The sequence below is a fragment of the Henckelia pumila genome, chromosome 3, assembly GCF_033568475.1.
Source record: "Henckelia pumila isolate YLH828 chromosome 3, ASM3356847v2, whole genome shotgun sequence".
Lineage (NCBI taxonomy): Eukaryota > Viridiplantae > Streptophyta > Magnoliopsida > Lamiales > Gesneriaceae > Henckelia > Henckelia pumila.
The window spans coordinates 198,368,730-198,439,818 of record NC_133122.1 but is presented as its reverse complement, the minus strand read 5'-3'; the positions used below and the strand labels follow the sequence as shown (position 1 = coordinate 198,439,818).

The window sequence follows — 71,089 nt, the reverse complement described above, 5'->3', positions numbered from 1 at the left end:
TTTGATTTATATATTTAAATTTCTTCGCACAGTTTATTTGTGTTTTCTTGATCTTAATTCTTTTAATTTACTGGCCATAGATTGAATGATATTTTATTTAGAATCTATCACTCGAGAGAGGAGATTTTGAATACGACATAGGAAAATACATCTATGGTGTTTATACTGTTCGAGAGGCATATAACTCCATAGAAGTCATTAGAATAATTCTTGTGCTATTTACCGGTGATCAATGCTCATTATTCTGGGATAGCTAGGCAGAATATCATAGCAAATAATTTTGAGTTAAAGCCAGCTCTGATTAATATGGTGCAGCAGAATCAGTTCAGGGGTGCAGCTACAAAAGATCCAAATTTGCACCTGCGTACTTTTCTGGAGATAGCTGACACGGTGAAGATCATGGTGTTACTGAGGACACCATCAAACTACGATTGTTCCCATTCTCTCTTAGGGACAATGCTCGTAGTTGGTTGCAGTCTTTACCTCTTGGGAGTATCACCACATGGGAAGACATGGCATCTAAATTTCTGGTCAAGTACTTTCCGCCTGCTAAGTCTGCTCAGTTGAAAATAGAGATCACTACATTCAAACAGCATGATTTTGAGCAATTGTATGAAGCCTGGGAGCGGTACAAGGAATTGCTTAGGAAGTGTCCGAACCATAATTTTCCGGATTGGGAACAGATCGAATTATTCTATAATGGTTTGAATGGGCCAACTCGTATTTCTGTGGATGCTGCAGCTGGAGGTTCAATTTTTTCTAAATTTCCTGAGCAAGCTTATGAGATGCTCGAGCAAATGACTGTTAACAGTTACCAGTGGCCGAGTGAGAGATCTGCAATAAGAAAGCCTGCTGGAATTCATGAGGTTGATGCATTCTCTGCTTTGACTGCTCAGATGGCTACTATTTCTACACAGTTGGCTGCACTGACCAAAGTAAATCAAAGTTCTACTGAGACAGCATCACTGGCGACTGCCATAAATTCTGCTGATGGATTTGAGAGTGTGGAGCAAGCTCAATATGTGAACAACAGGAATTACAACAACTATCGAGGTAATCCTGTACCCAATCAGTATCATCCTAGTTTGCGTAATCATGAGAACTTTTCCTATGCAAACAATAAGAATGTGTTGAATCCTCCACCGGGGTTCAATACTCAGAATGGTGAAGGTAAGGCATCGTTGGAAGATTTGGTGAGTAATTTCATTGCAGAATCATCCACAAGATTTAAGAGGAATGAGAATAGGCTTGATAGTATGGAGACGCACTTGACCAATGTGAGCGCTTCTATGAAAAATCTTGAAACACAAATTGGTCAACTGGCGAATGCATTGAATAATCAGCAGAGAGGTGTGTTTCCTAGCAATACTGAGATTAATCCAAGGGAGCAGTGCAAGGCTGTCATGCTTAGAAGTGGTAAAGAACTCGGGACTGATAACCCAAGGGCAGTGGTTGATGAGGAAGCTGAAGAGATTGTGGTAGAGTCTGAAAAATCTGATAGCCAAAATTCCAACAAGTCTGCAGTTGTGCCTGAGAAACCGCCTGTGCCAAAAGCTGTTTTGCCATATCCTCAGCGGTTCAAGAAGAAAGCGTTGGATGAGAAGTTTTCTAAGTTTCTTGACATCTTCAAAAAAATTCATATTAATATTCCATTCGCTGATGCATTGGAGCAGATGCCGCACTATGCTAAATTCATGAAGGATGTGATGGCGAGGAAGAGAAAGCTTGAAGAGTTTGAAACAGTGAAGTTAACAGAGGAGTGCAGCGTCATCCTACAAAAGAAACTGCCACAAAAATTGAAAGATCCAGGGAGTTTTACTATTCCTTGTATTATTGGTGGTGCGACTGTTAATAGGGCATTATGTGATTTAGGTGCAAGTATTAATTTAATGCCTTTGTCTATTTTCAGGTCGTTGGAGCTTGGCAAGGTGAAACCAACCACGATTACTCTGTAGTTGGCTGATCGTTCTCTTACTTATCCTAGAGGAGTTGTGGAAGATGTACTGGTAAAAGTAGATAAGTTTATTTTTCCTGCTGACTTTGTAGTGCTTGACATGGAAGAAGATCAAGATGTCCCTCTAATTTTGGGGAGACCATTCTTGGCAACTGACAGAGCGTTAATTGATGTGCAGGAGGGTGAATTTACTCTACGAGTTGGTGGTAATGTTGTCACCTTCAATATCTATAAAACCATGAAATACCAAGATGAGGTACATTCTTGTAATCTCATTGAGTCATCTGATTCTCATGAATATAATTTTTGTGCAGGAATGGAGTTGGAGGACGCATTGGCTAGGTGCTTGATTAATTCCATAAATCAAGTGGATGGTGATGATTGGGAACTTAGAGAGCAAATTCTTGCTCTTGAAAGTTTGCCAAAGGAAAAAGAAGGCAAAGACAAAATTGAAGCAGTGCCTGAGGAAGCCAGCAAAGAGGTACCAGTTTCTTCTACTCCTGAATTGAAAGAACTGCCTGGTCATTTATGTTATGCATTTTTGGGAGAAAATTCGACTAACCCGGTAATTATTTCATCCTCTCTTACTCATGATGAAAAGGATAAATTATTAAGAGTTTTGAGAAAATTTAAATCTGCTTTGGGTTGGTCAATTTCTGATATCAAGGGAATTAGTCCCAATATTTGCATGCATAAGATTTTAATGGAGGAGTCATATAGTCTCTATGTTGATCATCAAAGGAGATTAAATCCTGCGATGAAAGAAGTGGTAAAAGCTGAGGTGTTGAAATTATTGAATGCTGGTATTATTTATGCCATATCTGACAGTTCTTGGGTATCGCCAGTACAGGTAGTGCCGAAAAAGGAAGGTATGACTGTAGTTAAAAATGAGAAAAACGAGTTGATCTCGACTCGTACTATTACTGGTTGGAGAGTTTGTATTGATTATAGAAGGTTGAATAAGGCTACTAGGAAAGATCATTTTCCTCTTTCTTTTATTGATCAAATTCTTGATAGGTTGGCAGGTTACAAGCATTATTGTTTTTTAGATGGCTATTCTGGCTACAATCAAATTGCTATAACGCCAGAGGATCAAGAGAAAACAACTTTCACATGTCCCTATGGTACTTATGCTTTTAGGAGAATGCCATTTGGTTTGTGTAATGCACCGGCTACTTTTCAGCGATGCATGATGACCATTTTTTCTGACATGGTGGAAGAAGTTATGGAAATTTTTATGGATGATTTTTCTGTGTTTGGGTCTTCGTTTGATCAATATTTGCACAATCTGACCCTTGTTTTGCAGCGTTGTCAAGAGAACAATCTAGTGCTTAACTGGGAAAAATGCCACTTCATGGTGCAAGAAGGCATCGTACTTGGGCATAAAGTGTCATCTAATGGGCTTGAGGTGGATCGAGCAAAAGTGGTTGCGATTGAAAAGCTTCCACCGCCAAATAATGTGAAAGCCATTAGAAGTTTCTTGGGACACGCCGGGTTTTATCGTCGCTTTATTAGAGATTTTTCTAAAATTACTAAGCCTTTGTGTAATTTATTAGAAAAAGATACATCTTTTATTTTTGATGATGCGTGTTTGCAGGCATTCACAAAGATCAAGGAGGCATTAATTTCTGCGCCTATTATGATTGTGCCTGACTGGAAGGAGCCGTTTGAAGTAATGTGTGATGCCAGAGATTATGCTGTAGGAGCAGTTTTGGGGCAAAGAAAGGACAAGATGTTTCGGGCAATTTACTATGCCAGCCGCACTCTTGACGGAGCACAACAAAATTACACTACTACTGAAAAAGAGATGCTGGCTGTGGTGTTCTCCTTCGACAAATTCAGGTCATATCTCATTGGCTCTAGAGTAATTGTTTACACTGACCATGCAGCTATTCGATATCTCTTTGCCAAGAAGGATGCCAAGCCGAGATTGATTCGGTGGATACTCTTACTACAAGAGTTTGATTTCAAAATTAGAGACAAGAAAGGGAGTGAAAATTTAGTAGCGGATCATCTGTCTCGCTTGGAGTTGGAAGGAAAAGTTGAACATGAACGCATCAAGAAGCAATTTCCTGATGAGCATCTTTTTGAGGTAAATTCCAAACTTCCTTGGTTTGCTGACTTTGCTAATTTTCTTTCTTGTGGTGTTTTGCCTCCAGATCTTAATCATCACCAAAGGAAGAAATTTTTCCATTATGTCAAATTTTATTTGTGGGATGATCCGTTTGTCTATAAGAAGTGTTCGGACCAAGTGATAAGGAGATGTGTAAATGAAGCTGAATCCAAAGAAATTCTGGAACAATGTCATTCTGCACCGTATGGTGGTCACTTTGGAGCCACACGGACAGCCGCCAAGGTACTTCAGTCTGGTTTTTATTGGCCAACTTTATTTAAAGACAGTTATACCTTGGTAAAATCATGTGATAGATGTCAAAGGATGGGAAATATATCTATGCGTCATGAATTACCCCTTACAAATATTTTAGAAGTTGAATTATTCGATGTGTGGGGTATTGATTTTATGGGACCGTTTCCCCTTCCTTTGGTCAATCTTATATTTTATTGGTTGTTGATTATGTCTCGAAATGGGTGGAAGCAATCGCCACCTCCATTAATGATGCTCGCGTAGTGGTGCAGTTTGTGCAGAAAAATATTTTCACGAGGTTTGGAACGCCAAGGGCTATAATCAGTGATGAAGGTATGCATTTTTGCAATAAAATCTTTAATTCATTACTGACAAAATATGGTGTTAGACATAAAGTGGCATGTGCATACCATCCTCAAACAAATGGGCAAGCTAAAATATCCAACCGGGAAATTAAGCAAATTCTGGAAAAGACTGTCAACACGAACCGGAAGGATTGGGCAATCAAGTTAGATGATGCACTATGGGCATACCGGACCGCGTTCAAAACTCCTATTGGCATGTCTCCATACAGGTTGGTCTTTGGTAAAGCATGCCATCTGCCAGTGGAGTTAGAGCATCGAGCGTATTGGGCGGTGAAAAAGTTGAATTTTGATATGAAAGCTGCTGGAGAAGAGCGATTGTTGCAGTTGCATGAGATTAAGGAGTTTCGTAATCATTCTTACGAAAATGCCAAGCTCTACAAAGAACAAACCAAAAAGTGGCATGACAAAATATTACTGAAGAGAGAGTTCGAGCCTGGACAACATGTATTATTATTTAACTCTCGTCTCCGCTTATTTCCAGGTAAGTTGAAATCAAGATGGTCTGGTCCGTTCACCGTGGTGAAAGTGCATTCCTATGGAGCCATTGAACTGAGCTGTCAAGATGGTCAGACATTCCAAGTCAATGGGCAGAGGTTGAAACATTATTTTGGCAATGAAGTGCGGAACATGGAGAAAGTTGCTTTGATAGACCCTGCATAAACACTCCAGAAAAGTCGGGCTGACGACGTTAAACCAAGCGCTCTTTGGGAGGCAACCCAAATTTTTAAATTTTGTTTTATTTTATTTTATTTTTAGTTAATTTTATTGAATTTCAATTATTTTACTAATTTTGGTCCTAATTCGGAGTTTTATTGCAGGTTCTTTTCTTCACAAAAATCACATTTTGGAGTATGAAATTCGAGAATATAGCGCTCCAGCGCTCTCCATATAGCGCTCCAGCGCTGTTCTTACGTTGGATGTTTTTTAGAAAAGTCGAGGATTTAGCGCTCCAGCGCTATCTTCCAGGCGCTCCAGCGCTAGTATGTGAGTTCCAAAGTCGAAGATATAGCGCTCCAACGCTGTTCTGTATCATCAAGGTCGAAGGTTTAGCGCCCCAGCGCTTCAGTTATAGCGCTCCAGCGCTCTCTCAGAAAATAATCGGGCGCCCCAGCGCCACTAATATAGCGCCCCAGCGCTATCGCAAAAATTCTGAAAAATAAAAGGGGATCTCAGATTTCATTCATCAAATCTTCATACTTCCCAGCCTTGTTCGCCGCCTCCACGCGACCCGCCCCTGCAAATCGAAAAAATTCCCACCTGAAAATCTCGGTTACACCATCAATCACACATATTCATCCTTTCATAGCACTTGTTTGAATTTTAGTCATCTGGGTTCCACTATTTTCGCAGCTAGGGTTCTTTAAGTTTGGGGGGTTTCAATTAATCCTCTATCGCATCGTTGGTTCGATTTCACGGAAGGATCGCGAGTTTATCTTCTATAATTTCCGGAATCGTTGCTATCCAACCGAGGTATTGTGAAATTTTTTTTACACTGGGGATTAGAGATTGATTGATCGATTATTGAATTGGATTGAAGTCATATCTTCTTGTTAATTCATTGGTGCTTATCAGACGTTTTTGTGGATGGTGTTGGAGATTTGTGAATCATACGGTTAATTGTGCCTATCTTGGGTTTGTACAACTTCGAAGTATTATTGTTGGTTGTGCGGAGTAGTGAATTGTGTTGATTGGGTGAGGCTTGAACGCCATTGTTGGAAGTGGTTCATTGTTGTTCATTATTGTTTGGTTGAATTGTGATTAGAATATTGTCATGGCACCGCGAAAGAAACAAAAGCAGGGTGCATCTTCGTCCGGTACCTTCGATGCTCATCGTTTTTGGGATGAGGAGACCGCCAAGAATTATCCTCTCATGATGAGCAAGAGCATGGTTAGAGAACGAGGTTTTGATCCTAATTCCCCTCTACCATTGTGGGATGTGCGACAGGCAGCTCATGAGCGCAGATGGACGGGTTTTGTCCAACCTCCAGGTGATGTCGTGGTTTCATTAGTCCGGGAATTTTATGCCAATCTCAAATGCAAGCATGAGCAGTATCATGTTCTAGTGCAGGGAAAGAGGGTGGCTTTTGATGCACATTCTATTAACACCCTCTTCCATATGTCGTCTCTTGATATGGATGACTATTCGGAGTTTCAGGCCGGCGAGGTAGACTATGATGAGATTCTAGCGACCCTGTGTGAGGAAGGGGCGCAGTGGAAGATGAAAGATGACAAGGTGGTGCATTTTCCGTCTGGGAAAATGAAGCAAGACGCGAGGTCTTGGTTTTTCTTGGTGGCTGCTCGTGTTTTGCCCACAGGTCACACTTCTGAGGTGACGAAGAAACGGGCTATCCTGACTTACTGTATCGTCACTGGGAAGACGATAAACTTGGGAAATATCATTCAGGAATCCATTTTTGCTGCAGTTAGGGGGGCTACTACTGGAGGATTGCCGCACCCATCATTGATCACTGCGCTTTGTCCACATGCTGGAGTTACATGGGGTATAGATGAAGAGCTTTTTAAGGTCCAAGGACCTATTACTGGGACTACACGAGAGCATATACCACCCCCTCCACGACCAGCAGCACCTCGGGATCGCCTTGCGAGTAGCAGCCAGCCACCACCACTACCTCTTACCGGAGCGTATGAGCATTTTGATGAGCGATTGACGCGAGTGGAGCAGCAGTTAGACCTTCATTGTCGTCGGACTGATATTTTCATGGATTATATGGTGGATTTCACGACGACTCTAGCCCAGCGCTTTCCTGGCTCCAGTGAGGATCCGCAGTTTCCCCCACCTCCTACTTGGCTCCCTCGGGATGACGACATGGACGATGACCACTGATGGTCATTGTCGTAGGTATGTGTTTGTTCCTTGTTTTTATTGATATTGCACATTGAGGACAATGCACATATCTAAGTTTGGGGGATGTTGTTTGTTGTTTTAGCAGTTTTGTTAAGCTGTTTGTTAAATGGATGGTTGTTGAAGCTGAAGTGAAGTTGAGTTGCGAGTTTGATGGGGTATTGCATGCTAAATTAGTCACTAGTTCCTGCATTTGTGTTTTTTTTTTAGTTTTCTTGTTCGTTTTATGTTTTTGCTGATGTTTGTTTTTTTTGTTGTCAGTTTTATCGTTTGTTTGTTCGTTTTGGTGTTTGTCTTTGTCGTTTGTGTGGTTGTTTATTTGAGAAAACAAAACAAAAATGTGAAAAATTAGAAAAACAAAAGAAAAATGGCCTATGATGATGAAGTGAAAAAAAAATTTAAAAATAAAAGGAGTTTATAATCTAGTGTTGGCAACATTGTATCTTGAGTTCTCACCTTTTATGCACTATAGCCTTGACTGTCGAGACTCCTGATAAGTAGAGAAAATTGTGTGGATTTTGTGAGAAGATTAGCTGATTTGATTCTTAACTTTGGTGATACATACTCGAAACTGAGGTAAATTTTTACAAACAGAGAAATGATTTAGGCAAATTTGTTTTTGAGCCTGCAAGCCTTTGATTTGTTAGTCTTTCATTTGTAGCTTTGCGAAAAAAAGAAAAATCCAAAACTGAAAGAAGGCCGAAAAAAAAAATCCAATTGGATGAAAAAGAAAAGATGAAAAAAGATGGATAAAGTAAGGTGAGGGGAGGCATTGAAACTGGATTGAAATTCGAGTCCAAAGAAAATGCAGAAAAGGTGTAGAATGTATGGAGTAGAGGAGTCAGACAAATGTCTGACAATGCCCTGCAACTGATAAACCTAGCCTAATCAATACCGCAAAAAATTATAAATATCCAATTCCCTTTACTTGAATCCTATATGCTTACATTGACTATGGATACTTCTCTGCTATAAAAAGTGCTTGCCTAAAAGAACTACCTGATAAGTCCTGTTGATCTTTGGGAGTAACGGTTGAACTTGGTGGAGAGTGTGTTGAAACTAGAGAGCGGGGTTAATGACTCTTTGAGGCTTACTGATTGCATGATTTGACCGAAAGTTAGGTGAGTAGACAAGATTGGCTAATCACACACACATGAGAACTCTTGAGAAAATTAGCTACATGGATTAATTGCTGAACATCTGAGGCCAGTTGGGTTAATAAGTTTTACTGCTTTCTTGTGTGTTTTTAATTCCTTGTGTGTCTTAGTGTTTTGTTTGTTTAGCTCGGGACTAGCAAAAGTTCAAGTTTGGGGGGATTTGATAAGTGAAATTTTTGCACATATATTTTATATGAATTAGCTTGGCTTTTGTTGTGTTTTGAGCGATATTATGTATGTCTCTTGTTGTTTGTGTTGTTTGCAGGAATTTGAGTGTTATTCATTTTAGTTGGTCAAAAGAAGTGAAAAAGAGGTGAAAAAGAGTTGAAGAAAAAAAGAAATAAAAGTGCCCAGACTAGCGCCCCAGCGCTACAAGCCAAGCGCTCCAGCGCTACACGGAGTCTTTCAAAAGGTGAAAAGTCGAGGAAATAGCGCTCCAGCGCTGTTGGAAGAAAATGACGAGCGCTCCAGCGCTGCGCAGTGTCCATAATTTTGGAAAGTCTTGATCGAGTTTAAAAAGGAATTTATGGCTTATTCTGAGAGGATACGATGATTTAGAGAGTTTTCCAGAGAATAAGACGGCGATTGAGAGTTTTGGATTGCACAAGAGCTCGAGATTCCGGTACGAAGATTGAAGACGGCGGCATCCGACGACGGAGATGCTTCATTCTAATTCGTTCTAGTTTCTCTTTGAACTTTATTTTTCTTAGTTTATGGATTGTTGGAAAAACATGAGTTATTTGATTTTGAATTGCGTTATGAACTAATTTCTTAGTCTAGAGGTAGATGGATCTTGACTAGAAACCATGATTGACATATTTTGATTTATATATTTAAATTTCTTCGCACAGTTTATTTGTGTTTTCCTGATCTTAATGCTTTCAATTTACTGGCCATAGATTGAATGATATTTTATTTAGAATCTATCACTCGAGAGAGGAGATTTTGAATATGACATAGAAAAATACATCTATGGTGTTTATACTGTTCGAGAGGCATATAACTCCATAGAAGTCATTAGAAGAATTCTTGTGCTATTTACCGGATTTAATAATTGAACTTTGATAGAGATATTGAGTTTGTTATTGAACACGAATTTCTGCTTGACACTCGAGAGAGGTAGTAGAAAATAATAGGGATTCTTGGCTAATAAACTAGAAGAATTAATAATTGAACAATCATTAGAAATAAATTGTGGTGGACAGTCAAGTGAAGTCGAACCTCTAGCATTCATCGCTTATTGAATTTTTCATCTCGTGAACTCGTTGTTAATTAGTTTTATTTATTGCAATTTTTAGTTATTTAAACTCAAACCATTCTCGTAGCTCTACATAGGATTAAGATTTTATTAGTTGCAAATATTTAATATAATATCATTTTATTCATTCTCTGTGGGATCGACTTGGACTCATTTTCTATATTAAAACTTGACGTCGTGCACTTGCGGGCACAAAATTATGCAACACGTTCCATATCGAAAAATAAAATTTTTAAATTTTCGCTGCTCCGGGTATCACATCCGTGTGATCAGAGAATGCGTGTTCCAACAATTGGCACAAGACATGGCTGACTGACCCGAACTTTGTCCCGATCCAAACTGCCTCGAGCCACTAGAGCTTGAAGAACTACTTTCATGCTTCTTAAACTGCTCCCCATTCGGGTGATAGTAATCCTTCTTATTACCTCCACTGCTACCACCCTCAGAACTTGGTGGTTGATTCTGAAATTGAAAAGACTGGTTCTGAAAAGATCTCTGCTGCTGCTGAGGAGCTATCTGATTTCCTCGCTGCATCAAAAATCCAGTTTCGGCTCCTTTTGCCTGGTCTATAGCATCTGTAAAGTTATTGGGTCTCCCGGTATTGACCAAAGTGAAAATCTCAGGATTCAAGCCGTTGATAAAATGATCGGCCTTAACTTCTTCATTGTCTGCGATGTGAGGTGCGAACCTCAAGAGGCTGTCAAACTTGCTCACATAATCCTCAATGCACAAATTCTCTTGCTTCAAATTCGCAAATTCGGCACCCTTTTCCTTCCGGTATGAAACAGGGAAGAATCGCTTATAGAATTCAGTCTTGAACAAACTCCAAGTGATAGCGGTGCCTCGATTCTCATTTGCCTTCTTGGTTGTGTTCCACCAATTCTTAGAACCCCCTGTAGCTGGTGAATGACTAACCTGATTCTGCGGTCATCGGTATAGTCGAGGGAATCAAAGAGCTGATCAATGTCATCTAGCCAACTTTCACAGTCAACTGAGTTCTCGGTACCCGTCAAGGTAGGCGGTCAGAACGATCAAAATCTCTTCAATAGATTCTACATAGGGGTCGCGATTGCATCAAACTGATCTACTCCAGTACTACCCTGATCATTCGAAGGAGTTACCACTGGCTGCGGATTCTCGGTAGAAGGAGGTACCAAAGGTGCTTGATTTCTTCTCAAAGATCGTCGAGGTGCCATCTGATATCAAAAGGTCAGGACACGATATCTCAAACTCAATCTCAATCTCATAACCTCGGTGTCCAAAACTCAGCTCTGAGTACTCAGGAATCTCAATGATATACGAGAACAGATAATAGTACAAGGAAGATATATATATGTCACGTAATTCATGCTTTATAAATTAAATCACAACTCATGTAATTCAATTAATTCAAGAATCAATAAAGCATGCTCGCACGTATTTAAAATAATCATTTAAATAAATCAATCATATGCGAGAATTCAATTCATGCGGACTCGATCTATCCCGCTCACTTCTAAATTCAGTCCAAGAATCTTATCGCTTTGATACCACTTAATGTGAGACCTCGGTTCTAATCATCTAATCTCGGAATAAACAATAATAAAGCATACAAGACTAAGGATTAAAAGCAAAAGAAATTTTTTTTTTTGAAACAGTGCTGCGCTCGATCGCATGAACTCGTGCGATCGAGCGCACCAAATAAGATCAGTCCTCTGCCTCAGCCTATAAAAGGGTCGCGCTCGATCGGACGAACTCATGCGACGAGCGCCCTCTGCCCAGAAAAAAAAAATCAGAAACAGGGCAAAACTTCTACAATTCAAACACCATTCAAATCATCAATCTAAAACATGCATCAACACATCCAACATGCATATTACATCATAAGATAGTTCTAAAGTTGTACATCCAATCCAAACTAAAAGAACATGCATTCGATCTAAGATTACAATCCAAAATACAAATCGAGTTCGAATACAATCTAAGTTCGATTCCAAATTCGACTTCTACAATAACAAGGCCTCACTCTATCAACTCATCCACCTAGCCATGTGATCTCTGACTTGGTCCTGCCCCACCTGTTGCCAAGCACACATACAAAGACAAGACAACAGCCGGATAATCCGGTGAGAATAATATTTCCAGTAAAATAGACTATCATGCAATATCAGATAAGCATTTCAAACGAAATACACCAACTTCTAGAAATTCAAATACAATCATGCAATTCCAAGACAATTCCAAATGCAATGCATGTCTTTAAAACTCTGGGATTATCAAGTCCAGATAATCAAAAGTAAAGGTTCTCTGCTCTTTCCTCTATTGGGATCCCGAGGATGAACTAACACACAAAATCACACCGACCCTCCACTCGGGGTGGATAGTGTATAATTCAATCCTCTAGACTCTGAAGCAACTATATAGAGTTAAGTCGGTCATTGCAGTAAATCGTCTGCCAATGCCCCCTACTATAGTTCTCAGAACGTCTAACTCAAAATGAAATAAATCCATTGGCTCAATATGAATGCAATGCAAATCATGACTCATTCAAGTAATTCAAATAATATGCAAGTATGTGATTTCTCCGAACACTCGAATCAAGTCGGATTCGAGTCACTTGTTCCATTCCAGTCTAAGTCATCTTATATCTTTCTCAAACGTCGATGCTCCAAACCTGGAAACAACAACGATTCCTCAATTAAGATTCAATCAAACTTCTTCAATCGATAATAAGAATTCGATACTATACCGGCTACAATCTTCAAAGCGATTCAACTCCTTAATATCACAACTCAACGGCCTTCGAACGAATCTGTACGGAGGCAAGAGAAGATCAACAACGACGATCAAACTCAATAGCCAAATATCATCAGCTCAAAGTGGTTCAAAATTCCTATTTCAAACCGGCGGCATAACGGCTATATTCTAAATAAACCGAAATCGCAGACAACATAATATCAATCCAAACAACTTATAACAATAATCATTCAAACATTCCAACTCAATTCCAACACATCTCCAAAATCACATTTTCAAAAATCACTTCAAAAAAACATAACAATTCCGAACGACGCTCTAATTCAAAACTGACAGAGAATAAACGATCAGAACTCTGCCAAGAACAACATACTCGAAACTCAATCGATTCTAATTACATCTGAAAATAGAAGTCTAGCTGATCGAAGAAAAACTTACTATAGAACGAAGCTCTCGCAGCTGTGATCGCTAATCTCCCTTCAGAAATAAATTCCAACGGATGGATCGAGCTCGGGGTCAAATTTGAAAGCTCGAAGAAGAACTTGGGCATCTCTAATGGCGGAAGGAGGCGTGAGGGAGGAAAAGAAGTGAAGAGAAGAGACAACACTTGCTTAAATATCTAACAAAGTCCAAAATTGTGTTTTAGTCCCTGAAAAATCCAAAATTTGCAAAAAGGACCTTGATTAAAATCAAATCGACTCTTGAACTCTGCAATCTCCGATTAACTCAAATAAACTCATTCAAGATAAAAACGGGGCGTTACAACGAGTCTCTTGTGCAACAGTTTAATGAGAGATGTATCCACCAACTTAAAAAGTAATATTTTTTTTCATCTAAATCAACTTATTTCACAATATTTCTTTATATTAATAATATTATAATTAAAAAAAATGATGTTTTTATATTGAAAAATAATACTTTGAAAATAAAAAATAAAACTTTTATTGGTCGAATAATTTTCACTTTTATCTGCATATATTACATAAAAAATTTTCATAACTTAACTAACAAAAGTTGATATTTTTGAAATTAAAAATAACTTTTTGGACATGATAAGTTGAGTGAAAAATCTGTTGACCTATGATATGGCATAAGTTGTTATGAATAAAACATTTGTTGAAGTTCATATCACACATAAAAATATTTATGAATAATATATATATTTATTAGTTTAATATTTATACAAATCAAATTAATTGGACATTTAGGTAAAGTTTAAGATTGCTTTGAAAATGTGCATTTGGCTTTTATTCACAAAATTTTGAATCAATTTTTGGAAACAATCTCAAGTACTACCATTTTTCGCTCCATAATAAATTAAATTTAGAGTAATGCTAGATGTACACCTCGATATACACCTTGGTTTACACCCTTCCTTATTAATTATAAAATTTTCCTTGATCAACTAGATATTTATTTCTTATCATGGGTATTTTTGCAATTAATGAGGAAAATAAAAAAAATTTTAAGTAAAGGTATAAACCAAGATATACACTACGAGGTGTACATCTAGCATTTTTCTTAAAGTTAATACAACTTCCTTCTATAATCATGGATGCTTCTATGATCCACCGGGTGATCTGGGCCATTCATTGGCCCGGGCCCCACGTCCAGGGGCCGGGCCCCACACACAAATTGTGTGGGGCCCGGGCCAATGAACGGTGGATGCTGCACCGGGTGAAAGCATAGAATGAGCCCTATAATCATTTATCCATGCTTGCTTTGTTGCGAAATTGGTTGAACCAACAATCTATGGCGACTGGCGTACCACAGTACCAGTCTCTGCTCTTTGTATCGCAAGTGACCATTCCAATAACAACGAATATATTAATGTCCGGGCTCGAAATAAAGCTCGGGTTTTTCGTGATTTTGATTTATATATTTTGTCAACTAATCAAAATTGTATCAAGAAAATAAACATTTAATCGACAGACAAGGTTCTCCTTTTCCCTCTAACCCAGTTTGATCCCTCCACCTGAATCACCAATCAATACCAAGGGTACGAAGTGATCGACTCCACGACGTTAGAACTTGTCCTTCGTGTTTGTACAGTATTCTGGGTTATGTGAGTTCCTCCGCATGTATTCTCCAAAAATATGAGTCCTAAGAAATTAAGCCACCTAATATTACATGAAACATAGAGAAACCCGATTACCGGACAATTTGTAGTTGCCCTTAGTTTCATAGCCCCTCCTTTCTCATTTTCGACATGCCAGCGTATGGAACATGAACGAGCGGCTAGAAGTACAATTTTCAAACAGAACATCGAGAGATTTATAACAGAAAGACATTTACATTTGCATGACAATAAAAATGAAAACTTGGCCGAGACCACTTGACAAAATAAAGAATCTTGATTTGGTACAGTCAGAGTGACTTGGACCATTTTATTACCTCGTACAAAGTAATATAGAATCATGTCGAAACAAAATGGTCAGCAGGTGCAACGTAGAAAGCAGACCGAACTCACAGATGTGTGGCAAACAAAATCGAATTACAGAACTTTGTTCCTGACTAATTTAAAATCCTCCGGTGGCCATATCTGTAGAAACAAACATAGATAATTAAAAATCAAACTAGGGAATATAGACCTACCAGTCAAAAAAGAAATTAAGGCCTATGTCCCTTCACATTCACAAGGATTGATCAATAAAAGTAGGCAGAAGATCACACTTGATTTGCATTCAAAGATGATTGGCAGAGTTTCAGGAGATGATTACAGGACTCCATATTTGTAGCATTCAATCACGACATTATCACGGCACTAACGGAGATTGAGCAAAGATGATGAGTATCAGTCACAATACTATCAGTCTATCAAACATTGAATGTCAGAATGGTTGAAAAGCCATTACCTATCTTGTACTCCGTAACCATGAAATGATAGATGAATGCCTACTAGTGATGGAATTCAACATAAATTCATTCATCTTGACATATTCAGTGCTAAGTCGTTGTCCGTGATTGGCAATGTAGATCGAGAGTTATAGTTCATCAATGCGATTATGATTGTATGACCTAGCAGCATGCGAAGAGTCACAAGTTCCATATCTATATATAAGTGGTGACTGTTTGATAGGAGTAGACCTGAAAAGATTACCTCTGAATATTTCAGTGTTGCGAATTCCATCTGACTCTTAAGATATGCCTACACTATTTTAGGCTAGAATGTGCACTCAAAATTCAGTTTTATGACATACACACCATCAAACACATAACGGCGAAATTTAACAGATAATGCAATGAGTTGAATGTGATGGCACTAACTAGTATGTTTGATGTGTATGAAAATACGTATGGGGCTTAAAGAGTTAGATTTGCTTATACAAAGAGCAAAAAGATAAAAAAAACTCACAATGCAGAAAACTCTGGCCTGTAGAAGGGCATAAGGAACCGGGCCGAACTTTCTTGAATCGTTGCTCTTGTAAATATTATCCCCCTCTATCCAAATATGCCCTTTTGGTACCTAAAAACATTGAACCTCGGTTCCTTCAATCTTTTGCCTCAAACTTGAAGTATACAACACAGTACAATAACATCAAACTTTGTTCTTTTACAGACTCTGTGAAACAACTATGTTTACACTATTTATAACAAATTTGAGGCCCTTTAGTGAATTCGAACTTCCAATTTTCAATTGCCCTATTAGCTTTTATTTTGTCCTCCTAATTGACAGTTAATTTACACAAGCAACTTGTGTGCATGTCTTCTATTGATAATGAAGAATCAAACTTTCTTGCATTGACCAACAAGAAAAGAATTCACCTAAAATAACAGAGTTGAATAATGCACGACACTAATGAAGAAACAAGTAGCGGAAAATTACAACAACAGTTCGTTGCTCGTCACTCTTGTTGGGATCAACCAAGAATGAAACGATGTCGCCTTCAACACCCTTAACCCTCTTGGTGACAACCTTTCTGGGGTTGTCGGGGGTCCGGATCAGCACCAAGTCTCCCGACCCGACTTTTCCGAGCCGGGTCGTCAATCTTTCAGCCAACACTAGATTCCCTTGCAGATTAATCGTCGGCAGCATACTCGGGCCCAGACTCTGCACAAAAAAAAAAAAACCAAAATCAAGAAAACAGTATTTGGCTAATAGAGGAGCACGCAGAGGTAGTAAAGGAGAAAGCCCACGTAAGCGAAGGTGCAGAGGTAAGCGTTGGTGACATGGAGGCAGCAGAAGAACTTGGCCACTCGCAGAGATTGCTGCAGCCCTTCCTTCACAAACGGAGCCAACTCTTTTATTCGTTCCAATCCCATGTTAGGTGTTGGGTGTTAGGGATGGTGCCAGTGAGGGCCTGTACCTTGATTAAGATCAAACAACCGGGGGATTAATTAATGTAAGGAGCAAAAACGAGTAAAAATTTTCGTTTCTCGGCCTACAAAAAATTTCGAAAGTAAAACTATCCGTACAGATACACGGGGCAAATTTCAGCATCCTATCAATGTTCAAATAATGATTTAAACAACTCTAAAATTCGAAAATCCAAAATTATATAAATCAGAACTTTAAAAAATCCCTCAAATAAATCTGCAAATTTCGTTCGATACTTCGAATCCACAAAAATGTTGTTCCTACACCCAAACACACAACAATGATTAATTATTTGAATCAAAATCGAACGGAAAATCGCATAAATTCATCCAAAAATCTGCTCACACTTAAACAGCCGCTGAATCTCGAGATAAGCTGTTGGTTCGAACTCCAAACGTCCCAAAAACTCAAGTACAGGCGACTTTGAAGGTCCGGTGCAGCATCTAGTCATCTACAAACGTTTTTAATTTTCGGATAAAGCTTTGAAACTGGGGAAATTGTAATTATTTTTTTTTTTTTTGAAAGAGGGAAATTGTAATTTTGGTCACACAATTTCATCATTTTTTTAATTTAGTTATGAAAGTTTTCAAGTTACATTATTAATCTGGTAAGTTAGCATTTATTATCATGACTATATTTTTTGGGCCATTTAAATATATAGGTCTGGTCTTGTTTTCAATTCAATAAAAGAGACTCTTGACTTTTTAATTCAGTCAAAGGGTCTCAATTAAGGGTAGTTTGGTCTTTTTTTTTTTGAAAAAAAAAATTATTTTCAACACTCATTTTCCCTCCTCTCTCCCTTTGCTCTCTCCTCTCCAGAATTCGAACCAGACTCTCCTCTCTTCTCCTGGACTCTAACTACTAGACCACCAAAATTTTTGATAATAATACTACACAATATAATATATATACAATGGTTTGGGTTGACCCAGGCTTGGTCGACCCAAGCGGTCGACCAAGCCCAAGCCTTGGTCGACCGCTTTCCCAAGGCGATCGACCGCTTGGGCAGGGAAGGCGGTCGACCGAGCCCAAGCCTTGGTCAACCGCTTTCCCAAGGCGGCCGATCGCTTGGTGAATAAAAAAAAAAAAGAAGAAGAGGGAAAATGAGGAAGGAGAGTGAGAAAAGAAGACAAAAAAAAAAAAAACAACGCAGAGACGTGAAAGATGAGAAGGAGGAGAGAGAAAACACTTAAAGAGACGTGAAAGAAGAGGAGGAGGAGAGAGAAAAAACTTAAAGTAGGGGCAATATAATCTTTTCGATCAGAAGTCTATCTATTGAATTAAAAACAAGACCAGGTCTATATTCCTCATTTTTCTGAATTTTTTATTATAGTGTTAACGTGATACTGGAAATATGAAGATAATTATTAGTGACATGTCTAAGACTCTAATGTCACGTCTAATGTGAATTTTCTATATATATATAAAAGTTTCACATACCATTGTGAATTTACATTTTCACCATTTTATATAATAATTTGCACATATTTATTTTGGTTTTTGAGGTTATACACGTAATTGCATAATTCCCTTTAGCTCTCATAATAAAGTTCCAAGCATATTCTTCATTCGTTGGAATTCCAATACATTTAAATCCGTTTCATTAATTATTATTTCTTATTGACTTGGTTATATAATTTTCCTATATTAATTGGTCATACATCTTCCATTAAACTTTCAACAATCCACGGCAGGCGACCCACTGTAGTATCAGCTTTTTGTCACAAGGTCTGCTTCACTGATTATGGTACATGAATTTCAATTTTTTTTAGTTATTTCAGTTTTGTATTTTATTTTTTCTACATTGAATTTGAATTGAGAGTTTGATAGATAAACACACACTATCGCTTACCCATATATCTTATATTTTTAGTTTTTTTTTTTTTTTGTTTTTACTTGTTTAAGAAAAGATTTAAATTAACATTTTTCTTTGAGTAGATTGAATTCTTAAATTTACAAATTAACACATTATCCTCATGATAACTATTATTACTATTATTATTATTCGTAGATTGTCACTGTAATTTTGGTTTGTGTATTTTTTTTATTATAATTTATTATATTAATTATTATTATTATTCGAAGATTGTTACTGTATTTTTGGTTTGTGTTTTTTTTAATAAACTATTATTATTTACATATACATATTGAACTTTCCTTTATTTTAGTATTGTATTTTATGATTTTATAAATTAATTAATTCTTAGTCACTTATCTTTCTTCTATTTGTTCCCCATTTTCTTTGCGATGATTAATTTCGAATTTTATTTTTAAAGTTTGCTTTGACTAGACTGAATTCAAATTTTTACAAATTAGATTCGTAGACATATTTTTATTATAATAATAACTGCTATCATTTACCTAAACAAAAATTTAACATTATTATTTATATCTTACTTTATCTATTGTTTATCTCTTTTTTTTTTTTTTTGTAATTATTATTTGTAATATAAATACCGTCTGCTCGTTTGTTACTTATACGTTAATGACATATTGATTTAAGTCCTTAAGCCTGGAGGTGCAAAGTTCTATTCCTGGGAGGGCAAAAACTCACTGCCAGGAGTGGGGAGGTCATGAGTGCGATGCCCGTCGAACCATGCGGTACGAGCCCATGCTACGGGCTGGGGAGGGATGCGATGGAAGGACATGGGTCATTTTTTGAGGTTTTTTATGTCATTCTATAGATTTATTCAATGCATATTTAATTTGTCACTATTTATTTATTCTAGGTAAAATTAATTGTTAATATTTAATTCATGCCCTAAAATTAAAGTTTAGTTGTTAATTTACATTTTTATCATCATTTTAATTCATTTCATAGTTAATTTTTTGTCATTTCCAAGACTTTTTGAGGTTTTTGAGGTCATTCTATAAATTTATTCAATGCGTATTTAATTTGCACGTCACTATTTATTTATTCTAATTCATGTCCTAAAATTAAAGTTTTATTTTTATTCTCAATTTATTTCGTTTAATGGTTAATTTTTTGTCATTCCAAATACTTTTTGAATTTTTTTATGTCATTTTGTATTTTTATTCAATGAGTATTTAATTATGACTATTTATTTATTATAGGTAAAATTAATTGCTAATATTTAATTCATATCCTAAAATTATTTTTTATTTATATCCTCAATTTTATTTCATTTAATGGTTATTTTTTTTTGAAATTTTCAAGGTGTCTTGAGATTTTTTTTTGTCATTTTGTAGTTTTTTTAGTGTGTATTTAATTTGTATCTATTTATTTATTCTAAGTAAACATAATTGTTAATATTTAACCTAGGTCCTAAAATTAAAGTTTTATTAATTGAAAGCTATATTAAATTTTTTTTCTCTACATCAAAGAAATTTATTAATTTTGTGAAATTATTTTTAACATTTATCTTCAACGCTATGCTTTTAGTCTTCATTCTTCTAACATAATATTTTGATTATTAAACTTTTAAACAAATAACAAATTAAATCAAATCATTAATTTTAATCATCTGATTCAAAACAAGTAGAATCATATCATAATCATAAATCGATATTGTATTCTACTTATATAAGAAACGTATCTCATACTTTATTCAATCAATTCGTTTATTTTTTGGAATTTGGTAATTTAACTAAAATTTATAGTATTCCTGTTTTTAGGAAGAATAACTATAAAATTAATAATGATGCCTAACTAAGTAATATCTTAGAAAACTTTAGGGACCAAAAATATTTCAGTGATAAACTAAAAGTGTAATCAATAACATTTATGTTTTTTATCGAATCGAAGGTAAACAAATATTCATGTTGATGTTTGAACTATAGTATAATACATATTATTAATAATATATATATATATATAACTTAAAATTTATCTATATCTATATATATATCTATATCTATATCTATATAAAAGTAGCTCTTTATTTATGAATTTAATAATTAGTTTTGTCATTTTTAAGGTTTTTGAAGTTTTTTATTCATTGTATGGTTTTGTTCAACGAGTATTTAATTTGTATATATCTATGTATTTATTGTAGATAAAATTAATTGCTAATATTTAATTCATGTTCGAAACGAAAGTTTTATCAATTGAAAGCTATATTTTTTATTTGTCTATAAATCTAAAAAATTTATTAATTTTTTTAAGAGGAGGGACTACAAAAATAATGGTGATAACTAACTATGTAATCCTTTAAAAAAAATTTGGGATTAAAAATATTTTAGTGTTGAACTAAAATGTAATCAACACTGATATTTTTTTGTCCAAATTAAAAAATATATAATTATAACCAACTTTCATGTTGATGTTTGAACTACATTATAATATAATATTAATCTATATAAAAGCAGTTATTTAGTTATGAATTTACAGTTTTGTATTTATTTTATTTCATTTAATGACTAACTTTTTGTCATTTTCAAGGTTATTTTATGTCATTTTGTAGCTTTTTCAACGAGTATTTAATTTTATGTCTATTTATTTATTTATGTGAATTAATTATTAATATTTAATTCATGTTCTAAAGTTAAAGTTTTATTAATTGAAAGTTATTTTAATCTAAAAAATATATATTAATTTTACAACTTACTTTCAACCTTTATCATCATCCCTATATATGTTTTAGTCTTCTAAATTTTTTAACATAATATTTCGATCATTATAGTTTCGCGAAAAAAATAAATTGAATCATTAATTTAGTCATCTGGTTCAAGACAAGTAAATTAGATCATAAATAATTGAGACTATATTTCACATATAAATGAAAGATATTCTCATATTTTATCCAATCAATTCGTTTTAATTCGTTTATTTTTTTTTTTGAATTTAGTAATCTAACTAAAATTTTTGGTATTCTAGATTGTAGGAATAATATTATAAAACTAATGGTGATGACTATGTAATCTAACTATGATAGTTTACTGAAAAAAATATTACAAGATTTGAAGAAATAAAAAAAGTTTACCTTGATTTTTGCCTATTATATGTATATGATTTTTCAAAAAAAAGAAGAGACATTTACATATTAATATTTTTGATTTTAAAATAAGATTATGACAAAATTATGAAACAATTATGTTTATCATTAATTAAATAAATAACTGTATGACTAAATTAATTATTTGGCATAAATTTGTTAATACTTTAACATAAGAGTTTATGTTAGAAAAATTTATTTTGTATTGTATTTTTGTTAGTACATTAATTATTTTATATGCTAAATATTATTCAATGTATATTAAATTTGATTTTTAAAGCTAACGAAACAAAGTTATTCAATACGCTAGAAAATATACACAAAATTGTAAATGTATTATGCATGAGCAAAAAATTTGAAAATCAAAGCAAATCATATAAAAATCATGTTTTATCAGACGTAAAAATATATATATGATTTAGATGCACTTTATTCATAGAAGATCAAATTTTATCTACAACTAAAACTTTTAAATTAAAAAATTAATATTATTTTTCACTAACCTTTTAAATTTTAGGTTTTGGTCACTAAGTTTTTAATTTTTTTTTTTGTATACTAAATTTTATTTTAATCTATTTATACCTAATTGTTGTGGTGACACTTAAAAATGCTTTATTTTGCATCGAAAAATACTGACATGGACATTATAATAATGATGCAACTTAAAATTTTTTTGAATTAGTAGATGTCACGTCAACAATTGGATTAAAAACAGTCAAAATTAAAATTTAGTGTATTAAAACTTAAATTTGACAAATCAATTGACTAAAAATCAAAATGTCATGTATTAATGGAACTAAAAAAATTATTTTCTTTCAAATAAATTATTGTTTTAACTTTCAAATAAATTACTGTTTTAACTTACAAATCAATAGAAGTAAAATTATTATTTAACAGATATTACTTTTGTTGAAGTGCAATAACTATTCATACTGAGAAAAACAATCGAAACATGATGTTTGAGATACAACATAGTTTAAAATATTGGATTAGTATTGTTACCAATGACTATAATTATTGAAAATGCAATAAGCATTCGGCCATACAATATGTATCAAAGTGAAGGTCATGACTTCGATTCACATTGATTGCAAGCATAATTATTGGGAAGGAGATTATTGAGTACAATAATTATCTCTTTGCTATGTAAAACAATCAAAATGTAGTGTTTGAACTGTTACACATATTAAAATATTTGAATTGCACAATTATATATCAACTATATATAGCTTTTAATAAAATGCAAACGCTCAGTCTTACGGTTTATAAAAAAATCAATGTATTTTTTACATTTCTCGACAAATATATAACATATGTTATTGTTTTAAAGTCATTAATTAAAAAAATAAATTAAATTCAAGGTATAAAATATAAAAACATCGATTAGATACCACAAATCGATCGTAAAGAGAAAAAATTAAAGACATAATGTTCTCACTTCAATAATAATTAGAGATCAAATCATTATAACCAAAGTTTGAAATTGATAGTAAAATATATAACACTTAATTAAAAAAGCTAAGCAATCAACTAATAAAATTATTATAACGTGTCACGTGCAACGCACGTGCAATTTTCTAGTATGACTAAAACTGTGACATAAAAATTTACTTTATTAAAAGTGAAAATACTTAATTACAGGACGAAAATTAGTATACTTCTCCGTTAAATGGTTAAGAAAAAAATTTAGATAATTAACTACCTACAGTGACCATACATACATACGTCTAATTGTGCATTTTTTAAAGTCGTTTCTTGAAACAAAATCTCTAAACCATATCAGCATTCAGCCCTGTTTGATTTCGAATCAATAAAAGTCCAATGTTAATCATATACCCGCGTGATTCACATGACACATATTTCAACGAACCAGTAGTGAATCGAATCATTTTTTTTCTGTCCAAGTCAAATTACCAACTTTTTTTGGCAAAAACAAGGAGAGACGGTTTCACGGATAAGACGTATGTTTATTTTGGTTATTAATGAAAAATGATGCCCCCATAAATAATTGGGTCTGGTCCGACCCAAACCCGACAACCCATAATCAGGGAATATGGTTCAAAAATCACCTACTATTGTTAGGAGACGGGATTTAAGACAATACAAAGCTCATTCGATCATGCCCCATGTACCAATTCAAGTTAGATGGACATATTCAAGACAAATGGAAGAGCCCTTGACTCAAGCTCTAGCTGCTGAGCTCACTAGGCCGAGCCCTATCTAGGCATGGTAAAAGCCCGACCCGAGCTCAATAATCCATATTTTTTGAAATATACTTTGAGGCCCATCTAGTCTTATTTTATGAGAAGCCCAGTCTGAGATGGCCATGCTAGGGAATGGGCTCATGATCATAAATTCATGGGCTTGAGCCCTAACTGGTAAGGTTGGAGCCCGACCTGGGCCCAAGAAGGGCCCAATATCTAGAACCTTCTAGTACTCTCGGACACATGAAGATCTGCAACAGATAAGGACAATATCTTATAAATCCAAGATTTGATATGATTTCAGACTAATCAATTAGAGTCCTACTCTAACACATGTTCTACCTTGATAAGGTAACCTACCCCTCCAAGCCCCTATAAATATAGGTATGGTTCATGGTGTATTCATTCATCTCTTCTATTCACTTTTTGTTCACACACTCACGCACGCATATTCTTTTGTTCTTACTTTTAGTTAAGCTCTTTCACTTTCGAGTACTGACTTAGGCATCGGAGGGGTCACGCCAAAAACACCTTCGGCGCCCCCTAACTTGGATTCTGTCTGTGCAAAAATCCATCGTGCCCAACCCGACCCAATTTATTGAAGATTTGGAGATCCACTCTATCAGACCGAACCCGGAGAAAAAAAATCGAAATCATCAAGTGGCGCCGTCTGTGGGAATTTGAAGAAAAAGAGTTGGGATGGCTGACACGAATGGAATAAATGCACAGATGGAACAACTAGTTACTGTCGCTGTTGAAAGAGCTATGGCTGCAAGGGCGGGAGCCAATCCCCCTTCCCCACCGCCAGATCATAACGCACAATTGGAAGAGATCAAGAAATTGAAAGAGGAGATGGAACTATTGAAAAAGAAACAGTCCGGATAGCTATCCACGCCGGTCCGGAATATTCATTTCTCTGATGAAATACTGGAGTCCGAACTCCCTAAAAACTTTAAGTTTCCACATGTGGGGGAATATGATGGAAAAAGGGATCCGGAAAAACACCTGTCCCGTTTTGAGAATGGTGCACTGCTGCATAAATATTCTGACCCGATCAAGTGCCGAGTCTTCCTCAATACTCTAATTGGGCCAGCACAACAATGGTTCAACCTATTGCGGCCAGGGGATATCAAGGAGTTCAAGGATTTCAGTAAGGTCTTTCTACACCATTTTGCTAGTAGCAAAAAACACCCTACGACCACTCTCAGCCTTTTCGCTATCAAACAGCAAGGTCAAGAGGATTTGCGCACATATATTCGTCGATTCAGTGCTTTGGCCCTTGAAGTGCATACTGCTACTACCGATCTGCTCATCAGTGCCTTCACCCAGGGACTAGCTACAGGGGATTTCCTTAAATCCTTGATCAAAAAACCACCGTCTACATACGATGAGTTGCTTGCTCGGGCAGAAAAATACGTGAATTTAGAAGAGATACAAGTTTCCCGGTCAAATGGGTGGACAGACAAGCCTGCAAGTCCAAGGAATCCTAAAATCCCCAACACACCGCGGAGGGCTGGACCATCTCCTCGACCCGAGCTGCTAGGACAATTAACATCCTTCACCCATCTAAGGATGAGTAAACTCAGGCCCTGCGAATATGCGAAGAAAAAAGACTTCTACAAAGACCCCCATGGAGTGAGCAGGGGCCTCGCAGGCCAAAATCTGATAAGTATTGTGATTTTCACAATGAATATGGACACATCACTAATGACTGTCGACAATTGGAACAAGAGATTGAGAGGATAATTCAACAAGATGAGGTAATGAAAGATATATTGGTAGCACGACAATGGAGAAGGTATCGGCCCGGAAAAAGGGATCGGGATGGTCCAGACCATTATGAGCAAAAGAGAAGAGGTCATGGAACGCCCAACACTTGAAGAAATATTATGCATAGGTTCCTGGACAATCCTACTCCACTACCGAGCCTCATAACACAATGGGTTGTGAGTTATTTCGTTAATTTTGTTAACAATAGTAGCCAAATTATTTTGTTATTTTTCAAAATTTGAAAATATCTTTTTGAGTTATTAATGAAAAAGACATGTTTTTTGTCAAAAGCGAAGAATTCAAAAGCCCGACCAGCTCGGCAATATGTAAACCCACGCCACTTGTGGTTATCTCAAAAGCCCGACCAGCTCGGCAATATGTAAACCTAGGCCACTCGTGGTTATCTCAAAAGCCCGACCAGCTCGGCAATATGTAAACCCACGCCACTCATGGTTATCTCAAAAGCCCGACCAGCTCGGCAATATGTAAACCCACGCCACTCATGCTTATCTCAAAATCCCGACCAGCTCGGCAATATGTAAACCCACGTCACTCGTGGTTATCTCAAAAGCCCGACCAGCTCGGCAATATGTAAACCCACAATACTCGTGGTTATCTCAAAAGCCCGACCAGCTCGGTAATATGTAAACTCACGCCACTCGTGGTTATCTCAAAAGCCCGACCAGCTTGGCAATATATAAACTCACGCCACTCGTGGTTATCTCAAAAGCCCGACCAGCTCGGCAATATGTAAACTCACGCTACTCGTGGTTATCTCAAAAGTCCGACCAGCTCGGCAATATATAAACCCACGCCACTCGTGGTTATCTCAAAATCCCGACCAGCTCGACAATATGTAAACCCACGTCACTCGTGGTTATCTCAAAAGCCCGACCAACTCGGCAATATGTAAATCCACGCCACTCGTGGTTATCTCAAAATCGCGACCAAACTCGACACCTACCACACACTTTGTGGTCAAATTCAAAGTCCAACTAGCTCGGCACCTACCACGCACTTCGTGGTCAAATTCAAAGTCCGACCAGCTCCGCACTCACCCAACTACTCGTGGTCAAAATCAAAGCCCGATCAACTCCGTATACAACACGGAATTCGTGATCAAACTTAAAAGCCCGATCAGCTCGGCGTACATCTTGCGATTTGTGGTTGAATTAGCAAAATTCCAGCTCGAAGTATGCTTTACATTTGTTAAAATTTCATAATCTTATTCCAGCTTGGGAATATACTTTGCACTTGGTGGATCTTTAAATCATGTTTCCGGTTAGGGAATATGTTTAATGTTTAATCAAAATTTTGCTATATTCCAGCTCGGGAATATGTTTAGTACTTTGCAAAATTTTGTCATATTTCAGTCTTGGGAATATGACCCATACTTGTTAATTCCAGCTTGGGAACACGGTTTATAGAAAACTCACAGTTGTACTCCTATTCGAGATATGATCTGTACGGAGAAAATTTTTTCTACTCGGTTCGGGATCCAACCAGACCACTTGGTCTAAACTTCATACTTCTTTTAGACCAGAAAAGGGAGGTACTATTGATGCCCCCATAAATAATTGGGTCTGATCCGACCCAAACCCGACAACCCATAATCAGGTAACATGGTTCAAAAATCACCTATTATTGTTAGGAGACAGAATTTAAGACAATACAAAGCTCATTCGATCATGTCCCATGTACCAATTCAAGTTAGATGGACATATTCAAGACAAATGGAAGAGCCCTTGACTCAAGCCCTAGCTGTTGAGCTCACTGGGCCGAGCCCTATCTAGGCATGGTAAAAACCCGACCCGAGCTCAATAATCCATATTTTTTGAAATATACTTTGAGGCCCATATAGTCTTATTTTATGAGAAGCCCAGTCTGGGATGGCCATATTAGGGAATGGGCTCATAATCATAAATTCATGGGCTTGAGCCCTAACTGGTAAGGTTGGAGCCCGACCCGGGCCCAGGAAGGGCCCAATATCTAGAACCTTCCAGTACTCTCGGACACATGAAGATCTGCAACAAATAAGGACAATATCTTATGAATCCAAGATTTGATATGATTTCAGACTAATCAATTAGAGTCCTACTCTAACACATGTTCTACCTTGACAAGGTAACCTACCCCTCCAAGCCCCTATAAATACAGGTATGGTTCATGGTGTATTCATTCATCTCTTCTATTCACTTTTTGTTCACACACTCACGCACGCATATTCTCTTGTTCTTACTTTTAGTCAAGCTCTTTCACTTTCGAGTACTGACTTAGGCATCGGAGGGGTCACGCCGAAAACACCTTCGGCGCCCCCTAACTTGGCTTCTGTCTGTGCAGAAATCCATCGTGCCCGTCCCGACCCAATTTATTGAAGATTTGGAGATCCACTCTACCAGACCGAACCCGGAGAAAAAAATCGACATCATCAAAAAATTATTATTTTTTATGTTAAAAGTATTACTTCTTGTAGTAAATATGAGTAGAATTGACTCATATCACGAATAAAAAGCCGTGAGATCGTCTCACAAAAAACCTAGTTTTTTTTTATTTACTATGGGGGCGGGGGGTTGTCGGTTTAGAAAATAAAAATACCATGTTTTGCTACTCATATTTGTCTTTACAACCTCCTATTTCTGATTCGGAAGTGCAAACGATGAATCATTATATGTGGGTAGTAAATTTAAAACATTAAAGCCAAAACGCTTACATATTGAGGGGAAAAACATCAGATATAACAGTAAGGAGATTAGTTCGCACTCAAATTTAGAAAACCGTAAAAAGACAATAAAAATCAGTTTCAAATGAACAAATAAACATGGACCATGTAAAGAATCCGTAACATCATCGATCTTCATATTTGTATGTATACAAATACTCTTTGCTCACAATGTTCGGTTGGAAAAGAAACATATATAGACATCGAAATATCAAAGTTTTTTGCCTCAAAATAAAAATATCAAGGTTTTCAATGATTTATATTTTTATTGCCTTTCTATATATATGAAATCTTGTATATATATATATATATATATATTTGAGCCACCAATGATGATCAATGGATATTCAGTGTACATAACTCTCAATTATATTTGACGATACGCTCAAAATTTGCTTCTTTTTATCTCTGTGTTTCCTCTGCATGCCCATATTTGAGACAAAATAAAACAAAGATAGTAAACTTCCTCTGAAAGGTTATCTTTGCTGTAAGAAAAATAACATGTGTTAAACAAATTCTCATTATTTAAATTATTAAACAATATACCTCATTTCTCCATTTCACCTCAATGACGTTGGTCAAAATCATCGTGTAATACTCGTTCCCAAGCTATTTTTGAGCTGACTATGAAAAATATGATGACATAACACATTTTGTCTAACTGATTATTTCAGGACTATCACCAATAAGTAGTCTCGGAGATGAACTCTGAAATTAGGAAGTCGTTCATGCCCCGATGAGACACGACTCATGGTTATTAAAAAAAAAAAAAAAAAAAACATGGCCAATTTTGACTATTTTGACAAGTCATGACTCAAAATTAGATAGTGATACTGTGGCCTACTACCCAAAATGGATACATCCATATGAAAATGGATACATCTCCGAATTCCGAATGCTACCAAATGATATCCGGGATTTGTCTACGCTAGCACATGAGCACTCTTCATGTGCTGCATCCAACTACTCATATTTTTTGTATTTGAGATGTTCACGTGAACATTTCAAATATAATAAAATTTGGACAGTTGGATCCCTATTCGAGCGGTAGCTTTGACAAAACCGATACCAGATGTATCCTATGCAATCACCGATACTATTACATAAATTTACTTCATCCCAATTCTCCCTGCTGCATGCCACCAATCGCTGCATCTGTGACCCATTTCTTCTTTCTTTTGTATTTCAAAGCCATCGCTGATCTTTTCTCAACGATGCATGGGAAATCTGTAAAATGGTGGAGCGGTAACCAATCGAGGTGAAATAAAACAAAAACAAAAATGTCAAAAGGGTGATTTTTCACGATTTCCGACAACAGATACTCCATTTGTCAAACCTCGTGAAGGCCCACCTTTGTATCTTCACGCGTGCTCTCTCATCCGACGGTCACCAACCCAGCCGCTTTACCCGGAAAACCCCATCATTTCCCTCCATCCTACGCTCTTTATTCCTCTCCTTTGACTCCAATCCCACCACCTCCAACTAATTAAATTCATAATCACCAGTATTAGTGATCTCCTTTCACCTATACTTATCTTCTTCTGTTCGTCTCTGAATCTTGGATATCTTCTCAAGTCACGAGCTTGTTTGGGTTTTATAACTTTTCTTCTTGTGGGTATGGTCAAGACGAGATCTTTTACTTTCCTGTCGGCTTTTAAGCACCGGCCCTTTTGTCTTCTGTTGCTTGGATTTGTTTAAGTGAAGATTTCTTGCAAGAATAGGCTCAATCTGTCGACATTTCTCGATGGGTGTTTTTATGAAGCATTTCTTGCACAAATTTGTTTAATTTGGTTATTTATTGTGTATCGTATAAACGCTAATTTAGTGACTTGTTTCTTACCTTTATTCCTTGAAAAATATACCTTAGAACCGCAAGATTGTATTTTTCTTGAGATACTGTATTCTTAAATAAATTAAGTATCTCATTTTAGTGGGATTTCTGATCTGTAGATTTTGTTTCATCTTGCGGCGACTTGAATCTGCGATGTATGTGATCTTGTTTACTCCTTTGGTTCTTGTTGTTGGTTATGTTATAAATTTAAGTAATTTACTGGACAGTTCCTTTAGGTTTTTGTTTTCATGGCTAAGCTTTAGATTAATTGCTTTCAACATTAGTTCCTTTATATCTTCATTAACATTTATTTTACCTTATGTTGATAGCAGAGCTTTGGGTCAAATTTTACATTCATTTGTGCTGAAGTAGTTGATCAACATGCCGTGGGGTTCTCCATTTTATTATGGGAAGTGTGTTAGATTCGAAGTGTTCTTTCGCTTTATTCTGTAATTTGAATTAATCTGGTGAGTTATCTTACTCTCTGTTGGTCTCTTCTCTTTCAAAGAATGCGTGCATATATTTTTGTTTGAATGGTTGAAGAATTCACTAGAACTAAGGCTTTAAGAAGTTGCTTCCATTGTGGATGTATGTTTTTTTTTTAATCGGTGGATGTATGTTTGTAATGCTAATGTTTACTAGTTTTTTTTAATAGTTTGCTGGATGAGTGCTTTTCTGCGTTTAATTTAGATAATATATATTTGTATGATATATTTGGAAATCGGTTACACGAAATATTACATTGAATTTGGGGTGCAATGCTCCACATTTTACCTCTCAGGTCTTGAATTTTCGATCACATTATCTCGAACTTTTTACCCCAGACTTATAAATCGTCACAACTCTGAATCTGAAAACATTCCTCCAATGATCTAGGCTTTATGTTTTTTTCAACGGTTGTGGTTTACTTTGATTTGTGAAACAATACACACGAAGTTATAGTTTGTATCTTCGTTTTTTTTTTAAAAAAAAAATTAATTGTTATTGTTTTCTTTCCTTTCTCATGCACTTACCTGATTTTTGAATTTTTTTGCAGGACAGTTTTGCAACGGGTTTGTTTTACCTATATTGTTAGACTTAACACTTTTTCATTGGAGTGAGAATGCACATTGCAGTCATCCGAAAACAATATCATCGCATCAAAACACTTGGAAAAATTACCATGAGCGCTGGAAGCATTGCTTTTCACCAATTGATGCAAGTTTGCCAGGTGATTACTTCATGCTTGTGACAAATCATACTTTTATCTTTTTCTGAACTGTTTGTTGTTTTACCTATGACCTGTAAATGATGTCTGGTTTCTGAATTTTGATGAATATTGATAAAATGAGTCTGAGAATAGGCGTTAAGAATACTTGTGAGCCCAACTGGAACTTATGGTTGCTTAAAAATTTGGTAAGCTAGTTCTTACTCTTGACTTTTTCTATTGCAGGCTGAATACTTCCGTCAGTTGCTTAAACCTGTAACGTAGTCGTGTTTTTAGGAAGCGTTTGGATATTGGAAATTGTTCAATTAATACTTGCCGAGTGCTTGAAACACCAGAACTGTTAGATCTGACTCCATCTTGTGCTGGTATATGGATCCACCATAGATTTACCATAAACGTGTGGCAAATATTTCAATTTCGCAGGACCTGTTTTTAGTTAAAAAAAAAATTAACTGTTTACCTCTTTTAGAATCTGCAAATACAATTTTCCTTGAAGTTGTTTGAAAACCGCTATCATGCCTGGAGACTATCCAAACATACCCGCCCATCCTATTCTACCTCTTCCTGGCCAATCGAGCTATTATATGCAACATGGTCATACAAAGTCAGCCAACTTTAATGGGAAATTTGGGCCGTTACATAATGTTGATATCCGAACCTCTGATGCTTGCCCAAAAAACATTGTCATCTTTGATAAAACACATGACAGAAGCCAGATCATGTTCCATCCCAATTTAAGCTCTAAACTCTTTCATCCTGGATATGATGTTGCGGCATCAATCTTGCAAGACAACTTGGATGCCGAATATTCAAACACCAAGAGAGACGATATGTCTCCTTTGAAAGAAGATTCAGATGATATCGATGCACTTCTGAGCGCAGAATGTGATGAATATGATGACAACTACGATGATGATATGGTGAGCACAGCGCGAACAGAAACAATCTACAGGTGTGACTCTCCTGATTCATGCTCCAACTTTGAGTCACTTTCCACGAAAAGTAGACAACATTTGTTAAAATCTTCTGGAAGTCGTTGCAATGGAAAGAAGCGTCACAGGACAAGAAAGATGGTCAACACATTGAAAGGAATAGTTCCTGGTGCCAATGGCATGAGTACTGTAGCTGTTCTTGATGAAGCTGTTCGTTACCTCAAGGCACTCAGAGTAGAAGTGCAGAAGCTGGGAACTGGAAGTTCTGAAGGCTGAATCCGGAATCGTCATTTGAATTTATGATGCCTCGTTCTGCACATCTCTGTTGTTAACCTTCAGCTGCAGGTACTCTTGTAGGAGGTTCTGTACTATGAATCTGCGTATCCTGACATATACCTTATTCGAGTTTTGATTTCAAGTTTGCATCATTTGTGTTTGAATTGCTCTACATGTATTTTTAAAGTACTTCAATGGCTTTTTTGTGTCTGTTAATCATTGAGCATTGCTCTGATGCTCATCTCTCTGTATGATCCAATAAATGGTGAATGTTACTTGAACAGCAACTCAGAATTTTCTGTCTTTCATTTTCGTCCTTGTCATCCTGAAGAATGGGATACATCTATCCACCTTCTTTGAAGCAATCCCTATGGATTGCTTCCCAACATTGAGGAAAACAATACTCTGCTTAATGATTTTTTTTTTCCAGTGTGTATGGTTTGAATTCGGTGAATCCGAACCAATTCTGATGGATGCTCACAGGATGTGAACTGCAAGGTTCTTGTCTGTTAAACTCGTCAATAAGAACGCTAACGCATTAATATTAATTGGATTCGATCAAGGAATCATCTATATGCTCTCATTGTTTAGTGACATTTGATGAACTGAAGTTATGTGACCGTTTGGCTCGGTGACCGCTACTTTTTCGGGGTCGGGTTGCCATGAATTTTTTTGTGGTCTGGTTTTACAAGTCTCATGCAAGCATAGATAGCTATTTTCTTGTAGCCTATCAGAGTTTGACAAGTGTGCGGTTGGATGAAAAAACACAGATTTTCATGGATTCTGGATATCTTGTGTGCTGTCTAACTTTGTCGTTTTACAGTGTGGTTCATCTTCACGTGCACGGTCACACAATAAGTACGTGATAGTGTTAATTGTTGATTGGGGGCATACAAATTAATGCACCAAGAGATTAATTGATACGAATAGCTTGCAACAACCCAACTGGTTTACACGATTGTTAAGTATTATATCGTAGGATGTGTAAATCAACCATGAATTTTGAATTTTGTGACTGCATGACATCTGACTCATAAAAAACTATTTTTATTTATATCAGAATTGTTACTTTTTTTTAACTGAATTTACCAATTAGGTCGATCAGTCCGTGTATAGCAACCGTTAGAACTTCCGTAAGTTTCATCGATAACTCATTTGTTTTTTTCGTTGCTAATAATCTTGCTAAACTCATCACTAGGGCGAACAAAGTAACAGTACTATAAAACAAAAAATCTTCCTTAAATTTTACTTAAACTTACCTAAGAACTTCAATTATTTTTGTATCCAATTTTTTCATATATTAGTTTTCCCCTTCTCGACGTCATCGTCGTCGCCAGTAACTTGATATGAACTCAATGCAAACAATTTTCAGTTCATCAACGAAAAAAGAACTAAAAAAAACCCAATATCGTGCACTGATTAAAGACCCTACTGTTAATATTGTCTCTCAGTGGAGGTTGAAAACAAAAATCTAAACAATCTACTGGCTCTGGTTGCTTAGAAGCCCACCCATAAAAATCCCAAGAATTGTGGACTAGAGCCTGCCAACTCACAGAAGCAACAGCAACAGAATCTCGATAACCAATCAAAGCATACATTTAGATCTCACAGGATAAGGACCCATTAGCCTCTCGCTTCTATAAATGACTTCCCAGATTCCCAACTCATACTCACCACTCAAGTATCCAACACAGAGTTCAGACAAAAAGCAATACTACCCAAGAATCAATGGCAGCCTCAACAATGGCTCTGTCTTCTCCCTCTTTGGCTGGAACAGCTGTGAAGCTGTCTCCCTCCACCCCGGATGTGGCCAGGGTCTCTATGAGGAAGACCACCAAGCCTACTCCTTCCGGCAGCCCGTGGTACGGCCCTGACCGTGTGAAATACTTGGGTCCATTCTCTGGCGAGGCCCCAAGCTACCTCACCGGTGAATTCCCCGGTGACTACGGCTGGGACACTGCTGGACTCTCGGCTGACCCAGAGACCTTCGCCAAGAACCGTGAGTTGGAGGTGATCCACAGCAGATGGGCCATGCTTGGAGCTCTTGGATGTGTATTCCCCGAGCTACTGTCCCGCAATGGCATCAAGTTCGGTGAGGCTGTGTGGTTCAAGGCTGGTTCCCAGATCTTCTCAGAAGGTGGACTCGACTACTTGGGGAACCCAAGCTTGATCCATGCTCAGAGTATCTTGGCCATCTGGGCTTCCCAGGTGATCTTGATGGGAGCTGTTGAGGGCTACAGAATTGCTGGAGGGCCACTCGGTGAGATCACCGACCCCATCTACCCCGGCGGAAGCTTCGACCCATTGGGTCTTGCTGACGACCCTGAGGCATTTGCTGAGTTGAAGGTGAAGGAGCTCAAGAATGGAAGACTTGCCATGTTCTCCATGTTCGGATTCTTCGTCCAGGCCATCGTCACCGGGAAGGGTCCATTGGAGAACCTTGCTGACCACCTTGCTGATCCAGTCAACAACAACGCATGGGCATATGCCACCAACTTCGTGCCTGGAAAATAGATTTGAATGGGAAATTGCATTGAATCGGATTGTCAGATGTGATGTAAAGTTTATGTGCAATTATCGTAATATAATGTGATTTTGCCATTTCTCAGTCCACGTATATCTGTTAACTTTTTTGTTCCTTTCAATCCAACTTTGTGATTGTCACAGCTGACAAACTAGGTACAATTGCGATCAACAGCAGTAACCACATATTAAACATAGATGATGAATATAATTTAATATACAGAAATAATGAAATCAAGAATAGGATATATCTCGGAATCTTTGTTCACTGCCTTTTAACAACACTTAAACTTGTATGTGATTTACTAAATTGGAATGAACTAAGCTTTATATATCTCTGACGTAAATTTATATACAACGTTTATTCTTATATATTAACAAATTTAGTGTACATCATCGTCTGCAAATTGCAGTTGATGTCTGTCATTTTGAAGGATATAAGTATGCCTACATACAACACAGGTGGACGATTGGGCTTAGCAACCAAAAGAATAGGAGCGATGCAGCAAGCATCCTAAAATCTCAGCCAGGTGGGAGCTTGTACCGGCATCTTTCAGGGACATGTTGGATCACTGATATCGCTTATCCATGAGTGTCATGCCATGGTGGATGCAGAACCAAATCCATGTCCTTCAGGCTTCAGCCAATTTGAGCGCAAGTTGCATCTAAACCTGTTCAAGAACGAATTGCATTCTTTGCTCTTGAGACAGACTTCATATAAAGTTCTTCATATAATGATGCTGAAGAATCCCAACTAAAATCGATGTTCATGTCCTTTTGAACGAGCTGTTTCCATCCATCAGGATCGTTCTTATAATGGTAAAATGCACGTTCTAAAGCACTGTTAAGTCCCTGTAGAAATTAACTCCCTGTAAGTAATGGACATTCGCCATGGCCACAAGGCCCATAATAACTATTTTCGGTGACAGATGATCTGAAATTTTTCAACTTTTCAAGAAAATATGCAACTTCTTGTTATCAAAGGAGCACAGTGAAAATGTTGGCTGTTGATCTACCAACCAAATGAACAAAATGCATAAAATAAAATTATCTAATTATTTCCATCGCTCAGAAGTTACCTGCTCATCAGCTGTCAAAAACGTAAAACCATTCCTATACTGGACAGGTATTGAGTTATCATCCAAATCAAAAACACTGCAGTGGATTAAGAAACTTAGTTGTACGTGCTACCAATCAAGTTTGAACAAAGTAATATTCTGATTCTGATTTGATTAAATAACCAAGGCACTGACTATTCTACCTGTCATTTAGACCACCTGTCTTCCTAGCTATTGGAATAGACCCATATCTCATTGCAATCATCTGCATACATACAACATGAGCTTCTCAAATATCAATTTATTTCATTGAAGTTTACTGGTCCAGTACTCCAGTTGCACAGCAAAGAAAATAACCTATACCTGGGTAAGGCCGCATGGCTCAAAAATGGATGGGATAATAAACATATCAGAGGCGGCGTATATTAAATGGGAAAGAGACTCGTCATATTTCAATACCAATCGAGCATGCTCATGATTCCTAAAATGGTTGCCAATCTCTTCAAACTCCCTCTGAAAAAAGAGAAATCCCTTTGTCAATCACTCGGTGGGTGCTTTTTCAAGAAGAAATTAATACTCATTAAATGCATGACTTTATTTGAACTAAATAATGAAAATCGTGACAATATAGTAAAGGCTCATTAACCATTAGCGAAATACCCAATGCCATTATACAAACTACCAAGGTCAATCATCAACTATTTATCAGTGATTAGTTGGTCAGACATTATTTCAAACCTTTATTGAAGAGGGATTCTTTCAGCAATCAAACGACTATACACTGAAATATTGTAAATTTAAAAAAGAACAATATGTTTTCTCCTGATGCCTGATCAATGCAACTTCAAAAGACTTCCGGGTGTCTGCATAAATCTTGACCTATTGCAAATATAGGCTATGCAAAGTCAGCTTCTCATGTATGAACCAGAAGTGCAACGCACTCCTGATTTAACACATCAAATATCCTGCACCATTTCACTGTAGAATTCGATGGTGGCATTGATCATACTCAAGTCCGAGACAGCCTTTTCTTCTATCTTGTCAATTTAGGAAAGTTAACGAGAAATGCTTCAAATCCCAGGGTGCATATTCTTGAATTCTTTAATATAACTGCCTAGTTTTGACTTTTACATATATTTGTGTCAGTCAGCAAACTAAAGAGGATATAGGCAAGGCCGAAAGGCCAGCGGGCAAGACCATCCAATAAGTCACATGGCATTTTGCTATGTTATAACAAGAGTTAACACAGCCTCTTTCTTTTAAAAAACTAAGTTTAGAAAATATAATAACTTTCCTGGATTTGTGCAACTGGACTTGAACCTAGAAGAATGAACTGTCCACCTAATTCCAGAGTCCGATACAAAGCATGCCTTATAAGATGCACACCCTTTTGAGGCACCAATCTTGTTATGCAAGCAACCTGTTGCTCAAACAAATCAATAGTTAAACGTATGAAAGTTCCTGTCTAACAGGTGACTATGCCATGCAAACATGAAACCAAAACATACCGATCTTGCTCAACAGCGGTAGATGTGTTATTTATCTACAACAGCACATTGGTCTCTTTTGTGTTACTGAGTTTATCACCATACTTTCTTTTTAATCTATGCCAGATATCTTTATACCATAGACCAAGTTGGAACACTTCAAATTTTTATGTCTCTTTCCTATTCGCCAATCAAATTAACAAAAACCTCATTTTTTGGAAAGTTATCTTAATGGAATTTAAGTGTACAGTTGATTTTACACAGTATTTTTCGAATTTATTAAAAACAAAAATATTTTATTGAAAACACCCCCAATTCTTTTATCTATATGGTTGGATTAGTAGATAAATAATAACGATCCCAACCAAATAGTTAGAACACTCGTATCGTGTGTGTTACAAAGCTAGTTTCATTCTTAAGCATAATGGTACATACTAATCTGCCAAGAATCCAAGGCAAGACAATTTACCATAGATTAGTCCTTGCAGATGAAACTGCAAAAAGGAAAGAGGTAACAATGGCTAGGTCTTGGGCCTCTTGGCAATATCACATATGGAATGGGTTTCAGAATTCATACTCAATGATAAAGGGCAGCCAAACCAGTAGCACAATCAGATCCATTTGGTAAAAACATTAGTATTACACTACAAAGATTATTCGTGAGTTGCAAGACAATAGTTATGTCGTGTAAATTTTCATACATTAGTGTACAGATTAAACTATCTTACCAAGGGTTGGTTGGCATTTGCAGAAGACATCCCTAGGTATCTTCTTAAACCCTCCTTATTCTCTGCTTTGCCCTTAGTATCATATGCGTGATACTGAACTTTCAGAAATCTGTCAGTAGCTGGATTCCATGCATCAGTATCGATTCCATTTAAAATTCCAACAAACTTTTTCGAATGTAAATTAAGTGTTGAGTTTAGGCCCCATCCTCCCTGTGCATAAAAAAAATACAACTTAAGAAACATTCTTCTCATTAATAAACTTTAAATTTTGTCCAAAGAAACATCGTCACCATGCACAGAAGCCATATTTAGAAAACCTTTACTTTTGAAATGATCAAGTCTTAGGGAGTCTTTGCAAAATATTATGCTTTAAAAAAAGTGATTAAAATTTATAGATTGCTTAGAAGTGGGGGAAAAAATAAGCGGACAGTGTTCGAAAAGAAAAGAGAAAACTTGAAAATATTTGAAGGTTGAGTGTTTAGTAAATAAATGATTCCAATATTAACTTTTTAATTAATAAAATATTAAAAATACATTGAATCGTTTGCAAAAGAGAGAGTTTGATGATGTACTGAGAACTGTAGATAATGTAAAGGGTAATTTAAGATTAGATAAAAATATTGGAAGTACATTTATTCACAAAATGCCATAATCAATTTGAAGAACCAGAACCATAATGCTACCAAATTCCGTATTTCAATTAAACTAGGCAGAAGCAGAAGCAGAAGCAGAAGCAGAAGCAGAAGCAAAACTTGGGGTAGCGCAAAAAACTGATTTTTTAAGTGAAAAGTGATGAATCACTTTACTTTAGCTTTTTGTCGATTTTCCTTTCAGACTAAATATCACTCCATGGTCATTCTATACTTGTTAAACTTGGTATATGTCCATATATTGTGATACCATGAATGCTTCATTCCTTTCCCCACCATCAGCCAATAGATAAAATACATCAACTCGAGGAAAAAGACTCAAGTCACATCTAAGCGTAACAGTTTGCTCAGAATTTAGAAGATCTAGTAGAAAAGGTTTGCATGGGAGTCCAGCGTTCATTCGTTGCTTGTTTTACAAGCGCTAAAACTTTTGGAATCTCGCAGCAGACTTTTGTTGTCATTCCCAGGTTTAGATTCGAGATTCTAAATACAAATTTATATCTATATCAATTCAAAACTACATTCTCCACTTGTTTCCTCGGTAGAAAAATTAATATACTGAGGTGTGCACCAAACCAACTAATCTGAGAATTTACGCTTAGGGTTAGTTTGTCGTAGTGCAAGAACTGACAATAGCAATAACACAGTTATTATTTGATATGATATCATATTCAGATGTTAGATGTTCGAATGGAATCATAAAATGAAGTGTAAATGGAGAAAAAAGAACGGTAAGTAACATTTTCTAGATTATTTTTCCACACCCATACCCCAACACCGTCAAACCAATCCTCTAGATTATTTTTCCACACCCATACCCCAACACCGTCAAACCAATCCCCTACAATTCCTCTTTCCCATCAATCCACTTCCAAGGGAAAGCAACTTTCCATCAGAATATCTTGCATTAAAAACAGAAAGCTTTTTCTCTCATGGAGGTGAGTTCCTCAGACACAAGCACAAAGCACTGCTGCCACTGTCCTAGCTGTTACCACGGTGGTGGGAGCATGAAATAAAGAAAATGAAAGCAAAAGGCAAATATTACATTAAAAAACAGGGGCCTACACATCTTTCACATTCGGCACTAAAAAGTAAAAAACCATACTGTTGGTGCTATTACCAATGCCCAACTACACGAAAAATCTAACAATATAAATAAGCCCATCATATATAGTAGGTAATAAAACACGGACTTAGTAAATTGTGAAGAACGAAAAATTTCAATGCTGAAATCCTATTATACCCAGAAACCATGTGCATTAGACATGCTTATAATTACACTTCGTACCTCGGGGGTCAGCATCTCTTGAGCATAGGTTGGTGAAACTGTTGTCACAATATTGGAGAAGACTATTGCACCCTGTAAAATGCCAAGAACATGTAATGAAAACAATCAGGATAATGTGATAGAAATCAGCCCAACATAAGTCATCAACAGATTAAAGATTCAACCATTCACCATTCTGAGATAAAGAAAGAAAGTGGCAAACCAGGGTGCAACACCTTGGATGCGGATTCATGCATCTCTTAGCTAAGCAATGAAAACCTTCAAATGCAAGTAAAATATAGAGAATCGGTTACCTTAACGGCGTTGATTCTGTCCCTTGATGAGTTGTCCTGCATTCTATCCTGCCTGTTTAGTTGATGAACATCAAGACCACAAGATGCAAGGTCTGAAGCTGGTGCATTTCCTTGATATGCAAAATTGTGACATGTAAAACAGATTCGTGCTGAATTCAGTCCTTTTGGAACATACAGATCCCAATAAAGGGGTGCCTGCGAAAAATAACAAGCAGTCAATTAAAAAGAAAAAAAAAAACTGATCCAAAACACTAAAGAAAGGTGATATGTGAAATAACAAGATCTCTAACATTCGTACAACGAATGCAGTCTGCCAATCATGACAATGAATTATGTCAGGTCTCTTGCCAGCTTGAAGAAGCAATTCAAGTGCTGCCCTGCTGAAGAATGAGAATCGCTTAAAATCATCATGCTCGCCATAAAATTGCCCCCTCCAGAAGAATTTACTTGGATGATGTGGCTCGATGAAATAAACAGGAAGCCCTAACAATACAATTTTTGCAAACCAGCCAAAGTATCAGAGTTAAAGGAACATTTCGACGATAATAAACACTGGTGTAGATGTAAAATTTCTAGACCTTCAACAGTGCCAACCCATATTTTGTTTTTGAACAATCGGCCATCAAAATATGACTCTACTGGCACATCTAAAGCCTGCATAGTATGATGTGATTCAAAAAAAATAGATCTAAAACTGTAGAGCATGCTCAACAAAAGTCAGATACCTTAAAATCTTGAATAAGCTCGTAATTCATGCAATCATATTTTGGTAGAACAAGTTCCACAAGGTGCCCTCTCCTCTGAAGTGCCTTACTCAGACCAGTCAGTACGTCTCCCAAACCACCAACCTGAAATAAAATAAAAAAATCCACCATTGGCAATCATCCAATATTAAAATTAATATATTCCCCTTTATAATTTCTCAGATTAAGTGAGAATGTGTAAATATCCAATACATGTCACACATTAGATATATCAATAAAAGGTAAGCCAAAATCCCAATACATAAACAGGCAAGAAAATATCCAACTGTGTACAGCATGTAACCAAAGGAAAAAGAATTCAGTCAAATAGAAATTTTCCATCATCCAGAAGGACGTGTTAAACTCCATGATAGATGTATGTCAAATATGCAGTCGACAAACATAACGTATTTGGATTACATTAGATGACGGGAACAAGTGCAGAACCAAATAAAGGGAAAGAACCAAGTTGAAAACAGGAAGACCATATTCAGGATTAAAGATGCAACAGCATGCGATAGTACAGTCAAATTCACTGCGATCTTAAAAAAAAAATCATTGTGGACACACCCATTAAACATATCTAATAAGCTCAAAAGAACTACCTACCCCTATAATCACTGCTTACTTCCTTTGGCAAATTGAGGTTCTTCACTGTTGAATCCGTTATCCACTTTATACAGACTCATCCTATTTTTTTTTTATCTACCATAAATGTTGCCAACCAATGTATTATTGCCAATAGGCAAATGTCAAATTTAGGAATTCCACTTGCTTCTTGCTCCCCATGAATCTAGATAATGAAAACAACCCATGGATTGAGATTATTGAACCAATTAATCGATCAAGCTGAACTCAGATAAGTTATGCACTCGAACAATCTCGCAATCAGCAACTGAGAATGTTGGGCCCAGGTTACACATCACCCCAAGCCTATGTGAAAATTGTGAATTTATCGAGTTAATAAAAGATTATGATGCTTATTAAAATGAGTCCATCCGAAATTGTTAATTTCCGGATAAAATTTCATTAAAATGCCAAATAACCAATTTCATCATTTCAACCAGAAGTAAGAAATGCGTCTTCAAAATTTATTTACTTGTGAAAAACACTGAACAAAATTCACGTTGAAATTATTAAACTTAAAATTGATATCATTTACAAAACATTTAAATGATTTACTGATGACCAAATGCCCAAAATAAAACTAAACAAAAGCATCTTGATAAAATAAAACCACGAAATCCTAATAATCTAAATGAAACAATTATATCCAAGCCCTAAAAATCGAACTCGTATATCCCCCTCCTCCTCGACCTATCCCCTTCACATATGTAAGAATTCAGTCTCTATTTAGATTTTAGATACTACCCAAAAAACTCAAGTTCAATTGATAAATGCATATGCAAAATATAAAGTAGGAATTCAGCACAAAGTAGAATAACAAAATGCAAACCAGAATTCCAACATGCATTATGTTGACCATAGAGAACAAAAAACGGCTCACATATACAGTCATTCACGTAGCATGTTGACTTGCAAGAACTAAGAGGTGACTAATTCAGAATAGGTGTGCGAGTTATGTTGACCAGAAAAAAAAAAACAAAAACAGGTGGTTCTCATGTATCGTTCTACACATGGTACATTGACAAATATGAACCAAGTAGTAAGTCGCATGAATATGATACAACAAAAAATTAAGATATAGAGAAGTTTAACATATAAGAATATGTAGAAAGAAATGCACTGACAAACAAAAGTTTCAAACAATATACATATGTAGCAACAAGTAAAGGTCATAATAACAACATAAACATTAAAATTTAATGTAATGGAGCCTTTTGGAAATGATGTTGGAAACAAAGAAATACTCAACTTAATTTCTTTACTTCATTTGATTGTACATCTCCAACGAAAATCTTGAAGTTTCAAAAGATGTAAATTAAAGTTATCCAATTAAACAATGATCCTAACATTGTTCTAATATATACATATATATATATATATATATATATATATATATATAAATTTTTAGCTGCCCAACCAATGCTGTCCAACTCGTCCCGACAACTAAAACCCGGTACCGTATTTTAGTGATACGAAAAATTACCGGATTTTAGTAATTGGGGACGAGGTGGGCAGGAATGGTTGGGCAGCTGAAAATTATTCATATATATATATATATATATTCTAATTAGACCCAGATTATTTATTTACATATAATTCTAACTAACTATTTATTTCAAATTTGTTTCTATGTTTCTAATCAGAAATATTTAATAATTAACACATGCATATACAATCCGTGAAACAATATTACTAATATGAAATAACCATTTAGAAATTTAAATTAGCACTTAAAAAAATATCTACATTTAGTAAATATAAAAATATATATATATTAAATTATTTGTTTCATCCCAAAAACACAATCAAAATTTATCAGTTTAAATCGTGAAAAATTACTATTTTTTTCTGAACCACCCCAAAACTTCATAAAAACTTGGTGATGTCTCATTCAAAATCACTTATAAAAAGTTACTTCGTTCGAATAGTTAAAGTAGAATTAAAAAATCGAAAATCTTTTCGACTTAAAAATGAAACTTGAAATAAATTTAAAACTCTATCATAAGCAACTAAACCAACCATCTTTGACAAAATCAAACTTAGTAAATTTCCAGAATGCTAAACAAGGCTATCTATGAAACCTAATTAACAAGTAATTATTCAAAACCCATCCTTAATGTTTTGAGCTCCTGCGAGACCATACAAGCTATACTTTAAAAAACAGCAACAATGACATTTAATAAAGGTTGCAAACATAATAAAATTTGTTTATTTTAAATAATATTTAATTATTAAATCAAATCAAACTTATAATCAAATGACTCAAATCAAAATCTCAATACTAACAATATATCTTATTTAAAGGCTCCCATCACCAAAAAAATTCACATGCACAATGCTAAATGTTTTCAAGAATATAATAAAAATAACTCAAACACAAATATATACAGATATATGTTTATTAAAAAAATTATTTGGCCAGGTTTTTTATGTTACAAAGATAACAGGGAAGCACCTGATCAATTACATCTAAGCGGAATAAGTTGAGGCATACCTTTGCTACAGGTGCCAACTCAGCTGCTATATGTATGATGTGCAACCGTTCACTGGATATTGATAGCCACAATTAGTAAAAATAGTATGCGTTATGTATGGCTAAAAGAAGCAATGTGTTAAATGCATACCCTGGTGCTGACGACACCAGTCTTAGAAACGTTGTGATGATTTCACTTTCATTCATTTCTTTAGATGACAAATATGCATCACATATTTTCCGCTCCCTATTCCATATCATTTCTCTCAATAGTCTAGCTTCATCAGCCAAAATTTTCTTCTCAAGAAACCACCCGTCCACCATCAGCAGTAAATTACTCCAAAATTCTGAAGGTTTATCATGCACAGGTTCATCCTCTGCTCTTTTATTAATTTGTTCTTTCAAATTACTTAGTGTATCTTGGAACTCCTTCATAGAATCTTGATATAACTGAACATAGGAATGTATGTCTGCATCAGACCTTTGAAGGCGCTCGTCCAACAGTTTTATCTTCTGTTGCATGAGTTCACCATATTGTTGCATTTTCTCAGCCGACAATCTATATAAATTGGCCTCACTGAGAGATTCCTCCAGCCGGTCGACCTTCTTGCGAAGTTCTTGGTTTTGCTGAAGCACTTTAAAAGCTTCATCAGTATGCTTTGTTGTGTTATCTAATAATTCTTGCAGACTATCTACTTTCTCATATAAATTTTTGCATTCGGATTTCAAACTTGAAATATTTGACACATCTTCTTGAGAAGCAGCAAGTTTAAACTCAAACTCTTTTAAAGAAGATTCCAAAGAGAACCGTTCTTCCTCCAGCATTTGAATCCTGTGACCAGTTTCCCTGACATTAACAAGATCTCCCTTCAGCACCTCCAGTTCATCCTTCAGGGACATATTCTCTGCCCTTAATAGCTCCAATTCCTGGGTAAAATAATTCACAGCATCAATTTGTGATGAAGAAACTGCAGAATTCATATCCTGAACATGTTCCATGCTGCTACCCCTGCTAGACAATTCACTTCGCAGCTTTTCCAACTGGTCTTCAAGGAGTTCCACGCGTATCTTCTCTTGTGCAGCCATTTTTAGCCTTCCATCAGTTTCTGCCAGTTTCATCTCCAATACATTGATATCAGTCTGCAATGCCTCCTTTTCTTCAATTATTTTCCCGAGGTCATCAAGGGCACGGATACGAGCTAAGTTGAGAAGATGTACATCTAATCCAATTAGCAAGGGATACAAATTAGGTAAAGATCAATGATGCCAAACACATCACATATCTCCACTTTCCATCCAAAATAGAGCTTTGACATATCATGAAACTTCTTTACGACTTTTTTAACAAGCAGGAATGAAAGTCACTTGAGTAGGCCTCTTAAAAATTTATTCATCATTAGTAAATAAATAGAGGCCTGAACAAAAGAAACGGGTTCAAGATAAGATAACACTTACTCTTTTCCGCATTTCGTATCATCCCAATCAAATCCTGAAGATGGATTCCTGAAAGTTGCTCTCCATCTGATTTGGTAGACTGCCCAACATATAAAATACAATACTTTCATGTACTTTTTATCGTATTTTATATTGAATGGAAACCTAGATTATTAATGAGAGTTCCACGAAAGTCATCGAAAAAATTCCAGGACAAAATTTGAGAGCTTTTATTGATTTAATCCTTCTAGAACTACTTTAGACAATGGCAGCCTTGGTTATAATTGTCAAAAAAATAAAGCAATCAAAACACATGCAATGTTTAAAGCAGCAATTTGATTGGATAGCTTTATACCATTCTATGATTGTGCTAATTCTGAACAGCCAAACTGTAAGATTAATATGATGAATCCAAATGAAGACTACCAAAGAGAATCTTATTGATTTTGATGGATTGAGAAAATGCAGACCCTATGCTGAAGTTTCCGGGGACTCAAGGACAAAACCTCAATGATTCACATGTAAGGTGATAAAAAATAAATAAAATAAAAAAAAGAAGCCATTTTAACTTCATATATTTGCAGAGGCACAAAAACATACGTAGATAGCCTGACTATTTAAAGGACCATTGGACACCCAAATTGCCCACCACAAAATAAACAGACAAGCATTGCGATATAATTGTATGAGAATAAATCAATCATCAGTATTACTCTTCTCACAAACAAATAGATTTTATATTCCAAAGAAATATTGTCTGGGAATACCGCGGGTGTTATGTCATTTGATAAGAAAGTATCAACCATTAGATCCTCGTTTATTGGAGAAGAATTGGTGCCCTCCTTTTCTTTCGAATGTTCGGATTCTACAGCAATGGTGATTCCACCTTTCAAACCAGTTTCGTTATTTGAGGGACTGGTGTCCTCCTTTGCTTTCGAATGTTTGGATTCTATTGGAATGATGATTCCGCCTTCGGAATCAGTTTCGTTATTTGAGAACAACGTGCTATCCTTGGATGAGTTATTTGAATCAGAGTCATTATCACTGTTAGATCGGAAATTTACATTTGCAGGAGGCCGCTCCATGTTGATTTTCTTCGCATGCTGTTTTTTATTTTGCAAGCTGCAAATATTCAGGTATGAAGTAAAGCATATGCACGGTGGAAAATCAATTTATTTATCCACAGGCACATACTTATTTTTTCAAAAGAAAAACTCAACATGTGAAAGAATGAATCTTGAAAACAGAACCAAGGTATCTAATTCCAGAGAATAAATAAAAGAAGGAAGTAGACCAGCAAAAACCGTTTCCACGTAATATTGCACCAGGAAAAAATTGCAGTGTTAACTGTGTTATCAAATTGAGGAATCTTGAAGCAACAAATTCTTAGAAAGGGAAAGGAAGAACATTCACCACTCCCCGTAAATATAAAGGGTTATCGAACAAAGTAATTTTACACAAGCAAGAATCACGAAACAAAAAAATGATTTCCACCCCCAATAAGTTAAGAATAACATCGATTAAGCCCCGAGAAACAGGAGGCATTCACCCATAATCAACCAACTCCTATTGTAAAACTCGACAACTGAAAGAAAAAAGTGAATCAAGAAACTAAACATGAAACTAGAAGAAATCTCGATGAGATGCAAACTTATCAAAACCTGAAATTACGGTGGCGCATTTTACAGGACGGAGTGAGCGGGAAGCGAAAAGGCGAAGGGCAGGATCGTGCATAAAGTAGAGTGCCGGTAAAGCTTCCTCTTGCGGTAACACCCCAGCCGAGAAAGCACGTCGAAGGCGGGGGCGCCGCCATTAATTATCGCAATCACAATCACAGCTTATGTGGACCGTGAGCGTAGGCTATAGCAAATCATCTGCGGAGGTTTGGCGAGAAGAAAAGTGCTTAATATCTTCTCGCTTGGGGCTTTCTATTTTCCGCTTTTGGAACATCAATCGGGTAAATATTGCTTGTGTCTCGGTGTACTGCGGATTGGATAAAACGGCTCCCAGTTGACACGTGGCAAAAAGGGACGCATGTTCAAATGTTTCAAAACAAATTTTTATTTATTTACTAATTATTCTTATTGTTTCTTTATTTTTTATCAAAAATATAAATGCTTTTCTAATACTGGAGGACACAGCTATTCATTGGACTGTTTATTTGGTTCCATTTAAACAGTTTTTTCAATCGATTTTATTTTTGATTTTTTGTTTTTAAATTTAAAACCGAAAAAACAATTTTACTTTACATATTATATATATGTAAATATACTATATATAAAGCAAGAGCATTTTAGTGGTTTCTTGGTATGCTTATTTTTATTTTTATTTTAAAAAAAACCCCGCAAATTATCAAATTACAAAAAGACATCAAAAATCAAATACTTAAAAAAAATATTTATATTATATAAACACATAACATAATATTTATATATAACATTATGCGTATTCGGTAAGACTAATATATGTAAAATATTAGTGACCATTCCCATGACGTAGGCATAGTTGTGTCAAACCACGTAAATCTGTATCGTTTAATTTCTTGCATTGATTTGCTTGTTATTCAATTGAATTCGATTGATTATTGTGAAGAGCAATTGTGTATTCTCTGGTATTTGAGCGAAGTTGTTTTCTGTTTATTTGGGTGAGGTTCTTGATTCATTTAGATCGATTACTTAACAAATTTATTTGTTCTATTAACAGTATAGAATATAGATAGATATTAAATTGATGTTCTTCAAATAATTTTACTACATTTGATTATGTAATAGTCCGGTTTTATTAATTTTAAATGATTAGTTTCATTTAATTATCAAATGTTTGATATTTTATAATATTTTAAAACTATTCAAATTTCTAAAATAATTTACTCTAAGAAATTAATTAATTTGCTACTTAATTTTATTGATTAAACCGTAAAATCAACCAAACAATTGAGCCGAAATTAAAATCATTTTATTGATTTAATTATGTCCTTATGGTTTTATTTCAAATGATTAGTTTATTTAATTATAAAATATTTGATGTTTTTAAATATTTTAAAAAATCATTCAAATTTTTACATATAATTTATTCTACAACATGTAAATTAATTTTATTAATTAAATCGTAAAACCAGCAAAAGAATCGAACCGAAATTAAATGGTGTAGTTTTCGAATTATAAAACCGAGAACCGAAAAATTGAACTATACCTGAAATCGAACCAACCAAACCGCCGAACCGGCAATTGACCGCTTATAGATCGTAACGGAGCTCGGGTCTTGTTCGTGGCTGCCGAGATTTCTCCTTCTGCACCGGCGATTTCGACTAGATCGGTCAGTATTTTTTATCACGTCTGATTTTGATTGATTCTATGCTTGTGATTAGAACGGATAGCGGCGGATTCGGTGAGTTTGGCTCCACGAGAAAATATGAAATGAATAATAAGCTGGAGGTCATCTTAAAGGCTAGTTTTTTTGGATATGGGCTCTCATAAAAGCCAAGAATATCAATTTTTACCGGTAGTTCATACACTAAACTGGCCACTGAATTTTCTGGGGTTGCCTCTGCCTTCAATTGCATGTTTGATTTGTATATGTTCTTAAGTTGGTAAGAATTGGTATTTTCACTTGTAAATGTGCATATTGTTTATTCAATTTATATTGTTAGGAAGTGGCTGGATTCTGGAATAGTGCATATTATTTGCAATGGATGGAGTCAGCTCTCTCTTTGTTGACTTGGGATTCCTGAATGTTGCGATTTTGCTCGTAATTGGTTTGGTGACCTTGATTATGATCCGGGTTTGTTATGTTATAAACTGGACCAGCAAACCCCGGAGCAGTAGTCCTCCCAGACCTCTCAGTACCATGATAGTTCTGGGTTCAGGTGTGCAAGTTTCTCCTTTGTGGAATCATTGGCTTACTATGATGGCATGAGTAGAATTTTATCCTTAATTATGATTCTGAGGCTCCTGTGATCAGTATTTGTTGATTCCTTCATTTAAAATTTGGTTTTTACTGGATCATAATGTAGGTGGTCACACTGCGGAGATGATACACCTGTTAGCTGTTCTGCAGATGGACAGGTTTAAGCCAAGATACTATATCGCTGCCGCCACTGATAATATGAGTCTTCAAAAGGCTAGCGTACTCGAGAATTCTTTGCTAGACAAGGTAATATGTTGGCTTTAGCCTGCCACATGATGCTTCATTAAGGGGTGATAATGTTTGGTGTGGGTTTAATACTGGAAGAACTGTTTTCCGCTGAGAATGGTCCAGATTGTCAAACATGAAGTATGAAATTTTCTTGTAAAAATCCTTTGTGACTGTTTTGTGCTACAACTGGTGGTTTTTTTCAAGAGACCTTTGTTTTTGATAGAGACTTGAGAAAGGATTCACAAATCACAATTATTCCTTTATCTGTGGAAATATAAGAATTCTATTGGTAAAGGGATCGAATTTTGGGGGAATTTTGATACATCTTTGTACTTCGTCTGCTTACAACTGTTTATGATCTCATCAATCACAAACTTTCTGAAATCATTTTTGCCATATTGGGCACAGGACGAGGGGGTTGGAACTTCTTGTTTTATGCAAATTTATCGAAGTCGGGAGGTTGGACAGTCATACATAACTTCAGTCGGCACAACCTTAATCGCTCTAACTCATGCGTTGTGGCTAATGTTTAGGATCAGGCCTCAAGTGGTATTGCTGTTTCTTTTTGGATCTTACTTCAATATTTCGACTTATTCAGTCTACTGATTGGGCTATATAATCAGCTGTGGTTACTGCGCAGATTCTTTGCAACGGGCCTGGAACTTGTATACCGCTTTGTATAATTGCATTCCTTTTCAAGGTTTGGATAACTTAACATTATTTCCTCCCCTCGTCCATCCCCTGTGCCTAGACAAGTTGAACCAAAATTATGAATGAGGAAACGGAAAACCTCTTTCTATCAGTAAAAACAAAATTAAGATTTGTTCATGCCTACATTGAGCAGCAGCTTTTTTATTTTCTTGGTAAATCAGAATGGATGATGAATTTGTAAATCCAAGTTTCAGGTGTTTGGGATCAGGTGGTCGTCCATTTTCTACGTCGAAAGCATTGCAAGAGTAAGGAGGTTATCCTTGAGTGGATTGCTTCTTTACAAGCTCCGAATGGCTGATCAATTATTTGTACAATGGCCCCAACTGAAGGAAAAATATCCCCGATCAAATTATGTCGGCCGTCTTATGTGATGATGGCTTCATTGGAGGTATTTCAAGTTTTCAGATTTTGCTCTCTGATGTGCTGTCACTGCACGTTGTTCTTAGCCAATATCACAATTTTGACCGAGTGTTTAGGCAGCACCAGGAAAATTGTAGCTTGTATTTCAACTAACAATATAGTGAACTGAAATTTAAAGTAAATTTTGTTTATGTTCAGTAGATCAATTTAGAGAGAGAATAAATGCCCAAACCTCTATACTTGCAACTCAAGTAGCATCAATGTGAAATGTGAACTTAAAAGAAACAAAAACAAGCTTGAAGTTAAAACAAATGACCTTGAAGTTCCTAAAGTATGAATGTATGATAGCCAAGTGGTTAACTGTCACAATAACACTATTGCAAGGAGGTTGAGCGACACCTTTTTTCGCACAAAACACAAGTAGGGGAACGAGCACCATCCCATTACGAGTAAAAGATTCGGCAAACTTTGGAATTATAATTATTAGCAACAAAAGCTAAACGTAATTAATTTGGGGGAAAGAGTCATTCTAGTGATGTACGTTGTCATATTTTCTATTTTAGTCCTCTGATCTGATCTGTCATATTTGAGTTATAGTCATGTAATTTTTTTTTTCTTTTTCGGTTGTTTTTTAGTCTTATTTTGCCTAGAGGGTTGGCGTGGTGTCGGACATATCAGTAATTTTTCAATGTCACTTTAGTATTTTTCGATATTACACCAGTATTTTTCGGCGCAACATCATCACTCCGACTAAATAGAACTAAAAACAAAAACAAAACATATTAAAGCCATAATTAAGAACAAGACTCGATTCTAACAAGTTGTTACATGACGAAAGAGAAAACGTGACAAACGGAGCAATTTGACATTTTTTTTGGTTTTTGTTTTTGAAGTTTAAAATAATGACGATGATGATAATAATACTACGCAGAGCGACCAAATGACTAAAGCTATGACGTGTGTGAGTGTTCTTCTTAGTTCTTACACGAATTCTTTTGAAGTTTTTTTAGTAACAATTCACTGGTCATGGCATAAACGTTTTGTTTTTTTGTTTTTCTTTTGTTATTTTGATAGCCATGGATTAATTGCTTGAAGAAATTGTTCTTTTTAAGCAATTATTCTGGTTTGGTTAAGAACAATTCTTGGTATTATCTATTATTCATCGAAAATTCTATAGTTTCATTTTATGGCATTTTATTTTACTCAAAACAATTTCCTATGTTATTGCACAATCGTGAATTACGTGAGTGAATTCAAACTAACCACTCCAAATCGAAAGAGTAACTATTTGTACGTGTTATCATATTATATTATGTGTGTGTATATATCTTTATCTGTTTAATTACTTCTTATCATTCAAAATTTTAACGTAAAATAATGGAATCCATAAAATCACAATAGATGTTAACTCATCATTAAAGTCCACATTTCTATATTTCTCAAGTCGTATTATTTCGCATGTTGTCACAAACATTAAATACGTGCACTTGACGGTAGCTAGATTCATATTAGGAATGCATGACTGGTTGGGTAATCCATGCGATTCTTGTGATAAGAATAATGTATTGTATGAATTATATGTCACTGCAGATTCTTGGGATCCCTCCTTAGGCATATAAAAGACTAAAGAAAAATAAATATTTATTTTTACTAGTGATCGAGACGCATGTGATATATGTGTAACATAATAAATTAAATAAAACCTACATATAAAAAAAATTGAAGAAGATAAGAAATAAATAAATATATGAAATGGAAAGGAGGTGACAATCTTTCCATGTAATTTTTAAATTGAATTGATGGTATTGAATTTATTCTATCCGGTGGAGAGAATTGTGATTTTGATTTTGATTTCGATTTCGACTTATTTGCTCTTTAACAATAGAGAAATCAATGAGTATTTTTATAAGTTTATAAGTTAGATATATAATTTGACGTTAGTGTCACATTGACGGACGAGGGCTGGAGTGTTTCGCCGTAAACACGACCACTCCCACGGTTGCGAGAAAGATCATGCTACTTGAATAAAAAGGGTGGACTGGCGACGAATGGATAAATCAAATGGTACATGCCAAGACAAGAAAAAATGAGCAATATTGAGTTGCAAATTGCATTGTTAATTTCTGCTATATGAGCATGTACCCACGCATGAGGCACAAATGATGAGTTTATTAATTACATTCTGTAGTTGTACATGATAATTAATCTTGCGATTATAAAGTGTAAAATCCCCGTAACTATCCAGCTCTTTCAGTAACAGAGACTTCTTCCATATCACAAGTTTCCTTTCTCCCCTTTTTCGTCTCCAAATCATCAAGATAGTGTTGATACATGTAAGATACAAAGCCCCACAATGCAAGTATCATGGATATGCCTTTCAACCCAGTGAGCTTATCTTGTAGAAAGATCACGGACAGAATCGGAGCCAACGGCAGTCCGAAGATGCTAATCACATTCGAAAACAGCGACGAAATCTGGAATATCAGACCTATACAGCCCACACCAAATGCCTGCCAAGCAACTGCAGTCCAAAACAAGTTCATGACATAAGAAACTCTCCCCAGCTTGTATTCCTTCATTTCTTTGTTCATCCACTTCCACTCCCCGCTAGCGAATAGCCCGATTACTATCACGAAAGTCGAAACCACGCCTTGGTAAATGGTCATGTCAAGAACCGCTCGAATGGTTTCTTTCTTGATGATCTTCTGAAAGGCCAGCTGAGTCAAAGGCAGCATCAGCCCGTACCCGGCCGAAGCACCGAGCGTGGTTAGGAAGCCGACCACGTATTTATGTCCCGAAGGTTTGTTTGAGGATCCAGTGTCTTTTTGGAACACTAGAAGTACAGAGGATATAGTTAGGAGTACTAGTGAATTCACTATGTAAGGGGTGAACTTTTGTCCATTCAGAAAATAGGAGAAGATGGCATTGAATCCTAACTGGCTTGCACAGATCAGAGTGTATGTTGTTATTGGTAAATACTGGAGACCGATTGAGTATAACATGCAATTTGCCGCTACAAATATGCCTACACACAAATAAATTGAAGCAAGAATCACGGGATATGAAGGCTTCCTCGTGACCGCGAATTCGGAGTCGGTTTTCTTGTATTTCGCAAACCATTGGAAGGGGAGGAGAACTGGGAATCCCGCAACTTGTACAAGTGTTGCCAACCATGTACTATTTCCTCCCTTGTCGAAGTATACTCCGCCCAAGAGAGTGCCCACCGATTGTCCGGCCAAGACGAAGAAAGAGTACACCACCATGTAAATCCACCACCGGTATTTCCCAAGCCAGGAAGCTTTCTTGTTAATGTTTTCTCCATTTTCTGGTACATCTTCCGCTTCAGCTTTCAATCCTGTAGAAGGACATCAAATCTTTAGTGAGCAAGAAAAGGGACTTGTAAATTCAAGAAAGCACTTGTTTCACTACACTCTTCTTGAGTACTAATGAAGTTCAATTTTCGCATCAAATATTTGTCTCTGTGTGTGTGTGTGTGTAATCATGCAAATACAAGAGTGTATCTCGCCATTCTTTTCTTGTTGGAGCTCCTGATCTGTAATTCCCATGGCAAATACAAAGAAGGATGAGGTAAGATAGAGATTTGTTGGATATTGCAAGGCAAGAGATAACAAATATGATTCAGTTGGCCTCTACTTCATTTATTTATAATATAATGTAAGCTTGGATTTTTTTCCTCTCTAAGTAAATTATTATGAATAATGCTACATGTATACGAAGTCTTACACGTTGGGTTATACATGACGCTTAAAATTACATGATTATCCTACATGCATTTTTGAAAGATTTTTTCCAAATCAACTGGAGGAATAATCATGTCATTTTAAATGTCATGTGTAATCCAAAGTGTAAGACTCCGTGTTCATATAGCATTACCCAATTATTATATTCGAAAAGTGTTGTTTTTAGTCGATTGGGAACCGTCTTCGCTGGTTCAATCAATTAATGCATTAAAAGATCCTACCGTGGTGGTAATTTTACGACAGTTGATTCCATGCTAGGATAAGGATATTACCCACCCCATGGAATTAATAACGAGCACATTTTTTTGGACAAAATAGCAAACAATGATATTGAAGATAGTAACCATCTCTCCGGAAATGAAAAGATTTTTGTTTTTTTTATCAAAGAACTGAAAAGTTTTGGATCCATAGAAACGAGTATTTGTCCCACATTGTTGACTTATATGAAGATCCATTAATTGTATTTCACTGTACACCACCTTTTTCTTGGTGCTTGGTAATAAATTCCAATTCCACAAGTGGCTCCGTCGTCACTTTCACAGTACTTGTTTCCATTGATGTTTTAGAATATTGGGATTAAGATAAAGGACAATTAGTTGACAATACGTGGACATTAAATTATTGTAGTATTAAGATACTAATGCCCTTATGCTAGTATTTCATCGACCTCGTTTTGACATTGCCAGCCGAATGCCATACATAATTATTGGTCTCAATTTATTGAACTGGAAATCATATTTCATTTATTTGTGAACCATATACATTTGCAGTCGATAGAATCATGGCAATAAGAAAACCACATCTCACTTTCCGATTAATTATAAGTTACACATATGGTTGAGCCAAGAAGAAATAAAAAGTAAATTTGAAATGAATTATGATATTAAAAAAAAATTAAAAAAAGAAAGAAAGAAAAAGAAACATCGTTGTTGTGGTCACACAAACCACTTGGGTCTACATTCTGAACCTTCTTTCTATGTATATTCACGAATGAGAGATAAAAGAAATAAATGAATATAACCGTGGGAATGTATGTTCTTTACAAATTTCGCCCCTTTTCACCCCTCTACTTGAAGTAACAAACCGAAACTGGATCATAAATTCCCACAACATTGTCGAAACGGCGATCTCGACGAGAACAGAGTCTTTTCTGTCCAATAATGTTACATTTGGACGTCCACGGATAAAATTTCTATCCAGATGCCTATGCAAGAGAAACGAAAGAGAGTAAACGCGAGTTAAATATAAAAAATTACGCCGATGATTCACAGAAGTAAAAGGGTCATTGGAGAAGATTTCATCTGAACTTTTGCAACTGGTTATAAACAGTTTTGATTATAATTTACCAGAGAAGGGAAAGAGAACTCACTCATTGAAGAGGGATGTGAAGAAGAACGACCGATGCGCAATATAAACATACAGATATGATAGCTGCGGCTACAAAATTGTGAAACATTTTCTGATTGTCTCTTGTGGGTACGAAGGTTGATTTGAGTGTGTTAGTCAGTTCAAAAATCCTGTATGATATCTGCAGCAGAGAACAAAAATTGATAAAGAAATTTAAAGGCGACAGAGATTTAATCACGACGTAACTTCAAAAATTGAACTCCAGCTGAGAAAGATTCACTCACCAAGATGTAAATAGCAGTTGTAAGCATGAAGTTAAGCAAAGGATAATCTGGAATGAAACAGAGCAGCCATTTGGGCTGTCCATTAGGCGTATTTGATCTGCATGCACGTGTTTTAATAGAAACCAGTGAACCTCATAATTCAGAGCTATTAAGATTTAATGCACCTTTCATAATGATGAAAGGATCCCACTGAGTGGATGCTAAAAAAAACACATTAGAAATAAAAAAAGTGACGCGCTAATTCTTTTCTGATGAAGATCATTCGACTAATTTCTTTAAAAATTGACCAAGAAACATTAACAAGCTAAGAATTTGTCCCACGCACCTCAGCCATATGTGGAACTGCGATATATAAGTTTCCAACGTTACTTTCCCAAGCCACCTGGCAACAAAATGATGTTTATAATACACACACACACACACACACATATATATATATATAAAAGGAAATTATATAGCCTCAAATAACGAAAAACCAACAAATGGTGAAGGAGATGAATTGATTATGAGACTGTAAAATGGAATAAACAAAAACTTACGCAAAGAGGGTCAAAGAAAAATTCCGAAGCCGCTGACTGAAATTCCGCAAACAAATGTAGACGCTGGAGACAAGAAGCAAAAAAAGAAGAGACCTTAGAAGAAAACTATCACAGGTCAACACTTGCCACATGCAAAGTGCTATTACTTGAGATATATAGTTTCTTTTCCAGTATTGAGGATAATCTCATTCGCAATAGAAATAAAGTGCAACACTAATATTATGATAAATGCAAATAAAAAACGATACATTTATATCACAATTGAAACTGGTACACACGTTATGGGTATCCATGATGTGTAAGGATGGAGCCTGTTGTATGAAATTTTGTCCAATTTGTAGATGTATTCAAACCATAAATAGCCAACCTAAAAGTCAGATGATGCAAAAAATCAAATAACAATCGAGTGACAAATAAAGACAAAATCGAGAACAAATCAATTGCTTACGATCAAGGCAGCTGTAACGATGAATGCCTTGATTGTGAATCTTCGTTTTGTCTCAGTCTCCTCCAGTTTCTCCATCCACTTTTCAACCTGTAAGAGAGATAATTTGATACTTAAAGGTCACGAGAAGAGATGGCACTACAAAACTCAAGTAACTATGCATTACATTTGGGTGAAAGTAGGCGTAGATCATTCCAACTATCCATATATAACGATCAAGACCAGATCTGAAATGCCACTCATGAAGTTTTGGAAGATCTGGTTTTCCAGGATCAGTATATCCTGCCACCGAGATTAAAAAGAAATCAGCTATTTAGATGGAAATAAACGAATTGAGTATGATAAAGTCATGGATGCCCACGCACCTAATAAGAACGTGAAAGGACTCCACAAAAGGTCAAAAACTCCTGGAATTTCCCATACCAAGATAACCACAACAAAACACATAAATAATTTCAGAGCCATCACCGATCTTATCTCATTATAGTTGTGACCGATACCAAGGGCTCCATACACCATAAGAGTGAAGAGCGTATGCATTGGACAGATATAATAAAGCGTATAGTCGTTGTTAAGAACTATACAACAGAATGCCACAAAAAAGTTTAGCCTCCACATCATCTGCATAGAGAACAAAATCCAATTCAAATACACATCAAAATATGACACCTCTAAAAATGAGAAGTACCGCCATGCTTCAGGATTAAGAAATAATAAGAAGAAAGGGGAAGATAACATGAACTATAATGTCACCTGAGCAAATCGAGGAAGACTAAAATCTTTTCTGATATAGTAATAGGAGAAGTTTCCAAAACCAGTCATCCATACATATGCAGCAATAAAGATACGAATGGCATTATAGATCTCCGTTGCAGCAAAGTAATGATACATCAAAAACAGGACCTGTAAGAGACATGAGAAGAGGCAAACAAATCAGAAACTATGCAGACAAAGAAGTGAGTGCAATAAATACACATTATATCAATATGCAGATAGACATCCAGTGTCTTCTGAAGAAAGACAGAAAAATAAGAGACCAATAAAATAAAGAATCTGAATTTTCAACTCCCCGGAAAGAACATCAGATAGACAATATCCCATCATAAAAAAATAATATCAAACTGCTTGCCTGCATCCATCCTTTCCACTCTTCAGTCTGATGGCGATTAAGATAAAGTATTGATTTCCCAGAAAATGCAGACTTGTCATGATGTTTCTTAAGAGAAGTCATCGTTGAGGCTATAATAAGAAGAACATACAGAAAGAGGAATAGATCGCGATTGTAGCTCTGTCCAATAACAAAAAGAAACAAATTAAGCAGTGGCGTACCAATCAAATAAATTTTTAGAAGGGAAACGTACATATAATGATTGAATCAAAGAGACACATGCCCTGGTTAAATTCAGACCTCTACAATCTGTTATGGTTGATTACGGACTTGATGATGAAACATGAAAAAATAGCAGCAATTGCTGAACTTTGTGAGCTGATATGTATGATCACACGCCACATATGTCAAAATGGTTTATTAATTGAACAAAATAAATTTAAAAAAGGCCCTAAAACTATATTGAGCAGTATAATGAAAAGCAGAGATAAATATAAAACGTTGAGGACCTCAATAAATGCCTTTCCAAGATCATAAAGTGCTATTTTATTTCTAACATATAAAGGTAAAGGAGTGCCCGAGTTCGAGGTTTGATATCTCAGGGTTAAGTACTCAAGCTCAAAAAAACAGTTTTCTAAGAATATTAATTGAATCACCATCTTATAATAAATTACATACTAGAACATTAAAAGTTTTAAGATTATAAGTTTTTTTTCCTTTTTTGGAACCCCTAGTACCAAGGCGCTTGTGACTATTTCAGTTTACTTGACTCTAAAAGCAAGATGGATACAGCTTTTCATACCATGCTTCACAACAAATAATGGCACATCAAAAGTGATTGTCAAATATTTAGACAGTGTTTGGGAGTGCTTTTAAGAAGCATTTATCAGCTTTTCCTTAACAAAATTTCAGAAAATTTCAAATTTTTGGTAATTAGAAGCTGAGAATTGCTTCTCAGAAGCTCTTCCAAACACTACCTTACTAGTTGTCTTTTTGGTACTTATAAGCTTACATAAGTATTTACGGCATCAACTCATCAAAGAAAACTTGAATTATGAGAGCCCAAATAAAGAAAAAACACCTTAGTTGAATCTGCAAAAATGCTTGTGCGATCACATATGTAGAAATAGAACAAAATTCCACCAAATTCAGCCCTGCATAGTATTAAAAGATCAAGGATAAATGAAAAAATAAATCCAAATCAACCAATAGTTACAAACAACTCACATTGCCCTTAGAAGTAGTCGATTTTCAACCAAAAATGAGCTATCCATCGTCAAAAATCTGGATAACGAAGAGCTTTCGTTAATTTGATGGATAAAAGCCAATCAAAGACAACATCAACATGTGTAAAGTCCAACAAGGGCAAACCTGACTAAGTTTGATTTAATGGATGAACTGGACAACTTTGTTGATGCTGATTTTGTGAGACCGCCTTCCAACAGCACAGCACGATCATCATCTTTGATAGCTTCACTTTCCAATCCAACCAAGTTATTATCTGAATGACTGTTTATCAGAAAAGCAAATCATATCATAAGTAAATATTGGGTACAAGAAACTGATTTTTGTTCTCTGGTAATTTCTGTCAAACATAAGAGCTTTTGGTAAGCACCGCCTGAATGTTCCAATTTTTCCATCTTATAATGCTTGAATATCTCGAAAGCAGAAAAGTTGCTTACACTTTTGAAGGGGTTGATAACTTCGTATACTCTAACCACTCCGCATAAATCCACCCAATAATGATTGGAACAACTCCAAGAAAAAATGACACCTGGGTCACAATAAGGACAGGTTCAATTTGTAAGCAGTTTTCAAGGATAGTTTAAAGAAACAGTAACACGTAACATTCAGCATTGACAAGCAAGAATAAGTAAACCAATCTACTTAAATATCATTAAAGTGAAGATTAACAAGTCTAATGGCCACAACTCTTTCCCCCTATAAGTTCAAATCCACAACCAATCAAGTTTATAACTGCGCGATAGTGTTTCCTAAAGTAATGATGTTGTTTCCACTATATCTAATATCTTTAATTATCTTAACCAATCATATCTTCATCATCGATCAAATCATCCTATCTCCCAACTGCCGTCAACATCGGTGAATGATACCACATATTAAGAATAGACATGGCATAGAAGCAGGAAAAATCAAATATTTTATAACACAGTGACATAACTAGAAGCGTGAAATTGGACAATCAGATACATTGAAAATGAGAAACAAATTTGACAACCCAAAATCATGTCCAATTTGTCCACCCACGATCAAGCAAAAGAAGCAATTCAAATAATGTCAAGTCAAACCAACCTCTCTTACATTGTCATAATATGAAATAAAAGAAAACTAGCATTCACATAGGTAACAGCTTCGCGACTCAGGAAGTAGAAATTCAAAAGAAAAACCACTCGATAATTTCATCTTAGCTTAAGATCGACATTGGAATCGAATCGCATCAACAAAACGTGCCGTAACTCAATATCACAGTCACCCCACCGCCAATGCCAGAACACTGGATCAAACGTAATATCCTAGGGACCCAAAAGAAAAAAGGGTGAAAAATTATGCACATCAAACCGAACCTGTCCAGGAGTCAGAGGTCCCGAATCCACAACCATTTCTTAACGAAACCCAGAAAATTCCAAAACCCGATCAATCAATGGATCCAACCTACGCGACAATCCTCATCAATCGAACGGCTGCGCAACAGTGAAGTGCAAAACACGGTGTACTCGCACACTGTATGATAATTTGTACAGAAAAAAAAAATTGTATATATATAAGAAAGAATCGGTGGTGATTTGAAATGGAGAAGGGAAGCAGAGATCTAAAGCAATGGAATCAGCGAGCCGACGTGATGTCGCCGTTTGCTTCAAGAATTGATTTTGGTTCAGATGTCTGTGTCCTGCCACTTTCGGACCAACCGTCTGTGGTGGTTGCGGTTTGGTTCGTGTTTCCTCATTTCTCCTATTTAATTTTTTTTTCGAAACATTCTCCTATTTAATTTAATTCTACACATATACATCAACTTTTAATAAAGAAAAATTCAAAAAAAAAATAAATAAATCCATTTTTTAAATATTTATAATGTTATTAATATGATTGGATTTTTTCGATTTAGTTTTACTAATTCCCTTGCATATTCATCATGAAAACAATCTGAATTTTTTGATAATTAACGTGTATATATATATATTATATAGGCGGATAGACATAATAATTAATAATGTTAATTGGACATGATGCATGTATATACATAAAATAAAAGTTGAATACATAAATTTTCTTATGTCGGTTAATTTTCTTGTTATTTTCAGGACTGAATTAAAATCAAGATAAACGAATATTTAATAATTAAAAAAATTAAAACAGATGAGATATGATAATTGTATGTTGTACGTTATAAAAAAGCTAATTATCCTATACTATTTAAATTATTAATATTGTATTGAATATGATATAATTGTAATTTTCATTTAAGCTTATCCAGATTAATTGAAATTAATCAGTCTAATGTACATTATAAATAAGTTGATTACTCTACGGTTTTAAAATTATTAATGTTGTATAGATGAGATATACTTTTAGTTTCATTTAGGTTTCACTGAATTAATTAAAATTTAGTTAATACATCCATATAGGGTATATATTTTTAATTAAATAGTAAGATATATACTTACAATATGGTGTGTGACTTTGCTTTAACTTCGATTCAAACTGATTTATAGATTTCTATGTCACTACACCTCAAGATATAAACGATATTCAACATTTTTAGTTGTTATATTTTTATCCTTTTTCAGTACACTTGTGTTGGGGGAAATTATTAATGGTTTTATTATGAAAAGAATATTTGATGTGATATAATAACTACGAGGAAAGGAATTAATGCACCAAATTGGACCGGGGAGAACAGACCATTAAGCCTAATCATTTATTTATTAGGTGTATTTATTAAATTAATAATAATATTATTATTATTACTAATAGGATAGAATAGTATAGCTAATCATGCATAATTATTAACGTCAACTTAAATTTCGATAAAAATAATTAGAATCGCCGGTAATATTTTATTGGTGGACAACTTTTTCTGATCCCAATTCCCAACTAATTAATCACCCTTAATATTTTATTAACTTCGTTTTTTAGGCCTGTTTATAATCACTAAAAAACATGATCGTTAAATTTTGGCTTTAAAAAAAAGAGTAAAATTCATTTTGATACACAAACTATTGGTAAAATGTCAAATTGGTACATGAACTATTGAAAATGCATGGTTTAATTGGTACATAATCAATTTATAAAGTCAATTTTACCTTTTACCTACATTATTTTATAGTCTAATATTTTTGTTAAATTAAAATAGATACACATTTTATTTTTTAAAATTATTTTATTAATAAAATTATAAGCATAAATTTATATTTATTTAAATTTTATATTATAAACAAAGGGTCGTACTTATTGTACGAAACATTGTAAATATTAATTAATACAAACATGCACATGCACAATAACAATTGATAAATTATATATTCAAAAATAATATATATTAAAAATATATAATAAAATATATTTTTTTGTTTATCTATGTTATAATATTATTATTTATATACATCAAAATAAAAATGATATATATATGTGTGTCTTTTCATTTATGATCTATAAATTTTACATTGAATGTTTTTTCGTATACATGATATATAATCTTCTTTTTATAGTAAAGTAATTAGTAAATATGAATTTATATTTACATTATAATTAATATAATAATTTAAAAAACAAAAATATGTATGTAGTTCAATTAATCAATTTAATAAATATATTCAACTTAAAAGCAATTAAAGTAAAGGGCAAAATTGACTTTTGAGTTTGATCATATATCAATTAAACCATCTTCAATAGTTCATGTATCAATTTGACATTTTGTCAATAGTTCATGTATCAAAATAATTTTTACTCTTTAAAAAATTCACTTTTGTGTGTATTTTAGCGAGTGTTTGGTAGAACTTCTACAAAGTGCTTCTTAGTTTCTAGCTGCATAGAAGTGTTTTTAAGTGTTTGTGAATGTTAAATTTTGTTTTAGCTTCTACAACTTTTACCCAAAAGCAAAAAACTAAAATTTAATGCTTTTTTTTTGCTTTTGTTTTTTTTGTTTAAGGTATAAAATTACAAGTTAACATATATACCCTTAATAAAATTATCATATTACATATGTTTTTATTATTATTTTTTAATATATTTTTAATTTTACATTATTATTACAAGCATGTTTAAAAAAATATTTTTTAAAATTTTACATTATTATTACAAGCATTTTTAAAAAAATATTTTTTAAAATTTTACATTATTATTACAAGCATTTATTTATATATATATATATTGCATTTTCATACATTTTTGTATATATCTTGTATATTTATACAAATTTTTTCATTTTTTATATTTTTATTTTTATTAATCTTATATAATTTTTCAAGTATTCATATTATAAAAAATAAAATATTTTTTATACAAAATTCATAATGTAAAATAATGTATAAACTCATTTTTTATAGTGTGAGTATCAAAAATTAAATAATCAAATAAGAGTATGATTGTCATTTAGTTAAAAAATTAAGCTTGAAAGCAATTATTCTTCAAATACTAAATTTTAGCTTATATTAGCTTTCAAATTCTATTTCCAAACACTCCCTAATTTAGCTTCTCACCAACTTCAAAATAATTTCTACTAGAATAACTTTAAAATAAGTAAAAGCTTTCCAAAACACTCCCTTAATCACCTTTAATATTTTATTAACTTTTTTTTTAGGGAGTGTTTACAATTACTAAAAAAAATTATCGTTAGATTTTGGCTTAAAAAAATCACTTTTGTGTGTTTCTTAAACTCAAATTATGTGTTATCTTATATTTAACTTAATTGAAATCCAAAAGTTAGTCAATTTTAAAATCATTCTAATCATTTATTTATTAATTAACACTACCCAACTTTGATTTTTAGATTTTCACATTTGTTTTTAAACACTGCCAAATTTTGATTTTTCTTAACTTTTTTATAATTTATAAATTAAATCACTTCTGCAAAAACATAATTTTTCGCAAACACTATCTTATATTCTTGCAAATAAAGCGATCGACTTTATTACGTATGTAGAATCGGAACTTATTATTATCATTGACGCATCTATTGTCACTTATATATACACATCTAAAAAAATAATAATTATACGTTTTTTGTTATTTATATTATGAAATTTCAATCTCATACCTTAATTTTTGTTATTTTGATAATTTTAGTCTTTTTTTCGTCGGGTCGCTAGCATGACACTTATGTTGAAGCCTACGTGGCTCTGACGTAACGTTTCAGGCCTCAATGTGCAAGAGTCGCGTCAATATTTTATGTGATAGTTCGAATTGCTTAAAAAATAGAATACGGATGACTAAAAGTAAAATTTGTTAACTCAAAGAACTAAAGTCACGAAATAACAAAGGTACACGACGAAAATTACAATTTCTCTCGCGAGAAAAAAATTAGACGCTTGTTTTGTTTATTTTCCTCAAATTTTACAAAGCAATTAATATTAATTAATATATTTTTCCAAACTGTTATTGCTGTGGATATGAATTTATGCACGTTAGACTTTTCACGAAATGTAATTGTTTTTAATTCCTAGTCATGAAGAAGTTAAGAAATTTATGTAAGAAATCTTTGTGATAAGAAGAACAACATGAAATATATTGACGTGAATTATAAGGAATAATAAATGTCATTCAGTCATGCACAAATGTCACGTTTATCTTTGACGTATCTGACAAGTAAATACATGTTTTAATCATTTATATGGAATTATAATTGATTCGATTTGTTTTTATGACACATTAATAATATTTGCGATATAATTACATTCGGTGTCCTCGAAATCAATGAATGATGAGGGGAGACTTAAAACCTTATTTTAGCTTAGCCTTCTTCGTTGGATTGTATGGATCTCACGTGATTTCGTGAGATTTCATATATTTTGAAGTCGTCAACGATTATTACTAATATTACAAAACTCGTTACATTTGGTGGGGCATAGCTTTCTCGAATTAGGATCATTAATCATATATATCAAGAAATTTATGTTTTTTTTTTTAATTTTGATCTCGTAATTTGTTCGTTTTGATTTTGATCATGTCATCATTTCATTAATTGTTTTAATTCATTAACTTGTATATTTTTAGTTTTATTTATTTTTCACAGGAGTGTTGACATGACATCGGGCATATCAACGACGTTCGCTGTGAAATCATCAATTCTAAAAACATATCGATTGCATTTATTTTTATGAAATATACAAATAATTTTAGAATGATGTAGATAAATAATAACATATTTGATTGGATTGATCAAGATCAAAATTGAGATTATATTGTTTTGATCATTAGTCATAAGTGTTTAGTGTTTTTTCACACGAACTACGTGTTTACATAGTCAAAATATTTATCTAAACATACAAACTTTTGACCCATATCTAAAAATTGAGTCAGTTGAATGTCAACTGGGCTTAAACAACTAAAAGTCTAAAGCTTGTTATACAATATACACCATCTATATATGTTTATATGATATGAGAACCGACAATCATTATTTTTCAATGTACACGAGTAATCATCTAAGCTAATAGTTTCAAACCACGACACTAAGCTAAACAACAACGAGCAATTCTCAAACTCATAATTATTGACTCAACCGCTCAACTATCTCATCAATTCGGACACATCAACTCTAGCCTCCAAATGTTATTCCAAATATTACTCCATCCGTCTTAATTATATAGTCTACGTATTTTTTTGTTTGTCCTAAATATATAGTCATATATCATATTTAGTAATATTTTTTTATATTTCTTTACTAATATACTCTTATTAACTACACTTTGAAAATTGTGCAATCATTTTTTAATACATTAAATAGCGATAAAATAAAAATTTTGTATAACATTTGTTTTTCCAATAATTTTTCTTAATCTGTGTAAAAAAAAGTAGAACTATATAAATGAGACGGAAGGAGTATATCAGTGGACCAATCTCTGCTTTGTCCCTTATTTTGTTTGTTAGTTTGTTAATAAAAGAAATATTTTAATAAATGACATAGTTCAAATCATTTTTCTAAAATCTAACTATCCATAAATAAATTTGAAATGCTTCAAATACATTAAAGAATATTAGTTTAAATTTTTTTTGACCAAAATCCTTTGCTAAGTAATCAGTTTTAACTTTTAAAGGTTATCTTGATATGACGATACATAACGATAGATGCTTAATTCATCCGGTACATCATCTGCTCTTGATTGGGTACCCGGGCCCACAATCAACTGAATCAAGTGGGTCCGGGTACCCAATCAAGGACAGATGCTGCACCGGATGAAGATCACCCAGTGTAGCATAACCCGGTCCATACATAACTACTATTTTTTAAAATTGTTATTATACAGTTTTCTTTACTACACATTTGTTTTCCCTCTCTTTTTTAATTTTTTTTAAAAATTATTTATACTATCTTTTTATCTAATTATTTATAGTATTAATACGTTACATTGTTGTATTTGTTTTATTGGATTATTTTCTCGTTTTGGTATTTTGAAATCTATTCTATAATCTATCTATTCTATTACATATATTATTTATTCTATTTCTATTCTATCTATTCTATTTTATTAAAGTTGAGAAGTTGGTATATTGGTATGACCAATCCCTCCTTTAATTAGCCCTTTAGTATATATTTAATTACAATAGTGTCATTTTATTTTGTCTATTAATTAATAACTACTTATTTACGAGAAAGTTATTCTCATAATAGTTTTTTGTTCTTTATGGATACTTATTTCAAAATTGTTATTTTTTAATTTTACTATTTATTATTATTTATTATTTATTATTTTCAGTTAAAAATTAGACAGTAGAAAGCACCCAACGCGTGCGTCGAGATATTAGAATTATATTAATTATTAAATGTGAGGTCACACGATCGACTAATATGGTTGCTCACTTGATTGCTGTTTTTGTTATTTCTTCCTCGTCCCAATTTGTGAGAACCGGGAAACTTTCTTTTATGGTTGACTAATTTTGCAATGAAAGACCTCTATATTACTCAATAAAATTACAAGAGTTTTCACCGTAAAAAAAAATACGAGGCCACACCAAATTGGTACGTTGATCTGGCCTCTTTGTTTGTTTTTTACAATTATTTAATTATTTAAGTTTAAGACATATACTATATTTTTATGTTTAATATATATATAATATACTATACTATATTATTAAGTTTAAAACATATATAATAATATTCTTTTTGTGCTATTCATGGCCGGCGTTCCTTCTTGAACGACGCGGATCTATTTTAGATCTTGCTTCACTTATTCGGAGTTTTTTTTTTTAAATTTTTTTAAGGAAGTAATTATGTTCAGATAGTGGAGAGAACTGGGGCCTTATTTGCTCTGACGTTGACTGTTTTCATTTTTATTTTATTTTTTTTGAAATGGAATGTTTTCACTTTTCACTTGCCCGTAAACGTGAAACGTGGTGCTTGTTGATCTAAAAGGCAAAATAACACGAAACAACGCCTTAAAAAGATTGTTTTAAAAAAAAAAAAATTATAACGAAAATATCAAGCTGCTAGATTGAAATTTCTTGACGAAGAAAATGATTGTTTGTTCTGAATATACGTATTGTATTTGCGTTTATTATTTTCCTAAACAAATGGAGGATGAATAAAATGGAACCTAAGCTATTTTTTATACAAGCGCGAAATCTCTGGATAAAAGAATTAGATACAAAAAACAAAGGAAAAAGCTTTTGTTTATATGTGCACATGTACCTTCCTTTTACAATTAACTTCTTGCCAACAGGACCTCTGCCCTTCTATAAAGAACATTCTACTTCTTGATTCAGAGGGGAAACGTGTTGCTGTCAAGTACATTTGAGAGTATAAGGTTGATTGTACGTGGACGGTCGACGGAAGTCGAAGGGTGTGCATGCTTAATTTATTATGCATAGGATGCATGTATTACATTTATCATTTATGCCTTCCACTTTATATTATATTATATTATATGGTGTATGCATGTAATCAATGTCTTCTTTTTTATTATATATATATATTTTGTTATAAATCATAAAAGAATAAGAGAGATGAGTAGAGAGAATTTATGAGATGAGAGAGAATTTATATGAGTTAATACTTAGGTGCAATTTTCTTTGAACTCAATCACCCATATTTAGGGAGTGTTTGCAATAAATTGTGCTTTTGTAGAAGTGATTAATTTATAAATTATAAAAAAAATTTAATAAAAATCAAAAGTTGGTAGTGTTTGGAAACAAATGTGAAAATCTAAAAATCAAAGTTGGTTAGTGTTTGATAAATAAGTGATTAGAGTGATTTTAACAATGGCCTTTTTATTAAAATCAATTTTGGAGAATCAAAATCACCACATGACTAGCTTTTGGATTTCAATTAAGTTAAGCATAAGCTAACACATAATCTAGGTTTAAAAAACACACAAAAGTGATTTTTTTAAGCCAAAAGCTAACAATCACTTTTTTTTAGTGATTGCAAACATTCTCTTATAGGAAAAGATTACAAGATACAAATCTTTACAAATATTATCTTGACATATTTATCTTGATCACATATCTTTAATAAGATAATCATCTACAATAATAATATATTTATAATACTCTCCCCTAGATGATTATTTGCACAAACAACCAATTCTTCAAAATCTACATTTGTCAAGATGGATGCTTGGGACTTCATCGGGACTCGAGTGATGCCTCGTTAAAACCTTGACAGTAAAACCCCGTGGAAAAAATCTGAAAGAAGGAAAAATAGTACAACAGTACCATATACTTTATTTGGATATCTTCCCGACGATGGATACGCTTCGTTAAAACCTTATCAGGAAAACCCAGTGGGATAAAATCCTAATGAAGGAAAAAGAGTACGACATTTCTTGATACTTGTTAATTGTCTCATTAAAAACCTTGTTATGAAAAACCACATGAAAAAAATCATAGACAAGGGAAAAAGAGTACAACTTTGATTCCTCCCCCTCTTGCAAGGATCACTTGAAATTATTAACTCGTCTTATTCCAATCTTGTGCACTTATTTGCCAAAAATTGATTCAGATCATGCTGATTTTGCCATATATATGGTACTTCAAGACCAAATATCTTTTTCTTCTTCTTCAAGTTGACAAAAATAATATTTTGAGCATCGAATCCTTCGAGGATATTTCTATATGTATCACCATCAAATCAATGCATCCATTATATAAGTGCAAATATTTTCTCATAATCTAATTGAAATATTTTGAGAAACTTTGCTAATATTTGCTCATATGCAACATGTCACTTGTCAATCATTTGTTATTGACAATCTCTATAAATTGTAGTTCAAAATAATCATCATTTTGCATAATAGCAAAACACACGAATGATTATATCATTTCGATCCCAAATAATTTGTGAAATCCCATCTTTTAATATACTTTTTATTCTTCAAGAATAACATAATCCGAATTGGATTCATTGAAATAATTGATCGTTCACGTTTCTAGCGTTCTTTTTTATTTACTTACAAGTATTATAAGATATGGTCCTGCAGGACATCGATTCTTTTATAACGACCATCCTCCGTTATTCTTTTAACATTGAGATATTTACTCTTTTTTTTTAAAGGAGTTCTTCGTCACTAAAGACGATTTATATACTTTGTTCAAATTGAACATAAATAAAGCTAAATAGTATAAATGATCTTATACGCAGTGTTTATCAGTTTGTTTCGAGATGTTTGGTGTGTCAACAGGTCAAGGCAGAGCACCGACGACCTGGAGAATTGCTTCACAGTCTGCCTATTCCTGAATGGAAATGGGAGTTTATCACGATGGACTTTGTGACCCATTTGCCGGTATCCCGAGGAACTGTGATGCTATCTGGGTTGTGGTGGACCGACTCACCAAGTCAGCGCATTTCATTGCCTATAGCCGGGAGTACAATGTGGATCGTATGGCTCGGTTGTACATTCAGGAGATCGTTCGACTTCATGGAGTGCCGGTGAGCATTGTCAGCGATCGGGACCCCAGGTTTACTTCTAGATTCTGGGGGATTGTTCAGCGTGCGATGGGTACTACTCTCAG

General features: G+C 34.7%; 7 protein-coding genes and 1 non-coding gene across 14 annotated transcripts; 3 read left to right on the top strand and 5 right to left on the bottom strand.

Annotated features, from left to right (window-relative positions):
* Nucleotides 1-561: 561 nt before the first annotated feature.
* LOC140893979 (small nucleolar RNA R71) lies at nt 562-667 on the bottom strand. The gene has a single exon (XR_012153537.1). It is a non-coding gene; the product is annotated as a small nucleolar RNA R71 (small nucleolar RNA).
* Nucleotides 668-14,587: 13,920 nt separating this feature from the next.
* LOC140891651 (mitochondrial ATP-independent inner membrane protease subunit 1a-like) lies at nt 14,588-17,575 on the bottom strand. Of its 5 annotated transcripts, none has more exons than XR_012152588.1 (6): nt 17,362-17,575; nt 16,836-17,005; nt 16,525-16,749; nt 16,054-16,164; nt 15,093-15,240; nt 14,588-14,801 (listed from the first exon to the last, which is right to left on the bottom strand). XR_012152588.1 is itself a non-coding variant. In XM_073300252.1 (6 exons), exons 3-6 carry the CDS (start codon nt 16,959-16,961, stop codon nt 15,193-15,195), a joined length of 510 nt encoding a protein of 169 aa, XP_073156353.1. In that variant the 5' UTR covers nt 16,962-17,005; nt 17,210-17,276; nt 17,362-17,575; the 3' UTR covers nt 15,007-15,192. The 5 variants fall into 5 exon arrangements, 4 of the variants coding, with proteins under 4 accessions (XP_073156353.1, XP_073156351.1, XP_073156350.1 ...); XM_073300252.1 differs by lacking the exon at nt 14,588-14,801 and adding an exon at nt 17,210-17,276 and having other exon boundaries at nt 15,007-15,240; XM_073300250.1 differs by lacking the exon at nt 14,588-14,801 and having other exon boundaries at nt 15,007-15,240; nt 16,836-17,276.
* Nucleotides 17,576-29,992: 12,417 nt separating this feature from the next.
* LOC140890554 (transcription factor bHLH144) lies at nt 29,993-33,271 on the top strand. Of its 3 annotated transcripts, none has more exons than XM_073298429.1 (4): nt 29,993-30,279; nt 30,828-30,962; nt 31,537-31,705; nt 31,928-33,271. In XM_073298429.1, exon 4 carries the CDS (start codon nt 32,218-32,220, stop codon nt 32,908-32,910), a length of 693 nt encoding a protein of 230 aa, XP_073154530.1. In that variant the 5' UTR covers nt 29,993-30,279; nt 30,828-30,962; nt 31,537-31,705; nt 31,928-32,217; the 3' UTR covers nt 32,911-33,271. The 3 variants fall into 3 exon arrangements, with proteins under 3 accessions (XP_073154530.1, XP_073154528.1, XP_073154529.1); XM_073298427.1 differs by having other exon boundaries at nt 31,532-31,705; XM_073298428.1 differs by having other exon boundaries at nt 30,825-30,962; nt 31,532-31,705.
* Nucleotides 33,272-34,575: 1,304 nt separating this feature from the next.
* On the top strand, nt 34,576-35,518 carry LOC140888082 (chlorophyll a-b binding protein 3, chloroplastic). Its single transcript, XM_073295757.1, has one exon. It carries the CDS (start codon nt 34,639-34,641, stop codon nt 35,422-35,424), a length of 786 nt encoding a protein of 261 aa, XP_073151858.1. The 5' UTR covers nt 34,576-34,638; the 3' UTR covers nt 35,425-35,518.
* Nucleotides 35,519-35,683: 165 nt separating this feature from the next.
* LOC140888081 (probable starch synthase 4, chloroplastic/amyloplastic) lies at nt 35,684-48,155 on the bottom strand. The gene is made up of 16 exons (XM_073295756.1): nt 47,876-48,155; nt 46,982-47,336; nt 46,236-46,314; nt 44,932-46,000; nt 44,802-44,853; nt 41,663-41,785; nt 41,516-41,591; nt 41,236-41,420; nt 40,938-41,132; nt 40,645-40,716; nt 38,707-38,916; nt 37,789-37,911; nt 36,855-37,007; nt 36,695-36,756; nt 36,513-36,588; nt 35,684-36,285 (listed from the first exon to the last, which is right to left on the bottom strand). Exons 1-16 carry the CDS (start codon nt 48,025-48,027, stop codon nt 36,109-36,111), a joined length of 3,159 nt encoding a protein of 1,052 aa, XP_073151857.1. The 5' UTR covers nt 48,028-48,155; the 3' UTR covers nt 35,684-36,108.
* Nucleotides 48,156-49,427: 1,272 nt separating this feature from the next.
* On the top strand, nt 49,428-51,659 carry LOC140892444 (uncharacterized). Its single transcript, XM_073301320.1, has 6 exons — nt 49,428-49,529; nt 49,864-50,079; nt 50,227-50,366; nt 50,757-50,897; nt 50,989-51,048; nt 51,254-51,659. The coding sequence occupies exons 2-6, from the start codon at nt 49,902-49,904 to the stop codon at nt 51,428-51,430; spliced, it is 696 nt and encodes a 231-aa protein (XP_073157421.1). The 5' UTR covers nt 49,428-49,529; nt 49,864-49,901; the 3' UTR covers nt 51,431-51,659.
* A 1,869-nt stretch (nt 51,660-53,528) lies between these two features.
* Nucleotides 53,529-55,056, bottom strand: LOC140892357 (purine permease 21-like). Its single transcript, XM_073301210.1, has 2 exons — nt 54,946-55,056; nt 53,529-54,774 (listed from the first exon to the last, which is right to left on the bottom strand). The coding sequence occupies exons 1-2, from the start codon at nt 54,983-54,985 to the stop codon at nt 53,657-53,659; spliced, it is 1,158 nt and encodes a 385-aa protein (XP_073157311.1). The 5' UTR covers nt 54,986-55,056; the 3' UTR covers nt 53,529-53,656.
* Nucleotides 55,057-56,004: 948 nt separating this feature from the next.
* On the bottom strand, nt 56,005-61,849 carry LOC140887339 (protein REDUCED WALL ACETYLATION 3-like). The gene is made up of 16 exons (XM_073294525.1): nt 61,489-61,849; nt 60,586-60,677; nt 60,275-60,412; nt 60,131-60,187; nt 59,985-60,057; nt 58,925-59,083; nt 58,549-58,698; nt 58,161-58,416; nt 57,962-58,077; nt 57,799-57,885; nt 57,629-57,717; nt 57,351-57,413; nt 57,137-57,193; nt 56,812-56,908; nt 56,550-56,708; nt 56,005-56,384 (listed from the first exon to the last, which is right to left on the bottom strand). Exons 1-15 carry the CDS (start codon nt 61,522-61,524, stop codon nt 56,550-56,552), a joined length of 1,629 nt encoding a protein of 542 aa, XP_073150626.1. The 5' UTR covers nt 61,525-61,849; the 3' UTR covers nt 56,005-56,384.
* Between the last annotated feature and the right edge of the window lie 9,240 nt (nt 61,850-71,089).

What these genes read in the sequence shown, in the direction of transcription:
- LOC140888082 (XM_073295757.1), top strand. Translation starts at nt 34,639, where the DNA reads ATGGCAGCCTCAACAATGGCTCTGTCTTCTCCCTCTTTGGCTGGAACA.
- LOC140892357 (XM_073301210.1), bottom strand. Translation starts at nt 54,985, where the DNA reads ATGGGAATTACAGATCAGGAGCTCCAACAAGAAAAGAATG. An exon ending in GCTCCAACAAGAAAAGAATG is followed by an intron (nt 54,775 to 54,945) that starts GCGAGATACACT and finishes GTCCTTCTACAG; the next exon opens with GATTGAAAGCTGAAGCGGAA.
- LOC140891651 (XM_073300250.1), bottom strand. Translation starts at nt 16,961, where the DNA reads ATGGGATTGGAACGAATAAAAGAGTTGGCTCCGTTTGTGAAGGAAGGG. An exon ending in ACCTCTGCACCTTCGCTTAC is followed by an intron (nt 16,750 to 16,835) that starts GTGGGCTTTCTC and finishes TTTTTTGTGCAG; the next exon opens with AGTCTGGGCCCGAGTATGCT. An exon ending in ACGAGCAACGAACTGTTGTT is followed by an intron (nt 16,165 to 16,524) that starts GTAATTTTCCGC and finishes CAATGTTTTTAG; the next exon opens with GTACCAAAAGGGCATATTTG.
- LOC140890554 (XM_073298429.1), top strand. Translation starts at nt 32,218, where the DNA reads ATGCCTGGAGACTATCCAAACATACCCGCCCATCCTATTCTACCTCTT.
- LOC140888081 (XM_073295756.1), bottom strand. Translation starts at nt 48,027, where the DNA reads ATGGCGGCGCCCCCGCCTTCGACGTGCTTTCTCGGCTGGGGTGTTACC. An exon ending in GATACGAAATGCGGAAAAGA is followed by an intron (nt 46,001 to 46,235) that starts GTAAGTGTTATC and finishes TAATTGGATTAG; the next exon opens with ATGTACATCTTCTCAACTTA. An exon ending in AGTTGGCACCTGTAGCAAAG is followed by an intron (nt 41,786 to 44,801) that starts GTATGCCTCAAC and finishes ATTTTATTTCAG; the next exon opens with GTTGGTGGTTTGGGAGACGT.
- LOC140887339 (XM_073294525.1), bottom strand. Translation starts at nt 61,524, where the DNA reads ATGGTTGTGGATTCGGGACCTCTGACTCCTGGACAG. An exon ending in TTATCAACCCCTTCAAAAGT is followed by an intron (nt 60,413 to 60,585) that starts GTAAGCAACTTT and finishes TCTGATAAACAG; the next exon opens with TCATTCAGATAATAACTTGG. An exon ending in GTCTTCCTCGATTTGCTCAG is followed by an intron (nt 58,417 to 58,548) that starts GTGACATTATAG and finishes TTCTCTATGCAG; the next exon opens with ATGATGTGGAGGCTAAACTT.
- LOC140892444 (XM_073301320.1), top strand. Translation starts at nt 49,902, where the DNA reads ATGGATGGAGTCAGCTCTCTCTTTGTTGACTTGGGATTCCTGAATGTT. An exon ending in AGAATTCTTTGCTAGACAAG is followed by an intron (nt 50,367 to 50,756) that starts GTAATATGTTGG and finishes TATTGGGCACAG; the next exon opens with GACGAGGGGGTTGGAACTTC. An exon ending in TTAGGATCAGGCCTCAAGTG is followed by an intron (nt 50,898 to 50,988) that starts GTATTGCTGTTT and finishes GTTACTGCGCAG; the next exon opens with ATTCTTTGCAACGGGCCTGG.